The 72089-nt window shown below is 39.4% G+C and overlaps 3 protein-coding genes and 2 long non-coding RNA genes across 6 annotated transcripts; 1 reads left to right on the top strand and 4 right to left on the bottom strand.

The window, feature by feature from the left end:
• The first annotated feature begins 43819 nt into the window (after nt 1-43819).
• LOC114301038 (MLP-like protein 328) lies at nt 43820-45668 on the top strand. Its single transcript, XM_028245936.2, has 2 exons — nt 43820-44109; nt 45245-45668. The coding sequence occupies exons 1-2, from the start codon at nt 43920-43922 to the stop codon at nt 45511-45513; spliced, it is 459 nt and encodes a 152-aa protein (XP_028101737.2). The 5' UTR covers nt 43820-43919; the 3' UTR covers nt 45514-45668.
• A 9509-nt stretch (nt 45669-55177) lies between these two features.
• LOC145789260 (CBS domain-containing protein CBSCBSPB5-like) lies at nt 55178-56205 on the bottom strand. Its single transcript, XM_082895084.1, has 5 exons — nt 56168-56205; nt 56012-56082; nt 55632-55717; nt 55466-55555; nt 55178-55357 (listed from the first exon to the last, which is right to left on the bottom strand). The coding sequence occupies exons 1-5, from the start codon at nt 56203-56205 to the stop codon at nt 55178-55180; spliced, it is 465 nt and encodes a 154-aa protein (XP_082751210.1).
• Nucleotides 55463-56928, bottom strand: LOC145801990 (CBS domain-containing protein CBSCBSPB2-like). The gene is made up of 5 exons (XM_082894041.1): nt 56868-56928; nt 56657-56762; nt 55948-56562; nt 55632-55717; nt 55463-55555 (listed from the first exon to the last, which is right to left on the bottom strand). Exons 1-3 carry the CDS (start codon nt 56916-56918, stop codon nt 56441-56443), a joined length of 279 nt encoding a protein of 92 aa, XP_082750167.1. The 5' UTR covers nt 56919-56928; the 3' UTR covers nt 55463-55555; nt 55632-55717; nt 55948-56440.
• Nucleotides 56929-57072: 144 nt separating this feature from the next.
• On the bottom strand, nt 57073-57762 carry LOC145801991 (uncharacterized). The gene is made up of 3 exons (XR_014343968.1): nt 57475-57762; nt 57306-57388; nt 57073-57182 (listed from the first exon to the last, which is right to left on the bottom strand). It is a non-coding gene; the product is annotated as an uncharacterized LOC145801991 (long non-coding RNA).
• Nucleotides 57763-58648: 886 nt separating this feature from the next.
• On the bottom strand, nt 58649-60108 carry LOC114303543 (uncharacterized). 2 transcript variants are annotated; one of them, XR_014343967.1, is made up of 4 exons: nt 60017-60108; nt 59770-59889; nt 59471-59657; nt 58649-58755 (listed from the first exon to the last, which is right to left on the bottom strand). It is a non-coding gene; the product is annotated as an uncharacterized LOC114303543 (long non-coding RNA). The 2 variants fall into 2 exon arrangements; XR_014343966.1 differs by lacking the exon at nt 60017-60108 and having other exon boundaries at nt 59770-59985.
• Nucleotides 60109-72089: the final 11981 nt, after the last annotated feature.

Raw genomic sequence — 72089 nt, 5'->3', positions numbered from 1 at the left:
AGGCGTGTGCACATGCAGAATTGTGTGTTTCACAGAAAGAATACAAGTAATTGGGTGGTATGATATAAGCAATGAATGATCTGCTAAGGAAAGATCGTGATCCTAAATGTTGAATGCAACAAAACAAACTACGATGCAATGGATGCAGTGAATAAGGCGTGCGGCCAAACCACATTCTACCCAGAAAAGGTATGGACACAAAACAAACCACGTCTAACACAGAAAAGGTGCCGAAACCGTCAGACCACAATTCTCTTAGTGGAATAGGCGCGTACACATTATCACAGAACCATGCTTCAGTGAAGGAGATGTATGAGAACATGCCAGACTAAGCTTAACATGGAAAGGATGTAGACGATAAAATGGTATGATGTAATGGACGCAACAGATAGTGCAATAGATGCAAAACGGGAACATACTCCAACCATGCTGGAATCGTGAGAGGAGGAAGAATAAATCCCAAACACGCTGAAATTGTGTGAGGAAAGGAGCACTCTAACCATGCTGAAATTGTTAGAAGAGGTCCGAAAACAACCAATCAAGAGTGCACTCGACGTAACCTGAGATAAATTCCAAACATGCTAAAATCGTGTGAGAAATTGGACACTCTAACCACGCTGAAATCATGAGAAGAGGTCCAAAAACAACCAATCAGGAGCGCACTCAATGCAACCTGAGATAAATTCTAAACACACTGAGATCGTGTGAGGAATGGGACACTCTAACGACGCTGAAATTGTGAGAAGAGGTCCAAAAACAACCAATTAGGAGCGCGCTCGACCCAACCTGAGATAAATTCCAAACACACTGAAATCGTGTGAGGAATGGGACACTCTAACCACACTGAAATTGTGAGAAAATGTCCAAAAACCACCAATCAGGAGCGCACTCGACGCAGCCTAAGATAAATTCCAAACACGCTAAAATCGTGTGAGGAATTGGACACTCTAACCACGCTGAAATCGCGAGAAGAGGTCCAAAAACAACCAATCAGGAGCGCGCTTGCTGCAACCTAAGATAAATTCCAAACACGCTGAAATCGTGTGAGGATTGGAATACTCTAACCATGCTGAAATCGTGAGAAGAGGCCCAAAAATCGCCAATCAGGAGCGCGCTAGACGCAACCTGAGATAAATTCCAAACACGCTGAAATCATATGAGGAATGGAACACTCTAACCATGCTGAAATCGTGAGAAGAGGTCCAAAAACAACCAATCAGGAGCACTCTCGACGCAACTTGAGATAAATTCCAAACACGTTGAAATTGTGTGAGGAATGGGACACTCTAACCACGCTAAAATCGTGAGAAGAGGTCAAAAAACAACCGATCAAGAGCGCGCTCGACGCAAACTGAGATAAATTCCAAACATGCTGAAATCGTGTGAGGAATGGGACACTCTAACCATGTTGAAATCGTGAGAAGAGGTCCAAAAACAATCGATCAGGAGCACGCTCGACGTAACCTGAGATAAATTCCAAACACACTGAAATCGTGTGAGGAATGGGACACTCTAACCACGTTGAAATTATGAGAAGAGGTCCAAAAACAACCAATTAGGAGCTCGCTCAACGCATCCTGAGATGAATTCAAAACACGCTAAAATCGTGTAAGGAATGGGACACTCTAACCATGCTGAAATCGTGAGAAGAGGTCCAAAAACAACTGATCAGGAGTGCACTCGACGCAACCTGAGATAAATCCAAACAGGCTGAAATCGCGTGAGGAATGGGACACTCTAACCACGCTGAAATCGTGAGAAGAGGTCCAAAAACAACCAGTCAGGAGCGCGCTCGACGCTGTAGACGTCCCCGAACGCCCCGGGAGGGTGAGTCCCGTTCTGTTCATTTGTGGGGTCACTACAGCTCGGACTCTCAAATTGTCACGGTTCTTAATCTGAACCAAAGAGTCCAAATCCGGCAAATCGTTTTGAGAAACAGATTTTTGAAAAGAAGTGCCAAACATGGACTGCTTTGCCAGATACAGAGTCACCACCTAAATATTTTTTATGGGGAATTTAGGAAACCCTAACTCGGTGCCGAAGGCCACGTGTTCGTCATCACCAGAGTTGCCTCGGCTCGGGAGCTAGGGTACGATTGGGGAAGGTCAGCTATGAGCACCCCCTCTCGCCCGATCTGAAGATCGGCCTCTACTAACCATGATATCCGTTTTTGAAAACATTATGTGTTCTTAAACCAATTATTAGCCTAGCGTTACTATGTTATGCGCGCAGCAAACAAGTATAGACTAGATTGCCTAATTTGGAAATAAGCATTGCATATCCGTTTGTTTTAGAAAACACTTTGGAATTTGCTACTCGCAAGTAGGCTAAAATACGGATTCCAACGAGTTTCTCCAACTCAAACAATCTAACCGTCACCCACAGGCATTCAAACAATTTATCACATACGCATTTAGCCGCATGGCAAGCATACTGTCATGGCAACACTCACACGCATGCGGGATGGTAAAGCATAAATACTTACATCGTACTCCGTACCAAAACAAAGAACTCGTTAGCAATCAATGCATGATCCAAGTCCATGTTTAAATGCCTAATGCAACGCACACGGAATGTCACTAGAGTAGGCTCAGCTAGTCTATGAATGACATGTGAAAATGCGCAGGTAGCATGTATTCAAGTTAGATTTGAAATGCTAATGCTGTTAGCATGATGCGCCGAGCCTGGTGCATGTAAGACAAATGTATGGATGCACGCATGCTATCATACTGTTATGCTAATTTAAATATGCCCTAGTCTACCATCATAGGCAGGTAAATAAAAGGGAGAAAGAAGTGGGGGTTGGAAGACATACACACACGCACCCACACTTATTACAAATACGCCCTCACTCGGAGGGACCGAATAAATATTACAGTCCGAATAAATAACTAACTACTTAATTAATTATTACAGAATTCCTATTTAATTAATAAATTATATGCAAAGGGAAGGTGGCCACGGCCCCCGCCTCGGGATGCGTGAATGATGCATGCTTGACCCATATCGCCCGGAAACTCGCTGCCATAGCACTACTGCCTCTGTTTTCACTGCCTTTTCCTCTCTGAAAACTTGTCAAAGTCCCAGAGAACCTCCTATGAGCATTGCAGAACATCATCGGCTGGGAGGGATGGCCACCGGCCGTGTACAATATCCATCGGCTGGAGATAAAGCTATCGGCACTGAATAAATGGCCGGTCGGCACTGAATGTTGCCGGTCGGCAGAAACTTCCTGCAGAAGACAGTTTTGACAGCAACAAAGGACAGACAGTGTATGGCATGAAATTCCAAGCAATTGTGTGCACCAACACATCCCTTATCATGCTTTTGACTCAAAAGGGGATGTTCCTTGATTCTCGGACCACCAATTGCGCATTTCGATGCGTGATGGTCCAAGAAACCAAGTATGCGCTTTGATTTCAAATGTCATGCAAACTAAACAAACACATAAAGCCCAACCTCTATCACATGATCAAGAGGCAAGGCATGCATGCCAATGCAATGCAACCTAGGTATGCGAACAAGAATACAAGCATGCTAGGCAACTACATGGCATACACAATGCTAACAACATAACATGCGCAACGCTTTGAAACATGGCATACACAATGCAAGATGGGCTTACACCAATACAAGTGGACCTCAGCCACACTCACATAGGAGGCCATAAGATGAAAATGAAGTGCCTCGAAATGCGTGCACACGGGCACGCAAACCGAGACAATGGCATATGCAATGCAATGGCATGGAAAATGATATGCAAACATGCTAGTGGGATTTCAGCACTGAAATGTGGGGGAAAACAGCCCCGAAATGAGGCGAAAGTACACCCGATGCATGGAATAGTCCCGAAACATGAATTTTGGCACCCGAAATGGCCTATAGCTATACCAAACATGCACAATACGGACATGCAATGAATAAACAGTAGCAAGGCAGCCCCAAAATAAGCATTTTCCCAGTTCAAAGCATGGCCAAACAGCAAACATAAATAGGGCAAAACTAGTATGCAAAAATGGCCCTAAATATGAGATTATGAAGCAACTCACAGCTCCTGACTCCAAACAGGTTAGGGCCCTTCAACAATATTGAAGAGGGGCCCAAAATATCCACATTTACAGAACTATAAAAACCCCAAAAACAAACATAGGTATGGCTAAGCTCTTATGCAAGAAATGGGCCAAAAGGTGGCCAAAGAAGCAAGTATACAAAACATTCATCAAACAGCCAAAGACCCTTAATGAAACATGACAAAGGGGGTCAAAATATGGCTTTTTTTAGTTCGGACCAAAGTCCAAAAACAGCAACATCAGGGGCTACCAAGGCATGCAAAAATGGGACCCAAAAGAGAATATAAAGGCAAGTATAGCATGGAGGTCCCAAACAGTGTTGAGCCCTTCTTTGATGTTGAAGAGGGGCTCAAAATAATCCTATTTACAGTTTACATCATGCTCCAGAACAGATCACGTATAGGCCAAGAATAACATGCAAGATAATGGCATTTAAGAGGGGTAATGAAGCAAGTGCAAGCTACTGTCCTCAAACAGCAAGAGGTCCTCAATCAAACATGAAGAGGACCTCAAAATATGATGATTTACAGTTTGGGTCGGAGCCCAAAAATGCAAGCAACTATGGCTTAGATATGAAGCAAGAAAAGACTAGAAAATGAAAGAGGAGAACTCACCCTTGAAGACCAGCAAACCAGCACCTCTTGGACCAAGTTTAGGTGCTCCTAAGCTCTGAAGAACAGCCTCAAGTTGCTGCAATGGAGTAAGGATGCCTTGTGCTATGATTTGATAAAGAAATGGCCCAAGAACAAGGGTGTTTGATGGTTGGATGGGAGAGATATAGTGAGAGATGAAGGGATATATGTATGTATATATCAGATATATCTATATATCTCTAGTTTTTTTGTTCAAAACATCCAACCTAGACAAAGGGAGAGGAATGGTGCTTATATAAGGCAAGGGAAGCACTTAACTTACAAGCTAAGTAAAGGGAAAGGGTCAAAGGGGTTCAAGGGGGGTGCAAGGCTTCTAGAGGAAGCTAAAACAGCTGGCCAAGCTTCTCCAAGAAGCTTGGCCAAAGGGTTCAAGCTTCTAGAAGGTTAGGGGGTTCAAAGACTCACAAGGTGCAAAACAACCACACATGTGCATGGGGGATCGAGTCTGTGCACTCCAGCTGGCACAGTTGGAATCCACTCAATCTGCAGAATGCTCCGGAAGGTCGCCGGCTAGCAAAAAAAGTCGATCGGCTACTTTAATCTGCCGGTCGGTAATCTATTTGGCCGGTCGGCCATCTGTTCTGGCCGGTCGGCCATCTATTTGGCCGGTCGGCCATATATTTGGTCGGTCGGCAAGAAAAATCTGCTCTGCAGGTCCAACTTCAAACGGGCATAACTTCTTAATATGAACTCATTTTTAGGCCAATCTTGTGTCCAAATTGAAGCCCCGGACGTAAGCTTTCCAATGGGACCATCTTTGCATCAAAATTCCAACTGTACAAAAAGTTATGCTTATTTTGGTGAAGGCTGCTCAGTTTCGGTCCAACCGAGATGATGCCCAACTTCAACCAATCATATCTCCGCCCTCCGGACTCGGATTTAAGAGATTCATGAATGAAAAATGAAGCCCCGGAAGTCTTCTTTCCAACGGTGGTGGCCTCATAGATTAACTCCAAGTGTATAGACTGATAAGCTCGATTTAGCGAGGACTGTCCGTCCCTCTCCTAGCGATTCTTGCCTATCTTCTTCTCCAACTTGGCTTCTCCCCTCTTCTCCTCTTTTCTTCAACTTCAAACCCCTAAGCAAGGTGTTTTGAAAGATTTTTCAAAGATTTCATCTCTCTTTCATTCATTTCCACCTTGTCCTTGCTCGGTTTATCGAAAAGCGCATTTTTTGACAAAATGTAAGCCTCGGAACATCGTAGAAATTTTATTTCAAAAATGTTTTGAAAGAGAGGGTTTTAAGGTCTAAAAACCATTCAAAATAGCTCTGGTCTAAAATGGGGTGTGAAGTTGGGATTTGTCTCTCTTCTTGCCGAAGAAACTGAACCTTTGCCCTGCACACCTTTCTCCGCCAAGCAAAACATCAGTGGTGCCCAAGTCTTAAGGGCGGTCAAAAATGGGGTGTCTACAGACACATCCTGAGACAAGCCTTAGGGGACAACGATCCTAAACGCTGCTCAGTGTGAAAGGATAAATGATACATGATAGCACAAGATACAAATAAATGCAATAAGTGCGATGATACAATACATGTTACAAGCAATGTATGATGTTTAGGGAATGCAATAAACAAACAGAGTGGCGCTTTAAAAAGCACCTCATGCAGTGAGTGGCGACGAACCGCTCTACACCTTATTCCTTCTTTTGAGTTTTATTTTGCTCCATCTTTTAGCCATACTTGCAAGCATTTTTGAGCTTTGGTGTAAACTGAAAAAAGTCTTATTTTTAGGTCTTTAACATGTTTGTTTAAGATCATTTTTCTGTTGGGGGTCATCTACCCCCTCGTATGCTTCATTTTGCCTTGCTTTGAGCCATGCATTAAGGCCTTTGTTTTGAGCTTTGTTTGCCCTTTTGACCACTGAAATCCAACAGATTTTCAGTGGTTATTATGTGTTTTTGAGAGCCAAAATCAGAAAATGGTGACCCTCTCTCTCCTTGTTTTGATTTCTAGCATATTTGGCCTAACAAAGGAGCCCTTATTTGCATGCTTCCAAGCCATGTTTCAGGCCATTTTTGGTGAGTTTACCTTCATAGGCTCTGTCCAGAACTTGTTTTTCCATATTGGGAGTCCATCTTGCATGTGTAGAATAACCCTCTTCATAGCCAATCAAAGGAGCATGTCATTCTTGCATGCAATGACCATGTTTCAATGAGTTTTTGGGCTTTATTTGGCATGACATACCTCTGAATTTTGCTGGTTTAGTGACCTCTTGAATGCTTCATATACTTGTAGTGTAAACCCTCTTCACTAGCTTGTATTGCATACTGTTTTGGTCTTTGATTCTAGCACTTTTTGGCCATGCCTTAGACTGATTTTGTGCATATTTTGGACTGCCTTAGCTCAGTTTTTATGCCTCATGGTCGAATGATGCTTTCTATGCATGGTTGTAATGTAATACCCTTGTCTAGCCTTGAGTTTTGAAGCCTATTGCATGCTTATACTGAGGTGTTTTCATGTTTTGGGGCCATTGAGCATGTCATTTCAGAGCCTATACTTGTGCCATATTCCCATGTTTTCCATTCTTTGAACGTGTTTGAGAGTTGTGCATGAATACCTCATTTATGGACCATTGCATGAGCTTCATTTCTATGCATTTTGAGCCATCATTTTAGACCATCTTCCCACTGTCTTGGACCTGCATAGGGACTGTTTGGGGCTGGTTAGGTCATTTGAGCATTGCTTTGTGCACCTCTAGTGTAATGCACTTCACTAGTTTCGGTATCCGCGCCATCTAGTATGCATTGTGTGAGGTGTTTACATGATTTTGGACCACCTTGCATGTCATTTCAGAGCTGGAAAATGTGTGATTGTATGCCATATTTCATCCCTTGCCATGCTTTGGTATAGTTGCATTTGGTGCCTTAGGTTTGGTCCCTTGCATTTGTGCATGTTTACATGTGTTTTTGTTGCCTAATTTCATCATGTTTGGCCACTAATTTGAGTGTGGCTGAGACCCATTCATTTTAGTTTAAGTCTATCGAGCATTGTGTATGCCATGTGGTTCATTGCATTGTGTATGTCATGTCCATTTGCATTGTGTATGCTAGTTCTTGTCCATATTGTTGCATGCTTGTGTTGCCTTGCATTGTGTATGAATGCATTAGCATTGTGCATGCCATTAGCCTTGTTAGGTTATTCATGTTGCATTGCATATTAGCATGCTTGTGTTGCATTGCATTTTTACATATCCCATGTTACGTAGCATTGTGCATTGCATGTTATGTGTTGCATTGTGTTTGGAATAGGAGTTAGCCCAAACACGGGAAACGAGGGGCGTTTCATACTCGAAGTGATGAAACGTACCTCAATTCCCGGTCGCCGACACTCTTGACTATACATGATGGAGTTTTAGGCTTTACGTGTCCATATGTGCATTCATTTCATATTGAGTTGCGCAAATTGGCTCCTCAGCCATCATGCGTCGAGATACGTGATTGATAACCCGAGGATCGAGGACTACACTCCCTGGAGCTTGTGCAATGATGGGGAGAGTGGTCATGCACACATATGTTGAAAATACTTTGCCATGCCCCTTTCTCGCTCTCTGTTGCAGCAAACCAGAAACCAGCAGCAAAAACGGGTCAGCAGCCTTCTGGGGCTTTGTACAGTGTTCTGGGACCAATTGCAAACAGAGGCAAATCAGGCATCGCGATGGATTTCCCAACAAGGCGACTTGAGCATGCATGCATCCCTATCATTCGGAACAGAGCTGAGGTAGTCCATTTTGTTTAATTTGCATGCTAGTTTCCTTACTTACTTAGTTAATTTGTTAATTAATTAATGTTGTGTAATACTTAGTTTAATTAGCTTAGATTAGCTAGTTTATTCTGTACTATTCATTCGGACCCTCCGAGGAGGGCAATGTTGTAATAAGTGTGCGTGTGTGTGTGATGCATGCCTTCCAACCCCATGTCTTTCTCCCTTTTATTTACCAGCTTATGATGGTTAGTTTAGGACACGTTTCAATTAGCATACTTATGCTCGCATGTTTGCATCCATTTATCTGTCTTGCATGCACTGGGCTCGGCGCATCATACTAACTGCATTGTATTTCAATTCCGAGTTGAATACGTGTATCAGTTGTTGCATTTCATAAGTCATTCTAGAATAGCCGAGCCTATCTTACTTGCATTTTTGCATGTGTTGCATTAGGCATTTCAGTATACTTAGGATTCATGCATGATTTGTAATTAGCTTCTTTCTTTGGCTTGGAGTACTCGGTAATTATTTATGCTTTAGCATCCTTGCATGCGTGTGAGTGACTGCCATGATAGCATGCTTACCATGAGGCTATTTGCCTATGTGATATAACTGGCTGAATGCCTGTGGGTGAAGGTTGGGTTATTTGAATTGGAACAATTCACCAATTGAGAGTTTTAAGCCCACTTGAGAGTGACAAAATCATGTTTTCTTAAGCCCACTTGAGGGTGGCAAATCCACATCTTAGCCTACTTGCGAGTAGCACCATCAAACCATCTTTCAAATAAACAAGCATGAAATGTTTTGTTCCAACTCAAACGATCCAGTCTATAATTGTATGTCGTGTGCATCACATAGTAATTCTAAGCTAATAACCGGAATAAGAGCACATAATGTTTTCAAAACTCGATATCATGGTTAGTAGAGGCCGATCTTTGATCGGACGAGCGGGGGTGCTCACGAAGTGACCTTCCCCAATCGTACACAAGTTCCCGAGCCGAGGCAACTTTGGTGATGACGGACACATGGCTTTAGGCACGAGTCAAGGTTTCGTAAATTTCCCCAAAATAAAATATTTAGGTGGCGACTCTGTATCTGGCAAAGCAGTCCATGTTTGGCACTTCTTTCTAAAAACAGTTTTCAAAACGGTTTGCCGGATTTGGACTCTTTGATGATTCATCGGTCTTGCATTGCACTCCGCGAGATTAAATACAGGACCATGACATTGAGTCCAAATTGTAGTAAGCCCCAATGAACAAAACGGGATTTTTTCCCGGGACGTTCGGGGACGTCTACACCCTGACTCGTGCCAAAGGCACGCATCACCAAAGTTGCCTCGGCTCAGGAACTTGGGTACGAGAGGGGAAGGTCCTGAAATGAGCACCCCCACTTGCTTGATCAAAGATCGGACTCTATTAATCATGATATAATGTTTTATAAAAATTATGTGTTCTTATTTCGGTTATTAGACTAACTTTACTATGTGACGCACACAAGCAAGTATAGACTAGTCGCAAGACTTGGAACAATTCAACTCATGTTTGTTTTCGAAAATATTTTGAATTTGCCACCCTCAAGTGGGCTTAAAGATGCGGTTTTGCCACCAAACATAGTAGGTTTAAAACATGATTTGTTATTCAACAAAGTGGGTTTAAAACTTACATTTGTTAAATTGTTCTAATTCAAACAATAAGCCTTCATCCACAGGCATTCAAGCAGTTTATCATTTAAGTACATAGCCTCATGGCAAGCATGCTAATCATGGCAACCATGCTAATCATGGCAACATTCACACTTATGCAAGTATGCTAAAGCGTAAAAAGTCACCTAGTACTCCGAACTAAGAAAACATGAGTTAGAAAAATATGCATGATCCTAACTATACAAGATGCCTAATGCGACACATGTAATATGCAATTAATAGGCTCAGCTACTAATATGGCATATGGATTGATTTTAACAACATGCGATTAAACACGTATTCAACGAATTATTGAAATGGCAATGTAGTTTGAATGATGCGTCGAGCCTCAGTGCATGCAAGACAAATGAATAGATGCAAGCATGCGATATGCTAAATTGAAATATGATCCCTAATCTAACTATCGAAAGTGATTAAATAAAAGGAAAAAAGATGTGGGGTTGGAAGACATACACACACGCACGCACACTTATTACAACATTACGCCCTCACGAAGGAGGGTCCGAATAAATAATCTAACCAACTAGCTACGCTAATTAAGCTAACTAATTATTACAAAACTTGAATTAATTTACTATTCTAGTTAACTAATTACAAAACGAAATCGAATAACTAGTTAAACTAACTAATTATTTACAACACTTAATTAGCTACAACGAATTAATTACAAGACATATTTGATCTATTGCTAATTAAACTAATTAGCTAATCCCAGGAAGCAAGGGAGGCCCATGCATGCTCGATTTTCCACCCGAAATGGCCACTGTTTTGCTATTGTAAGCCTCTGTTGCACAGAAGCACTCACACTTTCCTCTTCTCCAGATCACATATGTTCTGCCTTAGGAACATTCTTCTGAATTTTCATTGGTGGCCGACAAGGGGGCCGGTCAGTCACTGCTGATGGTCGGTTGGCCAACAATGGTGGCCGGTAAGCTACCGATTTGGACTTTCCTACTGCAACAAAGAGCACAACTGAGCAAAACAATGTGTTTTTGTAGGTTTGTTTGTACTGTTTACACTCCTTATCATCACACAAGCTCAAAGGAGAGAAACTCTTGGCCCTCAAACCATCAATCAAGCAATTTTCATGCATGATGGCTAAGGGACCAAGTTTGTACAAGTTTAATAAATGTACAAACAAGACCACAATGACCACTACCCTATCATGCATGATCAAGGGCAATGGTGACCAAGGAAAGTGACACATTTCATCACTTTTGAGTATGAAATGTCCTATTTTCCTTATGTTCGAATTAACGTCCGATTCGAACACATGCAATGCAACATGGAAGATGCTTATCTTGTCTCTTTTACTTGTTCAATTTTGTTTACCCATTTTAATTATCAAAACCATTCTTTAATCAATTTAGTCCATTGGTGACTGTCCTCTAATGGGAAGATGGCTCAAACCTCAAGTAGTTTTGGGCATGAAAGAGGCATTACACTGTTGGTAATGAACCCCCTTAAGGGAATAAACCATTAGGTGCAACAACTCTATTTCACACTTAGTCAAACAAGTGGTTTGAAACCACTTTCAAAGCAAAAAAAAAAAAGACTGAAGAATTAAGGTTGTAGAGATTACGGTGCTAAAATGAAGTGTAAAACAACACTAAAAAATGCTATCAACTCAAAACAATGATGATTAAAGCATTAAAACATCAAGCTAGTGAAGGATTTACAATACAACTATGCAAAACAAGCCTCAACTGAACTAACCAGCCCAAAATAGAGCCAAAGTAGGTTATTTCAGAAGCAAAAACATGCGGGACTTAAGCCACAAAAAGCTAAAATAATAAGCTAACATGCGAGGCTAACTAGGCATGCAAACCAGACACAAGGAGGGGAGGCTAACCCCTCCAATTTTGGACTTCAAAACAAGGTTTTACCACTGAAAAACCTTTGAAATTCCGTGGTTAAAAGGCCTAAAAAAGTTCGTTTGAAAGTGTTGAAAAGATAGCACAAGAGCTTAACAAACAAAGGAGCAAGAAGGGTATACCACCCTCTTACTTAAAGAGACCTCAAACCAACATTTTGAAGTCACAAAAATAGAGTTTTCGATAGTTCAAAACTAGCCCAAAAACAATTTGAAAAGATGATAAAACAAGTACTGAAAACAAGCTTAAATAACAAGTGTTATACCCCCTGAAGCTAAGGCACAAAATAGGCAACAAACCAAGCTCAAACCTCCTTCTAGAGCTCAAACGAGGCTCCAAGTAATCTCAGCCCAAAGGTGAGAGTATTTGGTTAAGGGTTGATATGAAAAAGCTAAGAGAAACTAAGCAAATGTGTGCAAAATAACAACAGAGAGAGAGAATTCTAGAGAGAGAGAGAGAGATTTTTTTTCTAAAAAAGCTAACCCTCAAAAATGGGAGAGGACACCGTCTATATATAGATTAGAAACATCTCACCATACACGTGTATGGAGATGCAACTCAGTGAACAACAGCTGGCACAGCTGAAAACAAATATCTAGAAAAAGAGACCAATGGCCGTCGGCTACAACTGGTAGCCGTCAGCCACCACCGATAGCCGGCCGGCCACCACTAGTAGCCGACAAAAACAAGCCCTGGCCGACAGCCTAGGGGGCTGGCTGACAGGTCACCTACTCCTCCAGACTAGAGGTAACAAGCTCTTAGTCAAAAAACATGCACAAAACAATTAAGGCTTCAAGGCTCAACGACAAGGCGTTTCATCGAGGAGTTCAGCTGCTCAAAATGAACACAAATAAGCACAATCATCGAGTGCACAAACGATGACGTCCAAGTCTTGAGGACGGTCAAAAATGGGGTGTCTACACCTTCATACTCCTCAAGCGACGATGCTGATTTATAGCAGCGGTGACCATCATACCTCTCTTTCTGTAATAGAATAGAATAACGTGGAGAGAGAGAGAGAGAGAGAGAGAGAAAGAGAAAGGTAGAGTGGTTTTAGTATGGGTTTCTTTGAACTCTTCATGACGTGGCACCATGTAGATTTGGGGATCGATCAAATCTAATAGACATTGTTGAAGGGTTCTTCCCTTTTCGAAATCAAGTGCTGGAAGGCTTCTTTCTGTCACCTCTTCTAAGTGGACGTAGCTGACAATTCAACCAAGCTGACTCAATCCCTAAATCGAATCAAAAGCTAGAGTAAAATGAGGAGAAAATGAGTTTTTTAGCTAAAGTGTGGAGAACAATAGTGAATGAGAAGAAAGCGTTGTTGCTGGGGCCGTTACGGTCTTTGTTACTCCAAAATGATGTCGTTTTTTCCTAAAACAACATTACTGCTATATAATCCTTCCAAAAATGAGATGTGGCCTAATTCTTGCTTTCAGATCAACTCCTTTGTAACATTCTATTTTGGGGGACCGCTCGAGTGGTCAAGTTGTCGCTCGAGCGGTGATTCAAGGCTCCTAGTATCTTGTTTATTTGCATGTGAGACCACTCGAGGAAAGGATTGCTGCAGAAGATACAAATCCTCTGTGGATAGTGTTGTATTGTTTATGGTAGTATGAAGCTGGTCCTACAAGGTTTTGGAAGAGATTTTGGATTTGCTAAGAATATAACTAAAAGAATAGGTTTTTCTTTGGGTTAACTGGTAAAAAGTCCATTCCTATATGGCTATATGTCATTCATTGTTTAATATTTTTTGGTGATAAGAATACATGTTGAAAACTTGCTAAAAAGTTGCTTGTGGCGGCTATTGGTGGCGGTGAAGTGGATAGATTGATATTAAATAGATAAGTGACATGTATAGATATTGAGAAATTTAAACAGATAGTCAGATATTTGAACAGATAGTGAGTTATTTGAACAAATAGTTGCACAAATAGGTGATATGTGTACATATAGTGGGACATTTGAACAAATATGTGACTTTTGAATAGATAAGATAACGTTTGAAGAGATAGGTATTCTTTGAATAAATAATGTTCTTTTAGCCCAAAAAAAAAATTAAATTTGAGCCTATTAACCCAAGAGTTTCAAAAATAGGCCTTTGACGTAAATGCCCTTTTATTTCCATAAAAAATGCCATCATTAATAATCATTTGAGGTCAACGACACAATTACAAACAAGCCGTTAAAAAATGCCATCATTAACAATCATTTGAGGTCAATGACACAATTAGTCAAAAAAATAAATTAAATTAATAAGTCATTAAGATATCAAAACATTAAAAAATTTACTAAAAAAGGAAGTCCATCATACCAATTGTCTATATATTTTGATACAACTGAAGAAAATGGAACAACATAAAAAAAAAATAAAAAAAATAAGAATGGTCAGAAGAATTTTAACTTAGGGGAATTTACAAATTAGTGTTGCTATCCTAAAATAATTGTAAATTCGTGAAAAAGTTTATGAATTTAATTAGTATTGTTAGTATCTTACGATTCATGATACATATACGATCCGATACGTTCAGAAGGAAATCGGTACTATCATCAATATATTTCTTAAATTAAATGTATTTTATGGTACATATACGATAGGTGATGCTATATGCGATAAGCGATACATAATGTGATACGTATGTTACATAAATCCTTAATAATTTTAGCAATTATGAAAAAAATTTAATCAAATTATTTTATATAAATTAATATTGTCAAAAAATTTCATTAACTTATTAAAAAAACTTATTTTGAGATGAAGATGGTATTTTTTAGTTTATTTCCCAACCTTTTTGACATATCTATTGTATGGAAAATCTTGTATTATTAATTTGTGCCTTGTGAAGATAGTATGTATTGTTGCATGCATATTTTTAATTTAAGGAACTTTAGTTTTTGCAATTGAAAGAATTATACATTATTTAATGTTTTATTCTCATATTATATTTGTTTTTAAAGCAATGCTATATCTCTCCAAATTTTCTTTCCCCCCATCCCACCCCATCCCACAACTCTCCCAATGATGTGGCTTCCAAATTTTCTTTCCCCCCATCACACCCCATCCCACAACTCCCCCAATGATGTGGCTAACAATTTTGAGAGGAGAGAAAATAGTTTGAAGGGAGTTGATTGATTGGTAAAGTAATGCCATATCATTGGGAGAGTTTTGGTGGGGGAGGGCGGGGATGGTGAGGGGAAGAATTAGGAGATGAAGTATTTTTGTTGTTTTAACAACTATATTTATTTTTTTACTTATTTTTAATTGTATTAAAGTATCGTAGGATACTTCATATCCATATATATCTTATGATAGATTGTACGACACGATATGCGATTCAAAAAAAAATAAAAAAACAATACACGATTCGCATTTTGATTTGATAATAATAACTTTAACCATTAAAGTATATAAAATTTATCATTAATTTGTAATTATTTTTTAAAATTAACACTGATTTATTATTGTCTCTTTTACCTTTTATTTTGATTCATTGTTTTATTTATCTTCACAAATCTGTCACCAAATTCAAGAAGGAGACACTATCATAGAATTTCTCTACCCTTGGGTTTAAATTCAAAAGAAAATCACTAGTGGCATTTGAAATTTAGAGTTGAAAAGACTCAATTTTCTCAAAGCTCACTAGTCAATTCACAATCCATTAAATAATGCTATTGTTTAGTTGTCGGAACAACAAATCATCCCCAAAAAAAAATCACAAACCACATTTAGAAAAGAATAAGGCTTGTCTCCTTTTTATAAAGTGGTTTACATAATACCATTGAGTCTATGGAATTCCCCACAGATCTCATTTTGAGCAACGCATTTTTTTCTTTTTTTTATAAAAAAGAAAGATTTTCATAATTTGAAAAAAGTATGAAAAATTGTGTAGAGCTTGTCGAGTATTTCATCATTGCAAAAAATCACGTTCATTGAATATTAATAGCCCCTTGATCAAATCATATTTTTTCAATGGTGAATATGATTTTAAAAATAAATTGTTGACAAAAATATGTTTTGATCAAGGGGTTATCAGTATCCAATCAATGTAATTTTTTGCAGAAATGAAGTACTCAATGACCTGTACACATTGAACGTTCAGATTATTGAAGTAGGATCCGTGATGGGCCCCATGGGCCCAAAATCTACAAAATAGATTGGAGAGAAGCAACATCCTTTAGAAAAATTAATTACCTAGGGCAAACATCACTTTACCTCATGTGGTTCAAGCTATGTGCGGTTCACCCGCTAATGTTTGGAAATGACTACATAACCCCTTGTGGCTTGTGGGCTGAAGTGCACCGTTAGACCCGTTAACGATTTAATGAAAAAGACTAAAATACTCATGTATAAAAGTAACTTAAGTATGTGAACTATGAATATTTCGTCATTGATTTTGAAAACAAAATGCACTTTAACTTTCATGTGCTTTATTCTATATGCGATTTATCCCCTTTAGAATTTGAAAATAAGTATATAATGTATGTCTCGTGTTTGACACTTGTTATTAAGTTAGATAGAATGTTTAACAATTCACTTCAGTACACAAATCACATAGGGTTATGTAGTCATTTCTAAATGTTAGGGGGTAAACCACACATAATTCAAATCACAAGGTTTAAAGTAAAGTTTGCTTAATTATCTAAACAACTATGTGAAACTTACATTTATGAGCCACATTTATTATCGGTATGATTTATATTATACTAATTTTAAATTTATATCATATACTTTTCTTTCACGGATAAAAATTTATGGCATATACTATATTTTATTTATATCTAGTGAAACAAACGGGCCTTATAGTATTATTTGTCAATATGAAAAAAAATTATTGAGTAGGCTTCGGATATTATTCTGCTCCACTCATATTTGCCACCTCACGTCATGTCTCCCAAAGCCCAACACAAAACTGATGGGGTCTCACTTTTGCAACTATCACATACACTTTGGAGCACCACACGACCATCCGAAGGCCACGCAATAAGTTTTCCAATGTCGGTATAAAATTTAAAACAATCAAACTATAAAATTTAAAACTAAATAGCGGGTAAAATCCTTCCACAATTACACATGCTAATACTTTCGTGACATATAGAGGTGAGTTTGATTTGGATTGATCTGAATTGGAATAAAATCATAATTAATCTGTTATTTATGATTTAAAAAAAAAAAAGAACCAATCTAATCTGTTTAAATCGTGAAATCAATCCATTTAAACATGGACTGAATCGGTTTAGGGCCACAGATTCACATAATTAAAATAACCAAAAAAAATATGTATATAGAAAATTTTAATTTCATAAAAACATAAATATAGTATCATATTAGTGTTAGATAATGTCTCAATGGGACCACATAATTAAATATAGTGTTATCATTTATAAGAAGCCTACAATTTAAGTGATTCAATTTAGTTAATAGGCTTAAGAGTATATGTGTTATGGACCTAATGTGTAGATACTAGTTGTATAATTTCTATTTCTATGAGGGGCAGAAATAGAAATTAAAACATATTGGTTAAAGTTGGTTTTCATTCTTTTTGAACTTCCACAACCTTTCAGTTTTGAAAACCAATAAATAGAAATTAAAACCAATAATGGTTAAAGTTGGTTTTCATTCCTTTTGAATTTCCACAACCTTTCAGTTTTGAAAACCAATTACAATCTTTAAAAGGTTATGGTCTCTATTCCTTCCCAAGGGTGAAAATAAGAACATTGCCATTTTTTTTTTCTAAATCCTCTCAAGGAGAAACATAAGGCACCAAAGGGGAAAGGATTAGAAGGCAATAACATAATCAATAACAAAGAGTTCATTGATAATCACGCTTTCGTTTAACCGTTCATCAATGGATTCAGGTATGTCATTTTGTCTTGATTTCTTGATAATACACATGGTAAATGATTCAAAGTGTAAGGTTTATGTTCTGAAATTTATGTTGACAATTGGTATCAGAGCATGCATATCATGTGTCTTATCAGAATTGATATGCTTTATTCATTCTATTTAGTTTCCTGGAATCAGATTCTGAATTTTCTTATGGATGTAAATTCTGTTTTTTCCTGTTTTGTTCTGTGAAAATGGCAATCTGTTTTCTGGAATTGTAAAATGATTCGGTGGGCAGTTTTTTTTTTTTTTTTCTCTCAAATGGATGAACATCATGTATTTATATATATATAGATATATCTTGCGATTTGATCGGTTTAATTTTGAACATCATAAAAAAATATATATATATTTGTTTTTGGACTCGTTAATTCTATTTATATATGTATATATATAATTGGAATTGCTGCAGATTATATAACATATACCGGGTCACAAATTTAGAAATCTTTAAATTTAATGTAATTTCATACAACGTCTACAGAAATTTAATTTTCTAACACTCTCAATATAAGTCAATTCAAACAAGATGTCACAAAAGTGATCTCTCTTGTCTAGATTGTTTTATATGGAATGTTTTGAAGTTCATGTCTGTGTGTCTCATGCGGGTATTTATCGGTCCAAAGACATGATTAAGACTTGGCAGAATTACACACACATTTTGTGGTGATAAACATGTGCCAATTGTCAAGAAAACCTAATGTGAATAATAAATCCATCAAAAGATAGATTTGTTATTTGACATAACTTATTATCAATGTTTGATCATTACAACAAGAATACCACTTACAGTTAATATCACTACCCAAAGGCTTGGTATTAATGTTGTGCTAGGTATCTTGAGATGTTGTCATTAAATTAATTTATTTAGAGATTATCTGTTTGGTAACTTAATGTGAGCATAATTGTTTATTCCTTTTATTTTCTTTTCTATTCAGCTTTAATGTCGACTACTTCAATCTCTGCCAACATAAACAATGTTCCAATGTTAAATGGAACAAACTTTAAGGACTGGAAAGAGAACATATTGATTGTTCTCGGCTGCATGGACATAGACTTGGCATTAAGGATGCCAAAACCGAATGCTCTCACTGTACAAAGTACTCCTGAGGAAACTGTGTACTTTGAAAAGTGGGATCGTTCTAACAGGCTAAGTCTTATGATCATGAAGCGTGGAATTCCAGAAGTTTTTCGGGGTGCAATAACAAAGGATGTTACCGTTGCCGGTGAATTTCTTTCAGAAATTCAAAAGCGTTTTGCTAAAAACGATAAGGCTGAAACAAGCACGCTTTTAGCAAGCTTGATTTCAATAAAGTATAAAGGCAAGGGTAATATTCGCGAGTACATCATGGAAATGTCTCATCTTACTTCAAAACTTAAGGCACTAAAGCTCGACCTATCTGATGATTTGCTCGTGCATTTAGTTCTCATCTCTCTTCCTGCACAATTTAACCAATTTAAGGTCAGTTATAACTGCCAGAAGGAGAAATGGACTCTCAATGAGCTCATTTCATTTTGTGTGCAAGAGGAAGAGAGATTGAAGCAAGAAAGGACTGAAAGTGCTCATCTGGCAAGCACCTCCAAGCATACGGGCAAAAGAAAGCATAAGGGAAAGGAAGTTGCTATTCCTCAGGGTCCGGAACCAAAGAAACAGAAAGTGCAGGATGGTTGTTTCTTTTGTGGCAAGCCCGGACACAGAAAGAAGGATTGTGCCAAATACGTCACCTGGCGTGTAAAGAAAGGTACATTTCATGTTTTGGTCTGTTCTGAAATAAATTTAGCTTCAGTACCAAGAAACACTTAGTGAGTAGATTCTGGTGCTACTACTCACATATGTGTTTCTATGCAGGGTTGCCTGAACTACCGAAAGCCAACTGATGCTGAAAGATACATCTTTGTGGGTGATGGCAAGTCAATAGAAGTGCAGGCAATAGCGCACTTTAGATTATTACTGAAAACTGGTTATTATTTGGATTTATTAGACACTTTTGTTGTACCATCTTTTAGACGGAATTTAATTTCTGTTTCTGTATTAGACAAATTGGGATATTATTGTTCTTTTGGAAATATGAAGTTTAGTATGTCTATTAATTCCAATGTTGTTGGTACTGGTTTACTTAATGTGTTTGATAATCTATATTTGCTCGAAACTATTGTATCTTATAATGCAACCTTGCACGTGGAATCACGAGGTACAAAGCGTAAATTAACTAAGGAAAATTCAGCCTCATTATGGCACAAACGCCTAGGTCACATCTCTAAATCTAGAGTTGAGTGCCTTGTGTCTGATGGAATTTTGGACTCTCTTGATTTTTCAGATTTTGATGTCTGTGTTGAGTGTATCAAGGGAAAACAGACCAAAATAAAGAAACATGGTGCCCATAGGACTACAGATGTCTTAGAATTAATTCATACGGACATTTGTGGCCCATTCCCTATGGCGTCTTGGAATGGTCAACAATATTTTATTACATTCATAGACGACTATTCCAAATATGGGTACCTATTTCTTATCCATGAGAAATCACAGTCTTTGGACGTATTCAAAAAAATTTAAGGCCGAAGTTGAGTTACAACTCAACAAACGGATTAAAAGTGTCAGGTCTGACCGTGGTGGTGAATACTATGGCAGATATGATGGATCAGGTGAACAACGTCCAGGACCGTTTGCAAAATACCTGGAGGAATGTGGAATCGTCCCACAATACACCATGCCAGGATCACCTAGCATGAATGGTGTATCTAAGAGACGAAACCGGACTCTTAAGGATATGGTAAGAAGTATGATCAGTCATTCTACTTTACCAGAGTCCCTCTGGGGTGAGGCTCTAAAGACAGCAACTTATATCTTAAATCGGTGTAACAAGCCCGCGGGGGACCTCGCTACAGCTCGGACTCGACTTTGTTGTCACGGTTCTAAATCTGAACCAAAGAGTCCAAATCCGGCAAATCGTTTTGAGAAAAACAGATTTTTGAAAGAAGTGCCAAACATGGACTGCTTTGCCAGATACAGAGTCGCCACCTAAATATTTTATTTTAGGAAATTTAGGAAACCCTGACTCGGTGCCAAAAGGCCACGTGTCCATCATCACCAAAGTTGCCTCGGCTCGGGAACTTGGGTACGATTGGGGAAGGTCACTTCGTGAGCACCCCCGCTTGCCCGATCAAAGATCGGCCTCTACTAACCATGATATCTATTTTTGAAAACTTTGTGTGTTCTTATTCCGGTTATTAGCCAGGTTACTATGTGATGCGCACAGCATACAAGTATAGATTGGATCGCCTGAATTGGAACAAAACATTTCATGTTCGTTTTTTGAAAGATGGTTTGCTACTCGCAAGTAGGCTTAAAATGCAGATTTTGCCACCCTCAGGTGGGCTTAGAAGAGATGGTTTTGCCACTATCTAGTGGGCTTAAAACAAACAGTTGATTTATTCCAATCCAAGTAACCCAACCTTCACCCACAGGCATTCAGGCAGATATATCACATAAGCATTTAGCCTCATGGTAAGCATGCTATTCATGGCAGTCACTCGCACGCATGCAAGGATGCTAAAGCATAAAGCTCACCGGGTACTCCAAGCCAAAACAAAAACTACATTAGAAATCATGTATGATCCTAAATATACAGAAATGCCTAATGCAACACATGCAAAAATGCAAACTATAGCAGGCTCGGCTATTCTAAACATGGCATATGAGATGCTACAACTATCATGTATTCAATTTAGAATTGAAAAAATACAATGCAGTTAGTATGATGCGCCGAGCCCGGTGCATGCAATACAGATGAATGATGCAAACATGCTGTCATACTGTATGCTAATTGAAACATGCCCTAATCTAACCATCATAAGCAGGTAAATAAAAGCGAGAAAGACGTGGGGCTGGAAGACATACAACACACACACGCACACTTATTACAGTTGTGCCCTCGCGCAGAGGGTCCAAATAAATAATACAGTCCCGAATAAAAGAATATTACAGTCCAAATGATACAGTCCAAATAATGTACAAGTTCCTAATTAATTAACAAATTAACTAAGAAAATAAATAAAACTGGCATGCAAGCCAGGGACTGCCTTGCTTCTGATGGATGATGCATGTCCGGGTTGTCTTGCGCGGAAATCCACCAGGATGCCGCAATTAACCTCTGTTTAGCAGTTGTTCTTGGAAAGCGTGTCGAGCTCCGAAAAGTTGTTGATTCTTCATTTTGCTGCAACAGAGAGCAGGAAAGGGGCATAGCAATGTATTTTCACAAATATATGCATGTCTCGATCCTCGTGCCACCAATCACGCATACCGAGGCATGATGGCCGAGGAGTCGAATTGCACAACTCAATATAGAATGAATGCACATGAAAACTCAACAAAACCTAACCCCATCATGGATAATCCGGAGTGTCGGTGACTGGGAAATTGAGACACATCCCGTCACTCGGAGTACGGAATGTATCTCGTTTCCCGTGCTCAGGCTAACTCCTATCCCGGACACGATGCAATATGCACGACATGCATGAAATGCAACTAAGATACAATCCTAACATACACAATGCTATAAAAATGAGATACCTCGAAATGCGTACACACGGGCACGCAAACCGAGAAGATGATAGAATGCGATCTAAGATACAACCTAGTATGCACAATGCTGTGAAAATGAGATGCCTCGAAATGCGTGCACACGGGCACGCAAATCGAGAAAATGACAGAATGTGATCTAAGATACAACCTAGTATATACTATGCTGTGAAAATGAGATGCCTCGAAATGCGTGCACACGGGCACGCAAACCGAGACGATGATTGAATGTGATCTAAGATACAACCTAGTATGCACTATGCTGTGAAAATGAGATGCCTCGAAATGCATGCACACGGGCACGCAAACCGAGACGATGATTGAATGTGATCTAAGATACAACCTAGTATGCACTATGCTGTGAAAATGAGATGCCTCGAAATGCGTGCACACGGGCACGCAAACCGAGGCCACGGCGTACGCAATGCAATATGGCTAAAACGGCATGGAAAATGTAACATGGACTTATACTAACATGAGAGAGCCTCAGCCACTCTCACATAAGAGGCCGATGGATGAGAATGGAGTGCCTCGAAATGCGTGCACACGGGCACGCAAACCGAGGCAATGGCATACGCAATGCAATGGCATGGGAAATGTAACATGGACTTATACTAACATGAGAAAGCCTCAGCCACTCTCACATAAGAGGCCGATGGATGAAAATGAAGTGCCTCGAAATGTGTGCACACGGGCACGCAAACCGAGGCAATGCCATACGCAATGCAAATGACATGAAAACATGATATGGGCTTATACCAACATGAGAGAGCCTCAGCCACACTCATATAGGATGCCGGTGGATGAAAATGAAGTGCCTCGAAATGCGTGCACACGGGCACGCAAACCGAGACAATGCAAAAATGTGAACTATGGCATGGGAAATGATATGCAAACATGGTAATGGGATTCCAGCACTGAAAAGTGGGGGAAAGCAGCCCCGAAATGAGGCGAAAACACACCCGATGCACAGAATAGTCCCGAAACACGAATTTTGGCACCCGAAATGGCCTATACCTATACCAAGCATGCAAAATTGGTACATGGAATGTAAAGACAGAAGTAAGGCAGCCCCAAAGTTAGCATTTTACTAGCACAAATCATGGTCAAACAGCAAACCAAGATAGGGCAAAACTAGCATGCAAGAAATGGCCCTAAACATGGGATTAAGAAGCAACTCATGGCTGTTGGCCCCAAACAGGTTAGGGTCCTTCAACAATATTGAAGAGGGACCCAAAAAAAGATGTTTTACAGTTTATGGAAGCCCCAAAAACAGTATACAAATATATTAGAAATGCAATGCAAAAATGAGGCTCAAAAGTGGCTATAACATGAGGTATACAAAAAATTCACCAAACAAGAAAATACCCTTAATAAAACATGTTCAGGAGGTAAAAATAAAGCCACTTTTAGTTCGGACCAAGGTCCAAAAACAGCAACATCATGGGTTTCCAAGGCATACAAAAATGGGACCAAAAAGAGGATATAAAGGGAAGTGTATAAAATATACCTCAAACAGTGATGAGCCCTTCTTCAATGTTGAAGAGGGGCTCAAAATAATCCTATTTACTGAACTGTAAAATGCCCAAAAATGGAAGCATAATGGGTCGCCAAAGCATGCAAGAAAATTGTCATACAAGGGGATATTGAAGCAAGTGCAATATGGAGGGCTCAAACAGGGTTGAGCCCTTAATGAAACAAGAAAATGAGCTCAAAAAAATGACCTTTTCAGTTTTGGTCGGAGCTCAAATCAATAAGCATGTTGGCTAAGAAATTGGTGCAAAAATAAGCTCAAAAAAGGGGAAAGTGGACTTACCTTTGAAGGCTTGACTTTGGTTGCCTCTTGGCTTGAGTTTGTGACTCCTTAGGCCTTGGAGAACACCTTCACACTTCTGGAATGGAGGATGGAAGGGTGGGGGGTGGTGGTGTAGAAGAAATGGTGGTGTTGGACTTAGAGGTTTTCAAGAAAATGAGAGGGATGGAGGGAGAATTATGTATCTAGCCTTGAACAGCAAATTTTCTAACCCCTAAATGTGATGCCACCAGCTGGTTATATGGACAAGAAAAGGGGAGTAAAGGAGGGGCAAAAGGTGGGGGAAAATAGGCAAGTTTTCCCCCACAAAATATCCCCCGGATTGGGATATTTTCTGGGGGAAGGGCTACACAGCTGTAAAGTGGAAGGAGAGAGGAACATGGCCGGCCACCTATTGGGCTTGGAAGTGGCCGGCCGGCCACCCCCCCTAGCCGGCCAGCTAGGGGTCAAAAGGGTCAACTTGAAATAGTGGCCGGCCACCACATATTGGTGGCCTCCCAGGTCTCCTCTTCACAACCCTGTGGTTCGAATTTGGAAACTCTAAAACAGGAGAGAGAACAAGCCATTTTGAGGAGGGGTTCAAAAGGTTCAAATGGAATTAATGGCCGGCCATAAACTTTTAGGGTCCTCCCATGTGTGTACAACACAAATATGTGGTTCAAAGTTCAAGAAAGTGGCCCAAGGGTGTTCAACATTGGCTCGGAAGGAGGGGTTCAAAAGGGTCAAGAAGCATTAGTGGCCGGCTATGAACTTTTAGGGTCCTCCTAAGTGTGTAAATCACAAATATGTGGTTTGGGTTTGAAGAAAATGGCTCCAAGGTGTTCAACATTGGCCCGGAAGTGCGAAAAACGGGCGTCGGAGGGCGCCGGAGGAGTAAAAAACTGGTTGTTGAAACAATTGCTGGCCTCCCACCCTTCCATGACCTTCCTAGTGATGAAACAGATGTTCCTGCCAAAAACGAATGCAAACCGATGCAAAACGAATGTTCGGGGGCCAAAACACGCAGTTCGGGGCCCTAGAAACTGCCCGTTAAACACCGAAAGTGGCGTTCGGCCAAGAAGTGGGTTTCTCAGACCGCAGTGTCCCTCAAAAGGGAGAAAATAAGATGTATGCCAAAAATTAGAGCAAATGGAGATGGTTAAGCGGTCCCGAACCGAGGCACACAGCCAACGGTCTCGAAAAACCGAAAACCGGACTCCGAAATGGGCAAAATGGCGTGCGGCCACCAAATGTAGCCCACGGCCACTGTGAGATGGTCTACGGGACCTCTCCCTCCCCTCAGGAAGAGAAACCGAGAAAATCGAGTCTGGTTCGCAAACCGAGACAAGGCACAGAAGAGGGTTCGGAAATCCGGAGGCGGGGCTCGCGGCCGCGACTCGGAAACTTCTGAACGAGCACATTATGCAACATCACCAAGCACTCAATCGGTGACGTCTGATTCTTAAGGTCGGTCAAAAATGGGGTGTCTACAGTTGCCCCTCTTTGACAGAACTCGGAAGTCATAAGTGACGGGAGTGAATGTCAAAGCCCAGAGACGACCCATTTTTGACAAGGCCGAAGACTTAGACAAACATACAAAGTAAAAAGAGATGCGCTCGCAGGCATGCCCGCAGGCAGGGGGGCAAGATGCAAAATGATATGCGAGAAGATTTTGAAGATTGGACTTATACGCTACGCGAAGCCGGTTTTTGAAAGTTGGACTTATACGCTACGCGAAGCCGATTTGAAAGTTGGACTTATACGCTACGCGAAGCCGATTTGAAAGTTGGACTTATACGCTACGCGAAGCCGAGTTGAAAGTTGGACTTATACGCTACGCGAAGCCGATTTGAAAGTTGGACTTATACGCTACGCGAAGCCGATTTGAAAGTTGGGGATTCATGCAATGCACTGTAACGTAGTGGCTAAAATGCAATGTAATAGCTAAGAGGTAAAGGTACCTTACAGGGGCAATTGGCAATGACTTACCTCATGCTGCTGGGGATCTTCCGCTTCTTTTTGGTTGAACTGCAGGTACAACTTTTCTCCCTGACCATGGTCGCAGCTTTCCCTATTCTCCAACGGGGTGACAGACTAGGTTGGTTCAGTATCCAGAATTGAGGTGCATACACGCTATCTCAACCTATGGGGCTTCCATACAGATTTCAAGCCGAGGACACGCCTCTGGGTATTTAAACCAGACTTTAGTCACGGAAATCTCGAACCTTTACGTTCTAGGCATCAGCCATTCGAACTCTAGTTTCCACCGTCGCAGTTGGTCTCCTAGGAACTCACTACAAACACAGGCAGGTGGCTATACCGGACCACCGGAAGTCGTTCGGGCACGACAAACACCAAAGGAATTACACCTTTAGAGGATTTAAGGTCTCCTAGACCAGCAGTGCACAAGATAGTGCGAATAAAGATGCAGGATTTAAGGTCTCCGCAGACCGGAGGATTTAAGGTCTCCTAGACCGGGGAGTGCACAAGACAGTGCGATGCAGAGTGAATGCACAAAACAGTGCTAAACAGATGCACAAAATAGTGCGATGCTAAAGGTGTACAAAACAGTACGAGCAAGGTGAATGCACAAAACAGTGCGATACAAATAAGGTGCGCAAGATAGCGCGATATAATGCACTAACAAGTACAAGTGAGATGCGCAAGATAGCGCGATGGAATGTATGCAAAATGTAAGTAAGGTGCACAAAACAGTGCAATGCGCAAGAAAGCGCGAGTGATTTGAAATGCACAAGACAGTGCAATACGCTAAACAGCGCGATTGATTTGAAATGCACTAAACAGTGCGATACGCTAAACAGCGCGATTGAAATGCACTAAACAGTGCGATACGCTAAACAGCGCGATTGATTTTGAAATGCACAAGAAAGTGCGATTGATTTGAAATGCACTAAATAGTGCGATACGCTAAACAGCGTGATTGATTTGAAATGCACTAAACAGTGCGATACGCTAAACAGCGTGATTGAAATGCACTAAACAGTGCGATACGCTAAACAGCGCGATTGATTTGAAATGCACTAGACAGTGCGATACGCTAAACAGCGCGATTGATTTGAAATGCACTACACAGTGCGATACGCTAAACAGCGCGATTGATTTGAAATGCACTAGACAGTGCGATACGCTAAACGGCGCGATTGATTTGAAATGCACTAAACAGTGCGATACGCTAAACAGCGCGATTGATTTGAAATGCACTAAACATTGCGATACGCTAAACAGCGCGATTGATTTGAAATGCACTAAACAGTGGGATACGCTAAACAGCGCGATTGATTTGAAATGCACTAAACAGTGCGATACGCTAAACAGCGCGATTGATTTGAAATGCACTAAACAGTGCGATACGCTAAACAGCGCGATTGATTTGAAATGCACTAAACAGTGCGATACGCTAAACAGCGCGATTGATTTGAAATGCACTAGACAGTGCGATACGCTAAACAGCGCGATTGAAATGCAATGCACAAAATAGTGCGAGTGAGATACAATCACAAGATGCACAAGACAGTGCTAGTGAGATACAAAGTGTAAGTGCACAAGATAGTGCGAGTGAATGCATGTTCTATGCAAATGAGGTGCATTTTCTATGCAGGTATGGAAGAGTGCATTTTCTATGCAAAAGATACGAGCATTTTCTATGCAAAAAACAGGAGCATATTCTATGCAATATTGAAAGCAAATTCTATGCAGAATCGAGAGCAAGCATATTCTATGCATGAATCATAACGATGTGTGGCACGCATGCCACAGAAGTGTATATGAAAGTGCACATTCTATGTAGTAGAGGAGCATCAAACATGTACTCTGGTGCCTCTAATTTACCTCTTAGAGGACTTTGCAACACACTCAGCTTAAAAAGGGGCACACCCTGTTCATATTGGCGAGAGATAACATCTGCTGCTACTGCTTTAATTGCCGTTCTGACTTGAAGCATGCTTAAGCTTGGAGTAGAGGCACACTCATTTTTCAGGGCACTGGCAAGGCCTGAAGAGGTACATATGGAATGCAATCTCAGAAGTTTCTGAAGGTGAAACACACTCAGATGCTCGAAATTTTCCCTATTTTCTTTTGCTTTGCAGTTCGGAACTTTTATAGCTTCAGATAGGTCCTGGTTTTGCTGCTCTGACAATGACCTGGGTTGAACCCTGCAGTTTTATGAAAGAATGAATCTTGTTTTGCACAGATGTGGAGAACGGTACGGCACTCTGAGCGTAAAATGATTTTATTTTGGAATTGGTAAATGAGCTTTTGACCGGGTATCGAGCCTACGACTGAACATAGCGAAAAAGACTCAACAAGGAAATAAAAGGCACACAACCTAGACACATCGAGTAACACTCGAAACGACTCAAAACAAGAATCGAGATAAAAACAAAAAGACACGACACTCAGACGTGCACGGGGAGCCTGTTTCACCGGGTAGTGTTTCCCACCCTTTCTTATTTGTGGTTCTCACATCACTTGGCCCTCAAGCTCTGTTTTTCTGAAAAAGCCCTCTTCTCACTTTTCCTCTCATCGCACATCTCTCTATTCTTCATTCTCTCATTTTTCATCCCTCCCCTGGGTGGTTGATGGACGAACAGCAAACTGTGGGCTCGTGCCCCTAGCATTCTGCTAGATTCTCTTTCTTCCGCTCACAGCTAGTGAATTCCTCCCACGGAAGGGCTGCGCTACAACTGGGTGTGTGGCAAATCCGCAGCTAACATCAGTTGATGATGCTTTGCTGGGGAGCTTGGACGTGATAAGATCTGTCCAGATGATGGAGTGGAATATCTTGTCCCATTCTAGTTCGTGCTTCGTACTTTGCTAGATACCTCGTTGTTTGGAGGATGTGAGGGCTTTCTGCCATTTGTTGTGCCCTTTTCTGGCGAATACGGTGCCCTTTCCGACAAGTAGAGTGCCCTTTCTGGTAAGTAAGTTGACAACAGGAGGAAGACAGAACATCTGACTCAACTGTGCCCCTATTTCATCATTTTGACAATTTTTTTATTTTGGTTTTCAAACAATTTTGACCAACATGAAAGTTAGATTAACATGCTTGTTCAATTTTCTGATTTGAAAATCATGCAAGTCAGGCTATGAGCACTGAAAATTTTCCTTTTTTGGTCCAAGAGATGGTCCAGTTTTGGAAAATGAAACAATTTTCGAGAAAATTAGTCAACCTCAGTAAAAATTCTCAAAGACTATTTTCGCAAACGGCCGATGCTTAACAAGCGCGGAACTTACTCTTGAGACGTACAACTTCGGATTCGAAGGAAGATTGCCCCTTGCTTGAGGGGAACTGTATGGCAACGGAAAGTTGCCCCTTGTTTGAACAGCACCGCGGCGCATTGAATGGCAACGGAAAGTTGCCCCTTGTTTGAATGACACCGCGGTGCATTGAATGGCAACGGAGAGTTGCCCCTTGTTTGAATGACACTGCGGTGCATTGAATGGCAACGGAGAGTTGCCCCTTGTCTGAATGGCACCGTAGTGTATTGTAATCAGCCCTCAGAGCGATGATTGCAACCGAACTCCCGGATATAGAAAAGACAAAGATGACCAGAACCATCGCATGGACATAATCGAATTGTTTTACGGCTGGACTTCAGAATGAAGTTGCCTACGTATCCCAAAGATGGGAATCAAGCCTTACGTAGTTCGGGGTTAAGGTACACTCGGGTATTAACCTCTCCTTTTTAGGCTCTAACTTTTGCCAAGGCGCCCGTTGCGGGTTTTCGACCTTGCGAGCTTTGTTTTTCTTTTCTTTTCAATTCTTTTCATTTCTTTTCTTTTTTGATTTTCTTTTCTTTTGTTCTTTTCATTTTCTTCATTTTCTTCTTTTTCTTCTTCTTTTTTTTCATTCTTTCTTTTCATTTTGCTTTTTTTGTTCTTTTTTGTTCTTTTTCTTGCTCTAACTTTTGCCTGGGCCGCCCTTCCGGGTTTTCGGCCCAGCGAGCCTCTCAAGGGTAAAAGTGTAACTTTGTCCATGTCAAATGGTTTTGAGATCCTGAAATTATCTGAATCCAGGAGAATGGCTGTTGTTCTAGCTTCGCAAGCTTCTTTTGATGACATCTGATCTTTTTGATCTGACTTTCCTGGCCTCTTGTTCGAGGGCTGCTTCAAATCCGGCCACACAGGCCTCACATTGTAGCTGACCGTTGAACGTTCTGAATGGGCCCAAGGTTTGAAAGCAAGGACTCAAGTCTCGAGGCTGAGAGCGATCCTAAGCTGCACAATCTCAAGAGCGATTCCACACTAGTCTTCGTAGGACCGCGCAAAACATTTTGTTTTTGAAAATTTTTAAGAAAGCGACAAATCGCTCGCGCTGAAGATAGTGTAGAACCAATCTGGGTTAAGCCAGGATCCTTCTTAGTACTCACGCTAATAAGCATGATTTCATTCATTAAGGGCTTAGCACGCCTCTCTTTCTCTCAAATGATCAAAGTTTTGCAAATCCCGAGGAATTCCTTCCTCTTCGTTTTCACTGCAGTGTTCAAAAACTTTGAAAAACTTAGGTCAATGGAATGATTTTGGGGTGCAGAAGAGTAGGCGAAAAGTACCGCTGTTTCATTCAAACTTTCTAGCACAACTGGCACAAAGCAGAAGCGAACACAGAAGTGCAAAAATTACTGCTGTTTCATTCAAATATGTTGGTACAACTGGCTCCCTGGCAGAAACAGACTCAAAACAAAACGAAAAGACAACAAAATGGGGACGCCCGAGGTAACACCCCCCGGAATCACCCGACTCCTGTACAACAGGACTGACTCGATACAACAAGACAGATCCAAAATAAAAAGAGACTGACTCAAAACAAAAAGACAGACTCAAAACAAAACAACAAGACTGACCCAATACCCGAGTCGGAAACCGGCATTCGCAAATGCTCAAAACAGTGCATGCCATCCACCATATCTGGAGTAAACTGAGCGCTGCCCGCAGGTGGTTCATCCCTCCAATCACATCACATTATCCCCTACAAGTTCACTGATCAAGTGCCGATAGACTTTGCAGGACCTGGTGCGGGGATAACCCCATTGTCAAATAGATCCTGTACTTCATGGCGAAGACGGAAGCAGGCGTTGGTAGTATGGCCAGTTTGTTGATGGTACGCGCAGTACTGGGTAGTATCATGTGTAGCTGGAAGAGGGTTCGGGAGAGGCCGAGGCTCAAGGGGTTTGAGATGGCCTTGTCCAACAAGGATTTGGAGAGCTTTGGACAAAGGCATATAGAGGGCATGGAAGACCCTCCGACCTCGGGGTTGGTATTTCAAGGTTTGTGGATTTTTGCTGGACGCACCAGCAGGGGGATTAGCAGATGCTGGCCTAGTTTGCTGATCTCTTCCGAGTGGAGGATTAGGGCTGAAAGGAACATTCCTCGTATAAAGGCCCTTCTCCTGGCTTGCCCCTTGATTCAGACTGCTCTCATTCTGAGTGGCGAAAGTGTCATCCACAGCTTTTGCAACAATTGCGAGGACTTGCTCTTTGTTCAGTCCTTCGACTTTCAAAGCCTCAACAACGGACAGAAGATGTTCATGGGGATCCATACCCGCCCCTACCTTGTTCTTTCCACTCGCCTCCACTTTGCCAAGGGATTGGCCTTCCTCAAATGCAGCCCGTCCCAATATCGGGGAGCCTTTTGACATGAAGTTTCCGGTATGTGGTGTGGTCGATGATGGAGCCAATGTCCCGGAGGCCAGATCCGTCACGGTTTTTTGAAGATCTTTAATCATTCCCATCAACTCAGAAGTAGTGGGTTCACGGGTTTGAGATGGTTGAGGTTCAGGTGCACCCATCATGCATAAGTCCATGCTTTCTGGGATAAACACCTCAGGCTTGGGTAGATGGGCCGGGGTGATGTATATGCTGGGGTCAAAGGTGGATGGCAGTATGTGGATGTGATTGAGGTAGGCAGGAGATGTTCGGTCATTGGGGTCTAAAGGTGGAGCTATCGTCCGGTTGTCGATGAGATTTTGGACCTCATGACGAAGGCGGTAGCAACGGTCGGTGCCATGACCGCGCTGCTGATGGTACATACAGTACTTGGAGGGGTTATGTCTGGCTGGGAGTGGGTTGGGAAGAGGTTGAGGATCGAGGGGTTTAAGATGCCCTTTTCCCATCAAGGTTTTCAGTGTGCTAGTCAGGCTCATATAGAGGGGGGTGAAAGTTCTACCCTGAGCTCGGGCTGGGCCAGCTGTTTGTGGGCTTGGTTTGGCAAAAGGGTCGGCTGTGGCGACTGTATTGATTTCGGTGGGTTTGGGAATAGCGCTACTACCAGCATTGGTACTCCTTGAAATCACCTTCCTTGTCAATTCCCTTGTTCTGGGAATGATCCCGCTGTTGAACGCATTCTCGACTTGAACCCCCAGTTCATGCAAACTTTTGAAAGTGAATAATGGAGCGACTATCAATTTTTGCAACATATCATGCTCGAGGTTTCGCACCATCATCTGCACTTGATCCCTCTTAGAAGGGCGACGATCTGTCATTTGTGCTGCCTTTGCTCTCCACCTTGCAACGAATTCCACAAAAGGCTCTGTTGGGTTCTGGCGGGTTGCTTCAAGCTCTTGGATAGTCGTTTCGACTTGGGTATTGTAGGAATACTGATCGACAAAGGCCTCAGCCAGTTCTTCCCAGTTTTGTTTCACTTTGTCCTCCAACTTAGCGTACCAAGTGGCTGCTACACCCGATAGGGTTCTTCCATACAGAGAGAGTTTCTGTGGCTTAGTCAGACCCATCGGCTTCAGGACATCTAAGAAGAGTCGGATATGTATCATTGGATCTCCAGACCCGTCGAAACGGTCGATATATGGCATTTTGAATCTGTCTGGGAGCCGGATGGAAGCCTCGGTGTGCCCATCCTCAATGCCAGGAATGGAGTTAAGGCCCTGTGCCTTTTTGAATTGTTTCTCAAGGTTTGCAATTTTCACTATAGTCATATTGAACTCATCAACATGAAAGGGTTGAGTTCCCTCATTAGGCTGCACCAGGGGTCTGAGCACCTGAGCTTGAGCCAACCCTTCTCGAGGATTCAGACACTGCAAGTCTTCAACTGGTGGAATTGGGTCAAAGTTCGGCTGGGGTCCCAAAGCTGGATGTGAGGCAGATGCCCCAGATGGGCGCTGCGTTTCAATACTGGTCTCAGCCTGCATAGTAGTTCCCTGATTTAGCGCTGCTGTCATGGCCGCAAACTCTTCCGAACCTTGTGCCATCACGGCCTGCTGGGTCTGAACAAAGGTGATGTGACTGGCGACTGACGGATTAGATGAACATATGAGCCTTGACCGGCTTTTCTTTACCTTGCCTCAGCGAAAGAACACTGATTACCCTTGAACTGAATCTCTGACCTGACAAAGTCTATCAGTACAAGTTCGATGAACCTCGGGGGATATCGGAGCCTTCTGAAGCGATAGTTCCAAGACTACCTAGCAAAAGAGAAAACGGACAGCACCTCAGCCTGATTTCACCTGAACAGATACGAGCATAGTTGAATGAGTGTGCCCTCTACTGAATTCTGCCCCAAAATTCTGCCCAAATCTGAGTCTGATACCCACAGGTAAAGCTAACTCCCAAATACTGATAGTAATGCCCGCAGGCCTGATGCCCAGACTTGCAAACTGATACATGCATTCCTATAGAGACGCACTCTAAAGCACATAGCAGACAAGTTAGAGCCAAAACACCCCTATGAAGGGGTAGGGTTTCCCTGTCCTATTTTGTCAGGAGCTAGGGTTTCACTACGCACACAGCGGTTTTCAAACAACCTATAAACGGGTAAGCAACCTGTCCTAGTTTGGAATGGTCACTATGGATCCGAATATGCACTAGGTCGAATGGTCAAAAAGGGTGCCCCGGTAAAACCGGGGTTTGTGTTCCCATACTGGCAGAGCCCACAACCGGTCAGCCTTGTGGTCATGCCTTGACAAGACAAGCCTCCGGCAAACCGTTCAGGAATAGCAGATGGCAAACACGGTGTCCTAGGCGCACCAGTGCAAATGCAATGCAAAGAAACACACAAGTGTAGTCAAAAACAGATATCATGAGTTCGAGTCAAGTTCTCTAAATCCCCAGCAGAGTCGCCAGAAACTGTAACAAGCCCGCGGGGGACCTCGCTACAGCTCGGACTCGACTTTGTTGTCACGGTTCTAAATCTGAACCAAAGAGTCTAAATCCGGCAAATCGTTTTGAGAAAAATAGATTTTTGAAAGAAGTGCCAAACATGGACTGCTTTGCCAGATACAGAGTCGCCACCTAAATATTTTATTTTCAGAAATTTAGGAAACCATGACTCGGTGCCAAAAGGCCACGTGTCCGTCATCACCAAAGTTGCCTCGGCTCGGGAACTTGGGTACGATTGGGGAAGGTCACTTCGTGAGCACCCCCGCTCGCCCGATCAAAGATCGGCCTCTACTAACCATGATATCTATTTTTGAAAACTTTGTGTGTTCTTATTCCGGTTATTAGCCTAGGTTACTATGTGATGCGCACAGCATACAAGTATAGACTGGATCGCCTGAATTGGAACAAAACATTTCATGTTCGTTTTTTGAAAGATGGTTTGCTACTCGCAAGTAGGCTTAAAATGCAGATTTTGCCACCCTTAGGTGGGCTTAGAAGAGATGGTTTTGCCACTATCTAGTGGGCTTAAAACAAACAGTTGATTTATTCCAATCCAAGTAACCCAACCTTCACTCACAGGCATTCAGGCAGATATATCACATAAGCATTTAGCCTCATGGTAAGCATGCTATTCATGGCAGTCACTCGCACGCATGCAAGGATGCTAAAGCATAAAGCTCACCGGGTACTCCAAGCCAAAACAAAAACTACATTAGAAATCATGTATGATCCTAAATATACAGAAATGCCTAATGCAACACATGCAAAAATGCAAACTATAGCAGGCTCGGCTATTCTAAACATGGCATATGAGATGCTACAACTATCATGTATTCAATTTAAAATTGAAAAAATACAATGCAGTTAGTATGATGCGCCGAGCCCGGTGCATGCAATACAGATGAATGATGCAAACATGCTGTCATACTGTATGCTAATTGAAACATGCCCTAATCTAACCATCATAAGCAGGTAAATAAAAGGGAAAAAGACGTGGGGTTGGAAGACATACAACACACACACGCACACTTATTACAGTTGTGCCCTCGCGCAGAGGGTCCAAATAAATAATACAGTCCCGAATAAACGAATATTACAGTCCAAATGATACAGTCCAAATAATGTACAAGTTCCTAATTAATTAACAAATTAACTAAGAAAATAAATAAAACTGGCATGCAAGCCAGGGACTGCCTTGCTTCTGATGGATGATGCATGTCTGGGTTGTCTTGCGCGGAAATCCACCGGGATGCCGCAATTAGCCTCTGTTTAGCAGTTGTTCTTGGAAAGCGTGTCGAGCTCCGAAAAGTTGTTGATTCTTCATTTTGCTGCAACAGAGAGCAGGAAAGGGGCATAGCAATGTATTTTCACAAATATATGCATGTCTCGATCCTTGTGCCACCAATCACGCATACCGAGGCATGATGGCCGAGCAGTCGAATTGCACAACTCAATATAGAATGAATGCACATGAAAACTCAACAAAACCTAACTCCATCATGGATAATCCGGAGTGTCGGTGACTGGGAAATTGAGACACATCCCGTCACTCAAAGTACGGAATGTATCTCGTTTCCCGTGCTCGGGCTAACTCCTATCCCGGACACGATGCAATATGCACGACATGCATGAAATGCAACTAAGATACAATCCTAACATACACAATGCTATAAAAATGAGATGCCTCGAAATGCGTGCACACGGGTACGCAAACCGAGAAGATGATAGAATGCGATCTAAGATACAACCTAGTATGCACAATGCTGTGAAAAAGAGATGCCTCGAAATGCGTGCGCACGGGTACGCAAACTGAGAAAATGACAGAATGTGATCTAAGATACAACCTAGTATGCACTATGCTGTAAAAATGAGATGCCTCGAAATGCGTGCACACGGGCACGCAAACCGAGACGATGATTGAATGTGATCTAAGATACAACATAGTATGCACTATGCTGTGAAAATGAGATGCCTCGAAATGCGTGCACACGGGTACGCAAATCGAGACAATGATTGAATGTGATCTAAGATACAACCTAGTATACACTATGCTGTGAAAATGAGATGCCTCGAAATGCGTGCACACGGGCACGCAAACCGAGGCCATGGCATACGCAATGCAATATGGCTAAAATCGCTTGGAAAATGTAACATGGACTTATACTAACATGAGAGAGCCTCAGCCACTCTCACATAAGAGGCCGATGGATGAAAATGGAGTGCCTCGAAATGCGTGCACACGGGCATGCAAACCGAGGCATTGGCATACGCAATGCAATGGCATGGAAAATGTAACATGGACTTATACTAACATGAGAGAGCCTCAGCCACTCTCACATAAGAGGCCGATAGATGAAAATGAAGTGCCTCAAAATGCGTGCACACGGGCACGCAAACCGACCATACGCAATGCAAATGACATGAAAATATGATATGGGCTTATACCAACATGAGAGAGCCTCAGCCACACTCATATAGGATGCCGGTGGATGAAAATGAAGTGCCTCGAAATGCGTGCACACGGGTACGCAAACCGAGGCAATGCAAAAATGCGAACTATGGCATGGGAAATGATATGCAAACATGGTAATGGGATTCCAGCACTGAAAAGTGGGGGAAAGAAGCCCCGAAATGAGGCGAAAACACACCCGATGCACAGAATAGTCCCGAAACACGAATTTTGGCACCTGAAATGGCCTATAGCTATACCAAGCATGCAAAATTGGTACATGGAATGTAAAGACAGAAGTAAGGCAGCCCCAAAGTTAGCATTTTACTAGCACAAATCATGGCCAAACAGCAAACCAAGATAGGGCAAAACTAGCATGCAAGAAATGGCCCTAAACATGGGATTAAGAAGCAACTCATGGCTGCTGGCCCCAAACAGGTTAGGGTCCTTCAACAATATTGAAGAGGGACCCAAAACAAGATGTTTTGCAGTTTATGGTAGCCCCAAAAACAGTATACAAATATATTAGAAATGCAATGCAAAAATGAGGCTCAAAAGTGGCTATAACATGAGGTATACAAAAAATTCACGAAACAAGAAAATACCCTTAATAAAACATGTTCAGAAGGTCAAAATAAAGCCACTTTTAGTTCGGACAAAGGTCCAAAAACAGCAACATCAGGGGTTTCCAAGGCATACGAAAATGGGACCAAAAAGAGGATATAAAGGGAAGTGTATAAAATATACCTCAAACAGTGATGAGCCCTTCTTTAATGTTGAAGAGGGGCTCAAAATAAGCCTATTTACTGAACTGTAAAATGCCCACAAATGGAAGCATAATGGGTTGCCAAAGCATGCAAGAAAATTGTCATACAAGGGGATATTGAAGCAAGTGCAATATGGAGGGCTCAAACAGGGTTGAGCCCTTAATGAAACAAGAAAATGAGCTCAAAAAAATGACCTTTTCAGTTTTGGTCAGAGCTCAAATCAATAAGCATGTTGGCTAAGAAATTGGTGCAAAAATAAGCTCAAAAAGGGGGAAAGTGGACTTACCTTTGAAGGCTTGACTTTGGTTGCCTCTTGGCTTGAGTTTGTGACTCCTTAGGCCTTGGAGAACACCTTCACACTTCTGGAATGGAGGATGGAAGGGTGGGGGGTGGTGGTGTAGAAGAAATGGTGGTGTTGGACTTAGAGGTTTTCAAGGAAATGAGAGGGATGGAGGGAGAATTATGTATCTAGCCTTGAAGAGCAAATTTTCTAACCCCTAAATGTGATGCCACCAGCTGGTTATATGGACAAGAAAAGGGGAGTAAAGGAGGGGCAAAAGGTGGGGGAAAATAGGCAAGTTTTCCCCCACAAAATATCCCCCGGATTGGGATATTTTCTGGGGGAAAGGGCTACACAGCTGTAAAGTGGAAGGAGAGAGGAACATGGCCGGCCGGCCACCCCCCCTAGCCGGCCAGCTAGGGGTCAAAAGGGTCAACTTGAAATAGTGGCCGGCCACCACATATTGGTGGCCTCCCAGGTCTCCTCTTCACAACCCTGTGGTTCGAATTTGGAAACTCTAAAACAGGAGAGAGAACAAACCATTTTGAGGAGGGGTTCAAAAGGTTCAAATGGAATTAATGGCCGGCCATAAACTTTTAGGGTCCTCCCATGTGTGTACAACACAAATATGTGGTTCAAAGTTCAAGAAAGTGGCCCAAGGGTGTTCAACATTGGCTCGGAAGGAGGGGTTCAAAAGGGTCAAGAAGCATTAGTGGGCGGCCATGAACTTTTAGGGTCCTCCCAAGTGTGTACATCACAAATATGTGGTTTAGGTTTGAAGAAAATGGCTCCAAGGTGTTCAACATTGGCCCGGAAGTGCGAAAAACGGGCGTCGGAGGGCGCCGGAGGAGTAAAAAATTGGTTGTTGAAACAATTGCTGGCCTCCCACCCTTCCATGACCTTCCTAGTGATGAAACAGAGGTACCTGCCAAAAACGAATGAAAACCGATGCAAAACGAATGTTCGGGGGCCAAAACATGCAGTTCGGGGCCCCGAAAACTGCCCGTTAAACACCGAAAGTGGCGTTCGGCCACGAAGTGGGTTTCTCAGACCCCAGTGTCCCTCAAAAGGGAGAAAATAAGATGTATGCCAAAAATCAAAGCAAATGGAGATGGTTAAGCGGTCCCGAACCGAGGCACACGGCCAACGGTCCCGAAAAACCGGAAACCGGACTCCGAAATGGGCAAAATGGCGTGCGGCCACCAAATGTAGCCCACGGCCACTGAGAGATGGTCTACGGGACCTCTCCCTCCCCTCAGGAAGAGAAACAGAGAAAACCGAGTCTGATTCGCAAACCGAGACAAGGCACAGAAGAGGGTTCGAAAATCCGGAGGCGGGGCTCGCGGCCGCGACTCGGAAACTTCTGAACGAGCACATTATGCAACATCACCAAGCGCTCAATCGGTGACGTCTGCGTCTTAAGGTCGGTCAAAAATGGGGTGTCTACAATCGGGTGCCAACTAAAGCAGTTGTAAAAACACCTTATGAGCTTTGGGTTGGGCGAAAGCCTAGTTTAAAACATTTGCATGTGTGGGGGTGTCCTGCTGAGGCGAGGCCTTATAAACCTCATGAATGAAAATTGGACTCTAAAACCATTAGAAGATACTTTATTGGCTATGCCGAACGATCACGAGGTTACAAGTTTTATGATCCCACAAATAGGTCAATATTTGAGACGGGAATTGCAACATTTTTTGAGGATGTTGAGTTTGGGGGGAGAAATCCAGTTAGAGACATTGTCTTTGAGGAGGAAGTAGGAGTAATCCCACTTCCTACTACTACTTTATTGGCTACTTTAAAACCATTAGCAGCTACTTTATTGGCTATGCCGAACGATCACGGGGTTACAAGTTTTATGATCCCACAAATAGGTCAATATTTGAGACGGGAATTGTAACATTTTTTGAGGATGTTGAGTTTGGGGGGAGAAATCCAGTTAGAGACATTGCCTTTGAGGAGGAAGCAGGAGTAATCCCACTTCCTACTACTACTTTTGACCAATCACAGGTTCCTATAGCTGTCATTACTCGAGAAGTAATTTCGGATCCTCAACCAGACAATGTTGTTCAAGATAATATAGTTCAAACCCCCATTCAAGATGAGGTAATTGTTCCTGAGGAACAAACTCTACAACCTCAACCTCAAGAATCTGTGCCATTAAGGCGATCCACCAGAGAAAGGAGATTTGCATTTTCAGATGATTATATTGTATATCTCCAGGAACATGAGGTAGAAAATGGAATGTTGAAAGATGATCCAATCAACTTTCGTCAAGCCATGGAAAGTTCCAACTCTCATAAGTGGATAGAAGCCATGAATGAAGAATATAAGTCTATGCAAGACAATAAAGTTTGGGAACTTGTCTCATTACCAGTTGGTGCGAAGCCCGTAGGTTGTAAATGGATATTTAAAACCAAAAGGGATTCAAATGGTAATGTGGAGAGGTATAAGGCACGTCTTGTAGCCAAAGGCTTTACACCAAAAGAAGGAATTGACTTTAAAGAAACTTTCTCTCCAGTTTCTTCGAAAGATTCTTTTAGGACAATTATGGCGCTTGTTGCATATTTTGATCTTGAGTTGCATCAGATTGATGTCAAAACAGCTTTTCTTAATGGTGACATTAAAGAAACAATTTATATGGTGCAGCCAGAAAACTTTGTGTCAGGAGACCCAAAGAATATGGTTTGCAAATTGACTAAATCCATCTATGGACTCAAACAAGCTTCTCGTCAGTGGTACTTCAAATTTCATCAAATTCTCACTTCGTATGGTTTTGAAACTAATGTTGTTGATGAATGTGTGTATCACAAGTTCAGTGGGAGTAAACACATATTTTTGGTTTTATATGTTGACGACATATTGCTTGCCACAAACGATATAAACTTATTGCATGACACCAAGAGATTTCTATCTAAGAATTTTGAAATGAAAGATCTTGGTGATGCTTCCTTTGTATTAGGAATCGAAATACTCCGAGATCGTTCTTGGGGTGTTCTGGGATTATCACAAAGGAGCTATATCGAAAAGTACTCAATAGATTTGGCATGCAAAATTGTAAATCAGGTGAAACCCCGGTTGCTAAGGGAGACAAGTTTAGTCTCAGCCAATGCCCGAAGAACAGTCTTGAAATTCAAGAAATGCAGAAGATTCCTTATGCCTCGGCTGTAGGGAGTCTAATGTATGCTCAAGTATGTACGCGTCCGGATATTGCGTTTATAGTTGGCATGTTAGGCAGATATTTAAATAATCCTGGCATGGATCATTGGAAAGCAGTCAAGCGTGTTATGCGATATTTACAGAGAACAAAGGAATATATGCTCACATATAGGATATCGGATAAGTTAGAGGTCATTGGATATTCCGACTCCGATTTTGCTAGATGCCAAGACAGTAGGAAATCCACATCAGGCTATATTTATCTATTAGCTGGCGGAGCAATTTCTTGGAGGTCTGCAAAGCAGACGCTCATAGCTTCATCCACCATGGCCGCAGAATTTGTAGCATGTTATGAGGCATCAAACCAAGGGATATGGCTGCGGAATTTTGTCACTGGGTTGCGTATTTTGGAAGGCACTGCAAGATCACTTAAGTTATATTGTGACAATAAGTCTGCAGTTTTATATTCCAATAACAACAGGAGCTCAACAAAATCAAAGCATATTGATATCAAGTTCCTAGTTGTAAAAGAAAGAGTGCAGAGTGGACAGATTTCCATAGAGCACATTGGGACAAACTCCATGATAGTGGATCCACTTACGAAGGGACTACCACCCAAGGTCTTTCATGAGCACACTGCTCAGATGGGTGTTGTTCTATTTGAGAACATTCTGGTTTAGTGGGAGTTTGTATTTATATTACTGCTTTATGTCAGCCTTGAGTTTTATCTATGTAATTAGATTAATTTCTGCAGAAATGAAATATTCAGTTTATTACGCTCTGTTACGTATTGTGAAGTATTGATCTCAATAAAGTTAAGTAGGACCAGTTGGAAATAGGCATGTATGGATCACATCACATGTAATTTCCATGCTACACATCCATGATTGATCTATGTCATTTAGCTGCATTAGTATACGTGACCATTGGTGGGTCGAGTTACGATTGATGTAACGAAGACCGCTTTGATCCTATATTAATATAGTTAATGGACAAGATTGTTTGGATACCCTCAAGTTATGATAACAAATTTCTGTGAGCTCACTAAAGTTAAACACATTTTTCAGGATACATATGAGGTCCAGTGGGAGATTGTTAGATAATGTCTCAATGGGACCACATAATTAAATGTGGTGTTATCATTTATAAGAAGCCTACAATTTAAGTGATTCAATTTAGTTAATAGGCTTAAGGGTATATGTGTTATGGACCTAATGTGTAGATACTAGTTGTATAATTTCTATTTCTATGAGGGGCAGAAATAGAAATTAAAACATATTGGTTAAAGTTGGTTTTCATTCCTTTTGAACTTCCACAACCTTTCAGTTTTGAAAACCAATAAATAGAAATTAAAACCAATAATGGTTAAAGTTGCTTTTCATTCCTTTTGAACTTCCACAACCTTTCAGTTTTGAAAACCAATTACAACCTTTAAAAGGTTATGATCCCTATTCCTTCCCAAGGGTGAAAATAATAACACTGCCAATTTTTTTTCTAAATCCTCTCAAGGAGAAGGCAATAACATAATCAATAACAAAGAGTTCATTGATAATCACGCTTCCGTTTAACCGTTCATCAATGGATTCAGGTATGTCATTTTGTCTTGATTTCTTGATAATACACATGGTAAATGATCCAAAGTGTAAGGTTTATGTTCTGAAATTTATGTTGACAATTAGTTCAACAATAGTAATATGTCTTTTTCATAATAGTGACATACTGTTCTAGAATTTAAACAACCATAAGAAAACTAGTTTCACCGTAACTATTTAGACCATTACAAATTAAAACTAAAAACTAACAAACAAAAACAATAAAAGAAGATACTATGTGGGTTTATGTTTGGGTTTAGATTTTATATGGAATAAGAGAAGATACTATATGGGAAGGTGTATAATACAAATATAGGCTATTTCTATACGGTCTGGATCGGTTCCAATTCGAAATCGTGGGGTTCAATTTGAAACTGATACGTGGACTACGAATTTTTAATTTTTCAATTCAGAATCGAATCACACATTCAAAAAACAAATCCAAACCTACCAAATTAGACTAAACTGAATCAAATTACGAATTTCATGGATTCCTTACTCAGCTCTAATGACATATATAATACTCTACTAATTTCATTGGTAAGCTCATGACATTATCCATTTGCTTCCCACAAAAAGCATGCCAAGCGTGCCCATTCAATAATTCTATGAACTAAAAAATAAAAATAAAAACATTTGAAAGATTTAGTGGTTGTTTGGGATGTCCTAAATAAGTACATTTTTTGACTTTTTAAACTAAAAAGTTAAAGAAAAAAATATGGTTGTTTGGGTTAGATTTTTGACTTTTTATGAAAAAATGTGTATTAAAAAATTGTATAAATTAGTGCGTAAGGGAAAATTAGGATTGAGAGTTGTGCAACCGTAATAATTTTTTAACTTTTTTAGTAACTTTTTGACTTTTTTTTAACTTGCCAAACTTCACCTTACTAAAAAAACAAATTCATTTTTAACGTAACCCACACCTTATCACATTTGAATATTTGCCACAAACTTTTTTGGTTCATTTTGTAACTACTTTTTTTTTGTTTTTTGTTTTTTTTGCACAACTTTTTCTGATGATTTGTTTGGCTTGGATATTGATCACAATAATTGATATTTAAGTCATTTTCGTAAGGCCCTCTTTACTACTCAAATAATTCATTTCAAATTATACACCATAGTTTTAAATTTATTTATTTAAAAAAAAAAAAAAAAAAAAAAAAACAGAGTAGTACTTCTATATAAGGGGTCAAGAGCTACGGATTTTCTTCAAACCGTGCCTCCTATTTTGTTCCGAGATTTAAACTAGTGTTTGGTGTGTGATTTAAGATCATTGTTAGGCAAAATATATGGCTCTTGCTGGTAAGATGGAGACCGAGGTAGAGATAAAATCTGATGGGGATGAGATTTTGCACATGTTTGGAGGGAAAAAAGCACATCATGTACCAAACATGGTCTCTCACCACGTACAAAATGTAGACTTACATGAAGGTGAATGGGGTGATCATGGATCTGTCAAGACCTGGACTTGTGTTGTTGGTAAGGCGTGGTATTTTAATTACATTATTTCCTACTGATTTCAAATAATACTTTGATTATGGTTTTTACATTTTAGATGTATGTTTTAATATTAATATATATATATATATATATATATATGAGTGTGTGTTTGATTTCGATTTAATAATACTACTCAAATAAAGTTTGGATTCACCTTCTCTCTAGTTGGAGATGGACTTGACTAGTCTAATCTAGTTGAGTTCAAATGGACTTACCAGTGTCTATTTGGGTGATTTAATTCATTTAGTTATTAGGTTTGTATATGATAATGGAAAGTTCACTTTTTAAGTTATGTCTGCCATCAAATTTATGTGTGTGAGAGAGAGAGATAAGACAAATTTCACTTTATTCTTTGAAGTTTACTTTTTTATTATTTAAAAATAATCACATAATTCTTTTACTATTTATGGATGAAAATGCATTGGTAGACATTCCGTCTAAGTTAATAGTAAATATGTAAAACACGCACCAAAACGTAAGGGGTTAGTCAGATAGATAAATTGAATATGAATTAAAACACAGTTGGTTAAAGTGAATTTTGCCTTCCAAAAAATACTGAACATATATGTCGGTGATTTGCATATTGAGGTTACTTATATGATCTCAAAAATTGCATATGGAAGAAAACATAAGTCTTCATTCCCAAATGACTGTGACTTAAAAGTATAAATAAGTTAAACTAGAAGGGGATAGAGTAAAATTTGTCCAATGTGATAAAATCATGTTAAAAATAATAAGATTAATCTTACTTCTTTATATATATACATATATATATATATATATATATTGCACATGAAATCCTAAAAAATGAATCGGATCATAAAAATGAAATCATCCAAGTGACCTTCTAGTGGGAATAAGACCAAGAACATGGAAATTGGTCACAAAATAAATATGGAAGGACAAAATATTTCATAAATAGATTCCATCAACTAATTCTATAAATCTTATCAATACATATCAATTCTCTGTTTAATTTTGCATTTGATTTCTACAATTTTATATTTGATTTCTACGTAAGTGTTTGGTGTAGAGAAGTCAATTTTTTAATATGTAGGCATTATTTATGGTTGACTTTTCTCAATTTATGCTTGCTTGTGTTGATACAAAATAGAGGGGAAGGTCGAGACATACAAAGAGAGGGTTTCCATAGATGAAGAGAACAAAACAGTCCATTTGACAGCATTGGAGGGAACAGATTGCTTGGACTTCTATAAGAGTTATAACCTCATCTTTCAGATCATTCCCAAGGGAGAGACCAAAGTGGTGAAAATTACAATAGAGTATGAGAAACGAAATAAGGATGTCCCTGATCCACAGAAATATCTGAACTACTTGATTAATCTCTTTAAAGATGTTGATTCTAAGCTTGTCCAAGCTTAATGCAATGGCTACATATATGAATAATGGTTATTGTATGACACTATGATCCTAGTTTGTAATAAGAGCTGGGGTGCTCTAGTGTTGACGATTCCTAGTTTCATGCTTGTGTGAGTATGTTTGTACCATAATTAAAATAACAGAAATTATTATTCTTATGAGTTGTTTCTTAAGTTAAAATAATACCTATGACTACATTGTATCCCTCTTCTACATAAATCATTTAAGAGTACATATAACAAATATTATATAAGAGTAGATGCTTTATTAGTAGAAGTATGAACAACTTCGAAGAAGGTAGGAGTAGAGGTAATGTATACATACTTTCTTTTTATTTATTTGTTTATTTCCTTTATACTTGACAAATTTGAAAATCCTTTTTCGTTGAGGTAACCAAATTTGAAAATGCTTTATTATTTGAAGTCTGATATTAATTGATTTGAATTTAAGTCTGAAAAGATTTCTCAATTTTTTTTGACGTGTATTATAAAAATGTAAATCAAAGGTAAACGCAGCGGATGAAAAGTTTTCATAGTCATACCTTTTCAGCAGAGTCTGAAGTGAAGGATCTCGTGGGTAAATCACGTGCTTCCAGAATCTGATCAATCAACCCAGCAATGGAGTGATATTACAGAATGAATATCACCCACACAAGTCGCAGTGCAAAATGGCTCTTGATCGCTGTATTTTGGAAGAGAGTCAGTATATGGGAAAAACATACGACGTACGTTGTTTTTCTCTTAATCACCCATATCCCATATTATATCAGATATGTTAGATAATAATAAATCTATCCATATCAGTTATATCAGATATATAAGATATTTATATCATCTATCCATATCAGTTGATATGATAGATATAGATATCCTGAGTGATTATCCAAATAGGTTTTGAATTCAAATTCAAACTTATTTGGATAAGGTTCAAAAGGTTCAAAGAAGGGTCAAGCTACATGGGCGCCCAATTTCTAACATCTCCCACTCGCACATGAATTGGCATGACACTGCCACATCTCTATCTCAATCTCCCCAAAAATGAACAATCTCATACTAGCCAATGCACCGTGCGATTGCTGAGAACACCTGCATGTGGGATCTCTATACTAGAAACTCAAAATGAGTCTGCATAGAGATATCAACCCAAAACGAACAGAAATAGTGTCTCATATACCCCAGACCCATCTAATTACACCGGTCCAAAAAACATCTCTAATCCCTAAAAAAGAACATGTTTGACCCTCTCAATTCTTGCAATATATTCACACTCAATCCACCTCTCATACAGAGCGATGTGAGTTGCTGGCAGTGAATATACAGCAGTGGTGTAATACTAGATGATCTTCCATTTGCCTTCATGCCATTTAGTTTAGGATTGACTGCTTTCCCAGTGATGTCCCTTAAGGCCGAATCATACATGACCGCAAGCAACATACCAAAGTAGCAGAACATCAACCCCTTACCTTATGACATAATCAAAAGTCACAAAAGGGTACATAAATGAAAGGCATATCAATAATGACATGTAAGACTCACACGGTGAGGAAACAGAGATCCATTCTCTCACCTCATTACTCGGTCGCCAAGCACATATAGTATGAATACATGTTACGGTGGAGTAATTCTTCCAAAAGAGTGACGTCATACTCAATACACCGTACAAATCTTAGTCTAGTCGCTTTCTAGCGCCTAACCCGAATTCTCTATTTGCTCGCCTTCTTAGTGCCAAATGAGATCTCGCATCTGGCTAATCATAACAGGCACACCATGGAAAGTGGGTACTAACATCCATGTTTGGTCCTTAACACAACCTCATCTTGGTTGTAACCAAGGCAACATACATAGTGGATAATTTTAAACCTCTCTTGGCTCCAAATAAAAATAAACTACTAGTCTCATGGTTGCTCGCTCCCAAGCGCCAAGGGCGATTGCTTGTGTGAGTGAGCCAATCTTGCCTGCTGACATTATCATCTGCTAATCATTATGACACAAACCATAATAGTGTCAACATCTCATCATCTCAAAATAAGTGATCGATTTTAAAAAAAAAATTGACCACAACTTGCGCAATTCTAGATTCCAAACATAAGCCTTATCAGCACCTCTTGCGATAAATATATACAACGGAATCCACCACGTGTGCCTCACATGAAGTGATTCAAGATCACAATTCTAGATTCCAAACATAAGCCTTATCAACACCTCTTGCGATAAGTATATACAACGGAATCCACCATGTGTGCCTCACATGAAGTGATTCAAGATCACTACCTCTTGCGCAATAACCTCTCTAAAGATATTTTGGTGACCAATTTGCGTTCATTCTTGATGTGTCCAACTAGCGCAGATGCGCCCAACTAGCGCATTGAATCTTACAAGGAGCAAATTAATATACTACTAGTAAAGCATTCTATCCACAGTCTAATGAGCAAGGTCAATGTCTAAACAACTCAGTTGACCATTTACCAAAGATAACACTTATCATGCCGAATACACCCACAAAGTATACTTTAGGCTCCCATAACAATGAAAAGATCAAAGAATATAGGTCATCTGTTTCTCCCAAAGACAATCTGAGGATTCACTCAATAGCTAAGGCTTTGGCTTTTACCGATAGCTAAGTCAATGGGTTTGCAATTTTGCATCTAGAATCGTTCTAGGATATTCCTTATGTAAGTCATCGAAGACAAAACATGAATTCTCCCGAAACAATCCCTAAGGATCGTACATCCGAGCATATAAATTACATCACCCATGTCCATCATATCTAAAACAGAGGACTGCCCACCCTAGGTGGCGACAACCCTATAAATTCCTGGCTCATAATGACTAAGTAGGGAAAAACTTCTTTTGGACCATTGATCATGCCTCAGTGGTCTTCATCGATCATTGTTGGCCTATCATGGCTTGACGAAATCTAAGAACCACTATTTGGATAACGTTTTTAGGCTGTAAAAGATTTATTGGAACTAGCAACCTTTTTGCGTTCCTAACTTTTTACCATAAAAGCAAAAGGTAAATCCCTACGGATCTACCTATCCAATTCTCTAACGAGAAAGTTGGATCACAATGTCCACAAATCAATGTTCCGAACTTATGTCAATCATAGCCTAAGTCAAAATAACCTCACTCCCCAGGAGGAAGTCTTCTCATGGTCTACACTTTCTTCAGTGGTGCGACTTTTCGGTATCTAGTGAGCCTTATGCCTCAACAATGACTATCCAAATTACGCATAACTTTAGAACAGTTTCGCGTCATAATGGCAAGTCAACCAAATTATAGAAATGGTTAATCCTCAAAGCCTTTGTCTTAAACTGCGCAACATTAATCCACTTTCTAAAAATAGGGGACTAGAGCCTTTGGCATTATCCTAGTCTCTTTATCATCTTGCGGAGCAATCATGAATGTTTCCCTCTCAATCACCCAGTGATGACGTGGAAAAATTTCACAATTGCTACCACGCAACTAAGAATGTAGAATATTCTTCTCTAACGGATTAATCCATTAGTAGGCACATCGCTCCCACTGTCCCTAGGATATTGGAAATTTCTTTCCATTCTCAACTAGGCTACATAAAGCGCTATGCTTAGAATTCTCTATCTTATAGAGTTCCAAAAACTCTATTCACGTCACCTTTACTAAGAAAACTTTATGTGACTTAGTTGCACTACCACAAAGCTATTTACCTATATGCACATGACCCAGAGGGTTTACATGACAGCATACAATAATGCGCTATAGAACCCTAGGTCTTAACTTCGCAACCTTATGAGAAGTAAAATAAGGATAAACTACTTTGATGGTTACAGTTCGCCCACAAATGGCTCTCTACTAACCCATTACTTAAATGGCGTGTAAAATCTGATATGAAGGGCACTTAGTTAGGGATATAGGCAACAAACTAAAGTGCAATTCCCAATTGGGAAACATTTTGCACCATCATCCACCTAACAATACTTAATTCCTTATCTTTACTACACTCTTGTGTTGCTGAGTACTAGGAATAAACAATTTTCTAAGCATCCATTTCTTTTCACAGAGCTTTCTAAAAAATAACTCAAATAGATACTCGCCACCTTGGTCAAAACTAAAAGCACGAAAGCTCTTATCTAACCGATCTCGACCTCATATGTGCAATGTCAAAAATCATTTCAAAACTTTTTGACTTATGGGAGATCAAATAGTCTTGACTAAGATGCGTATCGTAATCTATAAATGTGTCGAGATTTGGGGCTAACTATCATACCCTTACACATATTCAGTCACAAATATCATAGTGGACTAAATGCGCCAATACCAATGACCTTCTATGGCTTTCCTACTTACTTGTGTGCAACCATTGCGAACAAAGTTATACATTCACATAAGAGTAGGATGTCCCAAGCTAGTGGGCCTGAGAGGGCCTACTCAAACCATTCTGTCATCATCTCATTAATGTGATTAAGTATAATAAGCCACTGGTTTATGACCAATGTCATAAACTAATTCCAATCATCTTAATGTGTGAGTTCTCGAAGACAAGTTTTAAAGGTTTAGGCCCAATTAGGTAATGACTAATTCATATTCACTAGATCATAAAAGGATGTCATGGAGATATCAAGTGCGCCTATGTCGTAAATTTAACTAGTAAGTGCTAATCCCCTGCACTTTCCAGTTAATTTTATTCTCCGTACACTTTACTGCATCTAATTGAAAGACGATGATACTCCTCTTGCTATATCTATTTCTCGCTTCATAGTTACTTGCAATTAATTCTACTATCCACGAGAAGGAGAGAATAAGCTATCAACTATGATAGCTCCTAAAGTAACTTAAGCGTGAATTAGGCTAAAGAGTCTAATTCAACACAATGCTCTCACAAGCGATGCGTCAAATTCTTAGAGTCATAACAACCTTGTTAGCCTTGACCTTTTCATTACTATGCTACAACGTTTGCACTTAGTGGTAAACATTATTCAAAAATGTTAGCCTAGCTAAGGAGTCATACAAAGAAGCCCCTCCTCATGTCTCACACTCAAGTGTGGAAACAGTAAGTATCCAGACTTAGACAAGTTGGCAATGCTAATCGATTTTGCAGCCACTAAGCGCTAATTTTTTCACTTAGTGTTAATAGATTTTGCAGCTTCTAAGTACTAATATTTTCACTTAGTGCTAATAGATTTTGCAACTTCTAAGCGCTAATCTTTTCACTTCACGTGATGTTTCAACGCACACTATTATAGTGCATGAAATTTTGCTCCATCCACTCCCAATAATTGGGTAGAGAGCAAAACACTGCTCATACTGGCTACTCGTCTTACACTTAATGACTAATTTATTTAAGCTCGCATTTCTTGGATGACGTGACTCTTGAATGTTACTTCATCCAATGATATAACATTATTTACAAGTCAAATTACAAAGTCAATTCGCGTAGCTCAATAGTCAAGATCATATATAGATCTATTGAGGGCTTACTAATTTCATAACTCCAAAACTCGCCAACCAAAACTACGTAGCATGCCGCTAACCATAGCGCACACATTAGTTTTTATTGTGTCAAACAAGGCAACAAAACCACGGTGACTTTGAGTCATGTTTCCTTACTTTGGCTTAATTAAGGTCTGACCTAAAGTCTCCAAGACTTTTGCTCATCTAAAGAATAGGATTACATTGTTCACATTTGAACATTTCTACTAAGTCTAGGTCAACCAAATTAACTTCCATAAGCTAAGTCAATTTAGAGAGAAATTCGCATTGGGATTAATTTGATTAGCATAATTTAATTTTACCGAAAAAATCTAAATTAAATAGTGACAATATTACACAAGTCGCAAGATCGAAAATCCGCTATGCTCGTAATCATCTCTTGCGCCACAAGTGACAATTATCCAAAATTTAATTTAATTCATGCGCAAAAATATTGGTTTTCGGGAGTAAATCTACAAAGATTTCTCTCAACCGAACAACCTCCTACTGACTATGGCATGTCAAAGCATGATAAATTCCATACACTAGCTTGCTATATTCATTTAATAATGGAATTCAAATAAATAAATAAAAACTAATCATGCTTCTTTAATTGCAACATATTACAAACCCATTAAATATATTGTATTCAATATTCAGATTATGTTACAATAAAAAGTACATCATTCTGAAATTTTCTGGAATTTTTTCTGAAATTTTCTGGAATTCTAAATAACTAATAAACACACATAAAATTAGAAATAAAAAATTCCAGAATCTGATCAACTGAAAAAAAATATACTAGTAAATAGTAAAACATTTCAGAAGTCTACAATAAAAATTTCAACCCCAGAAAATTATTTATGCAATACCAGAAGCATTTTAAAGCATAAATAATGAATTATTATCACAGAAAAAATACTTTCTATTTTCATAAATTTTTCACAATTTTACAGAACATGGAAAATTTAATTTTGAGTCTAACAGTACTAACCACGCATAAAACAAATCTATAACGAATTAATTATGACCAGTTAGCGCGATTCAAAATTAAAAACAAAACAAACAGTGCCTTATGCATCAGCAGCCAAGCCGGCAGAGGAAAAACGGCGTGACTCAGCACGCGGCGCGCGTGTGTGGCGCGGAGGGCGCGAGCGTGGACAGCGCCGCTGATGCGCGTATGATGGCGCATGGAGGCGCGTCGGAAGCGCGTCTGGCGCGTGGCAACGCGTGTAAGCAGCTCACGGCGTCAGGTGGTGCGTGCGGACCACGCGCCGCCTTCCAGGGTGTTTTTTGGTCCAATTTTTGTACTGTCGGACTCCATTTTTCAAAATAAAACCATTTATGGTATTAAAAATGACATTAATGAACATAAAAAATAGGTACTTATGCTCTTAATCTAATGAGAGTAGATATTTTCCTCCTTTGTAAACATTCATATATATAATGTGTACATATATATATATATATATAGACATGATTAAAGAAAACACGAAAATACCCATTCAAGCTCTGATACCAATGTAAATCAAAGGTAAACGCAGCGGATGAAAAGTTTTCATAGTCATACCTTTTCAGTAGAGTCTGAAGTGAAGGATATCGTGGGTAAATCACGTGCTTCCAGAATCTGATCAATCAACCCAGCAATGGAGTGATATTACAGAATGAATATCACCCACACAAGTCGCAGTGCAAAATGGCTCTTGATCGCTGTATTTTGGAAGAGAGTCAGTATATGGGAAAAACATACGACGTACGTTGTTTTTCTCTTAATCACCCATATCCCATATTATATCAGATATGTTGGATAATAATAAATCTATCCATATTAGTTATATCGGATATATAAGATATCTATATCATCTATCCATATCAGTTGATATGATAGATATAGATATCTTGAGTAGTTATCCAAATAGGTTTTGAATTCAAATTCAAACTTATTTGGATAAGGTTCAAAGAAGGATCAAGCCACATGGGTGCCCAATTTCTAACCAAAAAAAAAAAAAATCATAAAAGAACTAAGCCAACAAAATACTAATTATCAATGGCATTGCAAAGCTTTAGCGTTAGCTACTATACTACATTATAGCTCTTTCTCTCTCAATTAGTACATAATATCAACTCTGGAAGTAATTTGATTTGGAGTGTTGGTATGAAAAATACAAGAAATAAAATCAAATAAAGACAATCAAATTAAGCTGAAGCAGTGGTAATCTCATTTTCTTTAAGAAATTCAGGTCTACTGTGATTCAAAAGGTAACTGGTGCATAAATTTTCTAGTATTAATCTTGCTCCCTTCATAATACAATAGCTTTAATTTATGGGCAAATTACAAACACCCCCTTGAGGTTTGGTGAAAATACAAATTCTCCCTGAGGTTTGAGAAATTACAAATTGCCGGGGGGAATCTGTATGAAAATAAAAATCTCAGAGGGCAATTTGTTATAGAAATATAAACCTTAGGGGGCGTAATGTAATTTCTCAAATCTCAGGGGGGAATCTGTATTTTCCCCAAACCTCAAGGAGGTGTTTGTAATTTACCCTTTATTTAATTGTATGGCTCGTGCAATCTCAACACAAAATGTTGAACCTAAAGCTTCCTTTCAAAATACAAGTTGACTTAATTGTATAACTCACACAATCTTTGCACAAAATGTTAAGCGCAAAACTTCACTACAAAATAATTATTTGAATTTAAAATATTAAAAAAAATTATAAAATAAATATGTTTTTCAATTATAAATATTTTTTTTTTCAATCTTTTCAACAAATGTTTTAATTCAAGCCATAAAAATATGTGTGCATATATTTATTTTTATTTTTTTGTCACTTATAACTTTTGTAGTTAAATTTGTAACTAAATGATATAAAAATTAAATTAAAAATGAGTGGGTTGCACTAAAATATCTTATTTGAAATCAAGTCTAAACATTAAAGGGATACAAAATTTTAATCAAACTTGGTTCTATAAAACAAGGGGAATTGATTGAAAAAGTCCTATTCAGAAAATGGGTGCACCAATAAATCCTCAACTATGCATTAGAAAGTCTTGTTCACTTTTAATGGTTACTACAAAAGCCTTTTTTTTTTAGCGGTGTTTTCATAAAAAAATTCACTAATTGTTAGTTTTTACTGACAATTGAAAAATTTATCACAGAAAAAGTCAGTAATTATTAGATTTTAGCGACTGTTGAAAAATTCGACTAATTGTCATTTTCATTGCCACAGATTTAGAAAATTCACTGCTGGAAAATCTACTTTTAGTTTTTTAAACGCCGCTATAAGTGCCAAAAACGCCGCCAATTCTTTTTGTGTTTCTTAGCACCAAACGCCGAGGACGCGGCCGTCGCTATAACTTTATGGTGCTTTAAAAACGTCATGTTACAAGTATAGGAGCCGTTTTAAAAACGCCGCCAAATGTTTTACCTAACAGTCTCTGACGTCACACTATGATAATTAGCGACGTTTTGAAACGCCGTCATAGACATTTATACATTTTAAAAATTTAGCAGTTAGGGTTGAGATATAGTGACGTTTAAAAAACGCCGCCATTGCTTCTTTTTTTTTTTAAAAAAAAATTGTGCTAATTTTATGTGGTTGAACAAAAAAAAAAATACCTATGATAAAAAATTATTAAGAACTGATAATTGATGTTTATTAAAACAATAAATAAAAAATTTCCTCAAATATCATAATCAAATATATAGAGGTGTATAAATGAGTGTGTATCATAGAATTTTCCTAATTTCATATTTGGTTCTATAATGAATGCTTGACAACTTCACTGCAGAAAAACAACATTTGAAAATTTCAGATGCTGCCTATTATCCATTAATAATGCACAAATCCAGAGTTCAAGAAGCTACGAATCCTCCTCACAAACAATTCTCACCCATCCCATCATGTAAACTACGGGAATACCCAACAGAAAAAAATAATAAATGAATAAATAATTCCCTGCAGATATAAACAATAATTTTATGGATACAAAACTAACCACAGAAATACAAATGCAATTGATGTATGTTGTTGGTTCTGACTCGATAAAATTATTGAGATATTAATATACAAAAACAAATGTTGAGCATGAGACCTGCCAGCCAGCATCATTGATCAATTTTATCTTTGTCCTTGGTAGTCACAGAAACTCAGTTCTTCTTCTACTGCTGCTCCCAATACATCTATTTTATAAACTGAAAGAAGGGTATAAATAATTATCAGTTACCAATCCTCCTCAAGTATGCTAACATGCTTAATCCGGCAATTAGTGCAGCCCCTGTAGCTAAAGCACTGTATGCTGAAGCCCACACATCTGATTGAGCATACTCTACACCTCCAGATTGTGATCCTCTCCTATGACCTTGTGTTCCTGAATGATCTAAATGCAACTTTAATACCTGTTAAAAAAAATTTAAAGGAAGGTTAAGGAGAAAAAATTTTTGCTTTGGGTAACTTAGCTTCCTTCAGTTTACTTGTGAAATAAGCACTGAAAGGACCATTCTTACCTTCCAACCGACTAACCTTGCGTGGTCCACAGCTGCGGCAAGATCATTATCTGACGCAAGTACAACGTTGTCATGATCTTCATCTTCATACTGAAAATGTGGTTGTCCATGAGCTCATAAGTAAAAACTAAGAATCCAAATAAGAAATGAGATATTGATTATATACCAAAATATGAGGCAAGTTGTTGCGGTCAATTTCATCACCCACCCTCTGAAGGATTGCAGTCACAAGATCAGTCAAACTCCGTGTATCTGAACTCCAAAACCAGTTTAGAGAAATTCAGTTAAGAGATGTTAATTCTTAAGATGTGGATAATGGAAGTCTAAATTAAAGATAAATGACAAATCTGTAGTTTCTAAGCCAAAATGATAAATCTAACTAGTTCTATCAGTAGTTTCTTGTAATAGAGATCCAAAGGTTCAAATTCTATGCTGCATTTATAGAATGCATGCCAACATGACAAGCAGAAGAAGAGGCATACCACAATTGAATCTATGCATTCGACCCTTCTTATCTTGAATTTTGAAAGCAAAGGTATTAGGCACGATTGACGAAGGGTAGGGAAGTGATCTTTGTTGTCTCAATGCTTTCAGAAGCCAATTTGAAAGAACTATCACTGAAACATGACAAATAATATGTACGTAAAATAAACACACACAATTAAAAATGTAATATCATCTTAAGAGCAAAAGGTGTTTAACCTTTTTACATCTTCCTCCTCATCAGGAGATAATGCCATAGCAGAATCCCAAAATTTTTGCATCATATTGGGTGACGAAACGTTACTAACCCCGGCATTGCTTCCCACCTAAAGACAGCAGCGAACGGTGACACCATATTGTTCTCCACTAATTAAAAAGAAATACTGGATTTTGAAAAAGGAATCTTCAATATTCAAGTTTAGATACTATATATGATTAATTACCTAGCAGAATTAGCTATTAATACTTATTAAAATCTGTAAAAAATAGCAATTATGTTTTATACCTCAAACTCATGCAAGACAATTGATGGTCCCAGAAAGATAGAGGACTTACTGTGGCTATAGCAGCATGAGTGATATGAAGTACATCAACAACAGCAACCGCTACTCCATCTGTGTTCAACCATTCATACTAGTCATAAACTATAATTGAAAATCATAAGAACTTCTACACAACCTTTTTTGTGTGATTGTGAATATAAAATACCTTTATCAACAACAAGAAGGTGTAGAAATTTTCCATCATGCATGATATGCAGAGCATCAACAATGGGTGTATCCACTGTTGCACATTCGGGATTTGGGGTCATCACCTATGATTTAATTGGAAAGCATAAGATTATTTTATTATAGATCATAGGAAAAGCAGAAACTTGTAAAATTTTCGATAGCGGGAAAAATCCCAATGAGAAAATCACCTTCTCCACTGGAATGGACTCTGGAGGAAGATTTTGTGCTATTACCCGCATCAAGATATCCTTTGACTTGATAGAAAATTGGCAGGGACCTATCAGAATTCATGTTTTACATTACAATATAAAAATTGTAGAAGTTTGCATAATTTCTTTTTAGGACCCAAAAGAAATTTGCAATGTCAATTCAATAAACAACATGCTCACGTTAAAATTCCTCATGTTTTGTTTTCAACTGCTACAACAGCAGAGCTCATACCATACTCAACCATCTTCTTTGTTGCCATTAACACTGTGTCAGTTGGCGAGACAGTTGCAATCCTGACAATGCCACAATTGGTAATCCAACTTCTATTATGTTGGGAAATTTATTTTATCAAAAATAGCCACATAATATACAAAATAAAATCAATGTAAGGAACTAAAAAACAGAGAAGATATTACCTACTTTGAATTCTCAGGAATAATTGTAGACAAAAAGGGCCTAAACATTCGATCTCGAAGTGTTTCAATGAATGTGTTAGGACCTGTTTATCAAGCGAAAAATAAATAAACTAGCAATAGACAAGATGGTATGCTAGAGAATTTTTTTTAATATACACTCTCTACAAACCAGCAATAGATGGCCCCCATTGTTTTTCAACACCTTCAACAGCAGCTGCAATGGCCTTTCCTTTTTCAGCTGCTCTTTCCATGCGGGCAATAGCATCGTATAAACACTTTGCTATATTAAGCAAAGCAATGACCTCTCCACTCTCCACAATAGGCAAATGTCTGAATTTTCCTGTGGTAATATCACGACCATATTCAATGTGAAAAATTTGGGAAAGAACACTGGAAAAATAATATGTTGTGGCCTTTCTGATCAATACTAACCTAGCACCATCTGTTGCAAGGCTTCTACAGCAAGAGTGTCGGACAGTAGGATTTCTAGTCATAACCTTGGAAACAGGTGTCTCCGCAAGATTCACCTCACCAGCAACCAATATGAAGAATATATTTGAGTCAAAGGTTAGTAGTATTAACCAAATTGATGAATTATGTGAAAGTTAATAAGCAAGCAACAGGATTGATCTCTTGCTCTAATTGTTGCAACCTCTGAAATCATTGTACTTTTAATTGTGATTTTGGAGTGACATTGTCTATCAAGTTAACACAATAATTTGCATTGCCAAAACCATGAAATCATTAAGGTATTAATGATGAAAGGAAAGCAAATGCAGGCCAAATTAGCCCGAAAACATGCTTCACAAGATGAATACAAGGTTCAAGAAAGCAGCCATCATCATACCTGCCTTCATTTTGGAAACATAATTTCAAATTCAACACAACTACCATACATTTCCAAATTCCATATCTATATATGCATAACATTATGTGAACATAGGAGTATATATTCATCTATATACCCAAGAGTATGGGTAGGGATTTACCTCCCAATCTTCATTCGTCCAAAATGCACTTTTTGAACCTGAAACCCCATTCTTGTTACATGGTCTATGCACTTCACTTCTTATATCTGAAGTTGCCTCTGACCTTGAAAAACAGTTTTTCTCAATAGCTAAATCCTCACTAATGGATGAAGAGTTAGAATTCCAATCAACATCATTCAATACATCCCTTTCAAGAATAGTTTTCTTGGAAGCTTTTAAAGCCCTCGAAACTTCATTATCTTTTACTTCAACAGCTGTCTTTAGTTCTTGGATCCTTGCCTGATAATGGTCACACGTTAGAATATCCTGAATCAAATTAACCACGGTCGATTCACTTATTCGGTCGTGATGAATTTACCTTAAGTTTCTTTATCTTCTCTTTTGCCTTCCCGAGTTTGTGAAGAGCACGGGCTTCTCCTCTTCCTAGAACATTGCATTTGGCTGTCAATTCTTTGCAACTCCTGTGGAAAGAAGCTATGAATTATGTGCCAACTGACAACTAAAGCAAAAGAAATGAAACTTGTAAAATGACAAAACAGAAGTTAATAGTTGTTCCAACATGCCACATAAATCACAATTATGCCAAAAGTGTTCTTTTTTCCTCTTCTATGAGAGAGAGAGAGAGAGAGAGAGAGAGAGAGAGAGAGAAGAATCCTGTTGCAAACAAATTTGTTTGTAGTCAGCCAACTGTGTTGCCTGTATGTTTGAACTCTACACAGCTGGCTAATCATGACTTTTAGAATTGCATTTTCAGTAAGTATTTCTTAGTGTTGTACCAATTAACCTTATTTCTATGCTCCTGTTGAGGGCAAATGATTCATTTATCTGTTATTTTGAAGTATTGGAAATGTATACTAAGTTGCCTGAATTGAATAGTAAATGTTCCTGCTCATAATTTCTTTCTAATATGGCATAACAGGACCAAACTGCAATGTGATTAAAGGGATAACACAAAAGGATATTTGCTAAACATGTGCACAGATTTGACATGGTGTTGAAACAAATTCAGCATTTATCCTGTTTCAACTTTGTCTTTGAACCAATCAAGCCTAAACAGAAACCCAAACCAGATTGTTCGTTGCCTGCGTCCAGAGTTTGAAATTAATATATTTATAATTTATTAGAAAAAAGAAAACACCCCCCCCCAAAAAAAAGGGGAATGATAGAGAAACTTACTTGTTGCAAATGATCAATTTCCCTATGCAACTCCCCTGGATTATCTTCGCAATTGATCAATTTCTGATAGAGATTGCCTACTGATTGGAAATAAAGCCGACTAACATTGGCCTCCGAAAAGGCCTGCTTGCATACAGGACATCGTTTTTTCTTCGCATTTGAACAGTACTCGATACATTGTTGAAGGCTAGGTTTGTCAAAAAAACACATCAAATTGAAGATCGTTCTCCAATAATAATCAATTGAAGTGAACAATTGTGAAGATATAACTATAATATGTGAGTATAGAAGTGACTGACCAGAGCTCGTGGAAGACATGGCCGCAAATGGAGATTGATTGAAGGTCTTCGATGATTGGATTGAGATCTTCGTAGCAGATTGAACATATAGGCTTGGCAATTGTGCTACCGCCATTGGAGCTTGAAATGCGAGTAATCGAGGGGTCAGAGTTCATATCTGAGCTTCTGGAAGATGAGAAAAGAGAGTTTTAGCGATAGAAAGTGTAGGTAGAGAGAGAGAGAGAGAGAGAGAGACGGTAGAGCTCACCTTAGTGAAATCGAAATCGCCAGTGCAGATGGTGGCGGCGATGGAGCTTTGAAATATAAATCGCTCTGAAATCACTGAACCTCTGAATCTCTGCAAACAAGGATCAAGTTAGAATAAAACTGTGGAGCTCTGAATCTCTCACTAGAGAGAGAAAGAGAGAGAGAGAGAGAGACGGTGGAGCTCGCTACCTCGCCGGTGTAGATCGTGCTGGCAATGGAGCTTCGAAATCGCCGGTGCAGATGGAGCTTCGATGGAGCTTAGAGAGGGTTGAGAGAGAGAGAAAGTGCTGAGATTCAAAGTAAGAAAGGACGGAGGACGCGCGTGTGCCTACCGCATTTGGAGGCGTTTTCAATTATAAAACGGTGCCGTTTTGGTTTAAAAATATGTGGCGGTTATAAAACGCCATTAAAAATTAAGAAAAGTGGCGTTTAAAAAAACGCCTTTAAAACGTATTTTACCTGTAGTGATTGTCACAGAAAAACGTACTAACACTTATAGGACTTTTTGATTTATGCAAATACTTGTGGGATTCAGTGGTGCACAGGTCTTTATAACATGACCTATGAGTAATTATTCCGTGAAATAAATATTTTTTAAATCCTAAAAGTATTAAATTGAGTAGTGCGGGTGATTGGGCCAATAGCTACCTTACTTTTTATCTAAGGAGGACTACTATTTGCCCCAAATTTTTTCTTCCCCCCCTCTCCCCGGCGCAACTTCTTTCAACCCCCACCTTGCTAAATAGGTCCCCTCCATTTTCTCTTTGAACCTCACCTTAATCCCAACAATACCCTCTCCCTAATCCACCCTCCCAACCCAAGCCGCTACCATCTCTTTCCTTTGCAAGTCCAGCGGTCGTCATCGTCGCCGGCTAGCTCTCATCCTCCACATCCCTCTTCTTGTCCGTCAGCCCCTCACATATCCCTTCTCCACAAAAGCCCTTCTGAACCTTCTCTCACCACTGCAGCCACTCTCCCCCACCTTTTTGTCTCTCTCCACATCCACCATACCTAACCGCTGTTGACGATGAAAAAAATAGCAAAAAGAGTGGCGGCATCATAAAGAGAGAGAGACTTGGTGGTGTCGTGTTGGTCACAATCTAGTCGTGGTGATGGCAACGATGGTCTTACCATCCTTTATCTTCTTCTTCTTCTTCTTCTTCTTATTCTAGTAAGTTAGGGTTTCGCAAACCCTAGATCTAGGGTCGGGTGACTAGAAAAGGGGTATGGCGGTAATGCAAGGTGGATGGGAGGTGGTGGCAATGGCGACGAGTGGAAAAGAAGGGGGTTGCGGGCACTAGTTAGGTTTAGGGTTAGGGTTTTGCAAGTGAAAAGGAATAAGTAGAAGTGAAGATAAAGAAAGAGGTGGTCGGAGATGGAGAACGGAGTGGCCAGCGCTAGTTAGGTTAGGGTTTTCCAAGTGAAGAATGGGCTAGGGAGGGGCAATGATGGTGGGATAGAGGAAGGCCGTCAACCGTAGTAGAGATGGAGGTTGAGGTTGGGATTAGGGTTTGGGTTGGAAGGATAGAGATGAGGTCAAAAATAGAAACTGATTTTAGGACAACATTGTAATTAAAAAAATAGAAGAGGTAGGGGTCCAAAGGAATAAGATAGGTGTAAATAGTAGCCTCTAATATCTCTCTGATGGGTCGTTTTACACATAAAATATAAACACTAAACTGTACCAAATTCTTTAGAATAATAGTAAGTCCAAGTATCGATCCACAGGGACAAATGAGCAATTAAACTAATTTAATTGTTAAATTCCTAATTTAATTTTGATTAAAAAGATAATGATACTAGCAATTAAAGGTGAAATTGAAATTATTGATTTTGAGAAAACCTAGGGTAATGAACTCACCACTAGTTACATAAATAAGGTCTCAACTTGAAAATCAATTATGTACAATTTGAACCAGCTAATACTTCGCAATTACAAGTTCGAAGCATTGATCAAGCGAATTATCACGTTCAATGTATAGGCACGAACCATCTCAAGTAGCACGAGTCGTTCACTCTAAATTAGGGCAGCAATACGACTCGTCCCTTATAGTATGGCTCATTTTATACCTTGAATATGAAAGTAAAGAAAACTATTGCAGGGAAAGCATTCAATAATCACAGAAAGAAGAACACTTGAAGAAATATTGAAAAATATATTTAAAAACTTCTTCAGTACCACAAAACTTGTTCAAACCATTACATAATCAAAAATAAAAAAGAAAACCCTATTTACTTAGCTAGGGTTTCATCAAAACACTAGAAATAAGAGAACTAGCCACTTATGGAGGAGTGGGAAGAGGTAGAGGAAGAGAAAACCACCATGAGAGATATTCTAGAAGCTTCAAACCCTGGCTCCTCTTATCCTTTGCAAAATTTCAGAACCCTAGAACAACCTATTTTCTTCTTTTTATTCTTGACAGAACGAGCTCAAGTCATTTTCATTATTTTTCCTTAACTGTGTAATGTCTGGGTCCCTTAAGCTTTCTAATCAACCCATGTAGCTGTATTGGGCCAATGGCTCTCATACCAGGCAGTTATAAGGCACTAGGTGTAGAGACACCTCTACAGACTTAATAACTCGAGTTAAAGAGGCTACGAATCCAAACAAGTCAAGTGCTTTTGGTAAGAATCAAGGCTACTCATTTATTCATTTCTGCAACACTAGCAATTATCAATGTACACTAGGGATTATAATAGAGAGATCACCGTTATGATAGTGTGTTCATGTGAATTAAGGCATACTCAATGCAAGTGTACTAATACCACAAACACAAACAACTATCCTAGTGCAAATATCACATGCGAGTATTTACCAATAAACCCATTTCATACAAGTCTACTATGTTCCCCAATTAACATATGCTCTCACCACTATACTAACAAAAAGCTAACATCAAGTGAAGTGGTGCAATCAAGTGCAACCAGTACAAACATGAATTATGAATTATGACAAATATAAATACACCCTCACCCCCTAACTAGAATGCAACACTGTCCTTAATGTAAGTAACTGTGAAGTAAATAGTAAAATGAGAGAGAGAGAGAGAGAGAGAGAGAGAGAGAGAGAGAGAGAGAGGATATTACCATATGGTGTAGGGGCACATCCAACAAAGCACGAACGAACAAAACACACACACACACACTCACACACACTTTTTTTTTGTTGTTGAAGAAATAAAATAAATAAAGAAATAAAACAAAGAAAATAAAATAGTATTTCATTGATTAGAATCCCGCGGTGGTGGAAAGTATTGCTCAAATAAGGCGTTCATCAACATCCGAGTCTCGAACACCTCATCATGAACCCTAGCGCCAAGCTAATCAAAGCACTACTGGCTTGACTCCCGATTTGCATAGAAGTCAGTTTGCATAGATGCAACTAACTGCTAGTACTCGAGCTAACGGGCATTAATTTGGTTGAATGCCTTTAGCCACAGATTGTTGAATGGCGGCCTGATTATCCAAAATAGTCTAATATTGTGCACGTGTCATGCAGAATGGTGGTAGTGCTGGCGCAGCGGTGGGCTCTACCAGAACATCATTGGGATTGGCCAGTGCATCGGGGATGACTAGTGGAGGCGGCAGGTGAGCAGTATTTTGGCGTCATTAGGTTTTAGCATAGAGCGGTGGCGGTTGAAGCGGAACCTCATTCAGATCGAATGGGTAATTCTCTTGACTTTTGATGAGTGTTGTAATGAAGTTGGCGAAGGGAAAGGCCCATGCAGAATTACCTCGGGTATTGGGAAATTTGACTTCATTTAGAATACGAGCTATTTGGTTGAAGATCAATGTAGGAATGTCGACCCAAAACCCAAAATCAAATCAAAGCAAGGCGCAGAGGAAGTCCCCCCGCCGATCCTCCTTGTGGCCTAGAGGTATTACATCCTTTTTTAGAACCACAACAAGAAAGAGAAGGCGGTGTGGTAAGTTAGCGCGATGGATACTGGTGCGGTTGTCATCATCCTGCCGCCCCTCATAGAATTCAGTCACTAGTGTCGAGACTGTGAGTTCCTGAGTGAACACCGAGAATTGCTCTGCATTGATAGTTTCCGTTGAGTAGTTGAGAATCTTAGCAAGGGAGGCTAGTGTAAGTGCTAACTCAACCCCGTCAACAACGGAAAGAAGAGCTCCAGGGGCCTCGTCCTTGATAGACATGTACTGATAAAATAGTCGCACAATATGAGGATAGGTTGGTTCAATGATGTTGTGTAGCTAGTTTTTCGTGCTCCTCAGAGGGGTTTAGTCTCCTCGGATACGATAACCCTACAGTTCAGACTCCTGTGGTTCTGAATCTAGTTTCACAAGTGCAATGTGAAATAGAAAAACACAAAAGAGTCCAAATCTGGCGGTTCTGAATCTAGTTTCACAAGTGCAATGTGAAATAGAAAAACACAAAAGAGTCCAAATCTGGCAATTTTGGAAAATCGATTTACAATCAGGAATCCCAAAAATGAACTGCCTTGCCAGATTCCAAAGTCACCAGCTAAATATTTTCGAGAAATTTAGGAAACCCGTGACTCATACCAAAGGCCACTTGTCCATCACAACCGAAGTGTCTCTGCTCGGGAACTTAGGTATGAGAGGGGAAGGTCATGAATTAAGCACCCTCCTTCACCTAATCAAAGATTAGCCTTTACTAATCATGATATGATTTTTATGCATAGTATATGCCCTTGTTCTGATTATTTTCCTAACATTATTATGTGAGGGACACAAGTATAGACTTCTTCGCCCACTTTGGAATGCTTTGATTTCTTGTTTTGTTTGAAAAGAGTTTTGAATACATGCTACTTGAAAAAGTAAGCTCATATGTACATTAATCAAATTATCCCAACTTAAGCAAAAAGCCTTCATCCACAAGCATTCAAGAGGTATATCGAATAAACACTTAGCCTCATGGTAATATGCTTGATATGGCAACACTAACACACATGCAATATGCTAAAGCAAGAAATGCTCACCTAGTACACAATCGAGGCAAGCCAAAAATAGAAGAAATAGTTAGAAAAATGCATGCTCTAATATGCAAATGACTAATGCAACATATACAAAATGCAACTATGAGGTTTGGTTTATTAACATGACATATGGCTCAACTCAAAACATGCGATAGCACACGTATTCAAGTAAGTAGAAAATGACAATAATGTTAGAATAATGAACCAAACCTGATGTATGCAAAAATGGATATAAGTCATGGTGTGAAACAAAAATATGATACTATATGCAACCATCATAAGCAGGTAAATAAAAGGGAGAAAGAATGGGGGTTGGAAGACATACACAATATTACAAGTTTGCCTTCGCAAGGGAGGGTCCGAGTGTCCGAATTTAAACTAATTATTACAACACCAAATAAATGAATTAATGATAAATTAACTAGCTATTACAGGTTTGAATGAAGCTACTAACTAAGTATAACATATTACTATTAAAGCATTAATTTAAAGGACTACGGGGATCGAAGAGTCGCACGCGCACGAACGAGAACATCCACCCTGAAACCTTTTTGTTTTGCTGCCAGAAACTGTTCTACATACAGTCAGAAAATTAATCTATTTTTGCCCCAACTTCTGCTTTGTTCTGCCAAAAAAATACCACTTCTTGTACAAAAAGGTGGCCAGCCGGCCTTGAGAAGTGGTCGGCCGAACAGAAAAGTGGGCGGCCGGCCATTGTTTTTGAGTTCTACCCTGCTGCTACAGAATTGAAACAGAGCAAAAACAGAGTGTTTCCGAGGGATGTTTATCCTTTCTGTCTCTCCTTATCACGAAACTGATCAAGAAAGAAGTAGACTCAATTCACAAACCATCAATTGTCGCAAAGTTGTTCCATGATGATCTATGAATCAATAGGACAAAGCTCAATAAATGGAAATAAAAGACCAACAACACCTCCTCCCTACCATGGAGTTACCTCAAGGGAAGGGGTGGACATTGCTTCTTGAATCACTAAACATCACTACAAAGTATGTAATGATTCAAGACGCAATAGGCTCAATATAACATTCGATTGAACCCACCTCAATTTTACTACCTCTTCTTACCTCTTTTTTACTCCAATTTTATTAGCCTATTTTACATTACCTTTCCGTTTCTTAATCATTTTTGTCCAAAAGTGATAATTACGTCCACTAAGTCCAAAAGCAACAAAGAGTATCAAGCATTGACTTAGCCCAAGAAATGAGCCTTTCAAGCCCTTTTCTTCGGGGGAAATTACAAAGGAGGAATCAAACTCATTTACGAGCGGTAAGGGATTGAAGTCAAACCCGAAAAAGGGAGATAATGACTCTAAATCCAAACCCGATAATAAGCTATAATGAAACCTTTCTTTATGATTTCCAAGAGTCCAACTAAAAAGATAGTCCCTTAGAAGTATGGCACCGACAATAAAGAGAAGTGTTTAAACAAGGGATTGTGCTTAGCATGATAGAGCTGTAATGCTTTGGTAATGAACCTTCGAAGAGATTAAACCATTAAGCATGGAAAGTGTCTTTCTTATGCTTGAACAACAATCTTTTATTAAATACAACTCTTTAATGAAAAATGAACAAAGAAAGGAGGGAGGTTGCAAAGATGATTATGCAAAGGTGATTACAATAATATGAACATGAAAACTATGTAAAGAGAGCTATCAACTCAAATATATTGGTGTCTATGGTCTAAACAAACAAATCTATGAGGACTTACAACAATACAAGCATAGTATTCAAAGCATAAATTAAATAAACCATTAAAACATCCCCCAAAAACTAAAAAAACAATGCTGAAAATTAGTTTGAAAAGCTAGAAAAAGTAAGTAAAATAAGAAGAGAACAAAGGTAGTAAGCAAGCCTAAGGGGGGCTGGCTAACCCCTCCACTTTTTGGACCTTAAAATCACATATTTTAGCCTCTGAAAACTCTGAAAATCAGTAACTAAAAGTTGAGAAACAAGTGGGGAAAAACAAGGATATAAGTTATGGAATAAGGTTCAAAAAAGGATGGTTAACCCCTCCACCTTTGGTAGCTTTTAAATCATAAGTTTCAGCCTTTAAAACCAGTCCAAAACAGTATGAAAAAGAGACGAAAAGAATAGGGTAAATAAGGGAGAAAATGACAAAAGTTGTACCTCTTGAAAAGAGGATGTTCTTTTGTTCACAAACCACAAAGTGTTCACTCTCAGGAGCTAAAATTTTGGGTCAATAATCTCAGCAAGAAGCCTCAAAATTTTGGTTTAGGAAGTGTATGTATAGTGTAAGTATATTGCAAGATAGAGAGGGAGAGTGTTTGGCAAGCCTTTAGCTCTTGGCAAAATTTTCTAACCTAAAATCAAAAGCAGTGGTCAAGTATTTATAGAAGAAAGTCTTCTCTTGTCAGAAATATCTGTATTGAGCCAGCTGGTGCAAAGCATGCACATAGGGACATAGCTGGATGTAAAATATCTGTTTGCCGAGAAACATGGCCGGCCGGCCATGAAGAGGGACAGCCGGCCAATCAAAAATGGCATGCACACTAATTGGCCAGCCTGCTCATTTAATTGGCCGGCCAACCATTAATTGGTCGGCCAGCCAATTGTTTTCGGCCCCATTGGTCATTAATTGACCCCACTGCTCTAAGTGGTCAGGCTTAAAAACGGGTTTGGGTCCAAATTGGATGGAAGGCTTGGGTTTGAAGCTCGAAACCGAATTCTTTTGCTAAAGATTCGAACAATTGTACAGTATATCAATTCATCATTAAGTGGTCACCATGAGGTGCCCAAGTCTTAAGGGTAGTCAAAATGGGATATCTACACGTTACCGACGCCCAGTACACCCCAGTCTTCAAGTTGTTGCACACTCCACGTAGTGGATTGGTGGCGTTAAAAGAAGGCGATGTCAAAAGGTGTGTTAGATGCAATTTGTTTGTCTGCCTAGATAGCAGTTGGCACATCCCTACCTCCTAAGTTGGCATTACAAAGGCATTTGGGTGCTCGGCAAGATGATGAAGTCATAACTGCACAAAATAATACAACCACACAACCAAAAACGTGGAACTATTATATTATAACTCATCAAAAATCACATGCATGCGCAAAATCACTCAAATCCTCATTGTCGGCACACCACCGGATTTCTTTTATTTCAAATTTCTCTCTTTTTTTTTCTTTTTTTTCTTTTTTGAATACTACCCTAAATTAGCTGAGACTAAATTAGCATGAGATAGGTGAGTTAAATTAGATGAGGTAAAGTAATGAACTAAAGAAAACAAAAATAAAGAAGGAAAGAAAATAAAATAAACTAAAAATAAATAAATAACTAAATAAACAAAAATAGAAAAACAAAAATATGAAATAAAAGAAATAAATAAATAAGTTAGTAGAGAAAAATAAAATAAAATAATAAAAAAAATCAAAACTAAGAACAAAATTTAAAACTAAACCACTATCCAACTGAACTAAACAATTAAAGTACAGCTAAAGAAACAAGAAACCACTAAACTAAACAATTATTTTTAAAAAAAATATATATATATAGGCAACCACAAATTTTTTTATTATTATTATATTTTTTTTTTTGGGGTGGGCAGCACGTGCGCCGGAGATGGCCGCACGTGCGGCGATCAATTTCTACATCGAGTAGCTCTTTTTTGTGTTAATTGCAAATACACCCCCTAAGATTTGATTAAAATACGAATCGCCCCCTATGGTTTTGAAAATTACATTCCACCCCCTGAGGTTTCTAATTTCCATTTTATCAATAAATCATCAAGTCAATTAACAATTTTTAAAGATGTTAAAAATATGTTTCAATTAATGATTTAGGTAATTTTATTATTGTATAGGAGAGCAATTATGAATTTCATTTTTTTAGTTAATTCTATTAAATAAAAAATTCTAATAAGGGGGTATTTGTAATTTTTCAAACCACAGGGGATAATCTGTATTTTAAGCAAATCTTAGGGGGTGTATTGGTAATATACCATTTTATATATATATATATATATATATATTTCTTGTTTTGATGATGAACAGTGATCAAAACTATATTACACTACCAATGAGCTATACTACAAGTAAAGATGGAGAAACCTAAACAAAAAACAAAGGTGGTTACCATGAAAAAAATGATGAAGCAGAAAAGATTGGAGATCTGCCAGAAAAAATGGTCGTCGGAGGGTCACCGGTCAGAGGGAAGATGGTGCGCTGGTGGTAAAGTGGTGAGAAAGTGGTAAGTAGAGGTTGGGTGAAGGTTGAAGGGTTGGTGATGGTGGTGTTTGAGTGAGAGATGAGAAGAAAGAAGATGATAAGGTAGAGAGAGAGAGAGAGAGAGAGAGAGAGAGAGAGAGAGAGAGAGATAGAGATAGAGAGAATGAGAGGCAGAGAGAGAAAGAATCTGTGAGAGTGATGGGAATGGGTCTAGGGTTAGATAATGAAATGATTTTTTTTTTTTTTACTTTTAAGGAAGAGAAATAATAAAATAAATAGAATAAATAAAAAAAATTGCAATAACAAAATCTTTTTTTTTTAGGGGGCTAGCTGCACGTGCGGTGAATTATGGGCCGCTCGTGTTGCGGAATTAGGACGCTCCGGCGGCGCTCAAGTAGAATGGTTTGGGGCTTGGGCTGCTAGTGCACTTGGGCCCTTCTTTCGGGCCCCCCTTTTTTATTTTATTTTATTTTGGACAGATCACTCGTGCACTGTGTTGGGTTGCATGTACGGTGAATAGTGGACCGCTCCAACGGTAGAATTGGGCCACTCCAACGGCGATCCAGCAATAGCCGATTAGGGACTGGCCGCTCGTGCTGTGACGTGGGCCGCACGTGCAATCTACTCTCTTTTTTTCTTTTTTCTTTTTCTACAGCCATTTACTCCCCCAATTCTACTTGTACCTTTATTTCACATTCAAAATAAGAATAGCATTGTGAAAACATCTAAAAGTTCAATAAAGGTATAATCTTCACGCAACAACCACAGGTATTACTTTTCTCCCTAACCATGTTTGTAACTTTCCCTATTCTCCAACAGGGTAACAGACTAGGTCGATTCGATATCCAGAATCGAGACACCTAATGCTAACTCAACCTATGGGGCTACAATATAGAGTTCAAGCCGGGGTGGTTTTGAAGCAATCTCCACACCCATGGGCATTTAAGCCAGACTTTAGTCTCAGAAATTCCAAACCTTTGCGTTCTAGGATTTGCCATTCGAAGTCTAGTTTTCACCGTCTTAGTTAGTCTCCTAGGAACTCACTACAAATACAGTTAAGTGGCTATACCAGCCCGTCATATGTCGTTCAAGCATGACTAACACCAAAGGACTTGCACCTTTAGAGAATTTAAAGACCCCTAGACTCAAAGCAATTACGATGGAAGATATACTGGGTTGTCAAGTGGACAATCTCAATCATCTCCCTTCTTTGAATACCATCCGTATAGTGCTTCAATCTTTGACCATTGACCTTGAAGGTCGTACCATCTTTTGGATTTTTAATCCCAACCGCCATATACGGAAATACTTCGATAAGCTCATATGGGCCATCCCACCGAGACTGGAGTTTACCTGGAAACAACCGCAATTTGGCATTGAACAACCACACTTTTTGGTGAGGGTCGAAGGACTTACGAGAAATGTGTTTAACATGAAATAACTTAGTCCTAACCTTGTAAATTTTGGAGCTCTCATATGCATCATTGCGGAGCTCCTCTAACTCATTGAGTTAGAGTTTTTGATGGTCTCCAGCTTTGGCCATATGAAAATTGAACTTCTTAATGGCCCACAAAGCCCGGTGTTCTAACTCAACAGGAAAATGGCATGCTTTTCGAAACACAATTCTATATGAAGACATCCCAATGGGTGTCTTATATGCAATGCAATAGGCCTAAAGTGCATCAACCAACATAGTGGACCAATCTTTCCTATCGGACCTCACAGTTTTCTCGAGGATGTGCTTGACTTCCCTATTAGAAACCTCTACTTGACCATTAGTCTAAGGGTGATAAAGAGTGCCAACTTTATGAGTGATCATGTATTTGTGCACCAATGCCTCGAAGAATCGGTTGCAAAAATGTTTGCCACCGTCACTAATCGTGCCACGTCGGAACCCAAAACGACAGAAAATGGTTTCATGGAGGAATTTAACCACAACTCTGTGGTCATTTGTTCTGGTGGCCACTACCTCAACCCACTTGGAGACATAGTCCACGACCACCAAAGTGTATTGAAATCCATAAGATGGTAGAAAGGGACCCATAAAGTTGATGCCCCAATCATCAAAAATCTCAACAATCAAAATAGGGGCCATCGGCATCATATCTCATCGTAACATAGAGCTCATTCGTTGACAATGCACACAAGCTCTACAGAAGTTACGGGCATCTTTAAAGAGAGAGGGCCAATAGAACCCACATTATAAAACCTTGGCAACCATTTTTTGCCCACTGAAATGGCCACCACATGTATAAGAGTGACAAAAGGTGAGAATGCTATGGGTTTCACTCTCAGGCACACAACGCTGAATCACTTGATCCAGACAATACTTGAACAATTCTGAGTCTTCCCAGAAATAGTGCTTGACTTGTGAGAAAAATCGTTCTTTGTCTTCCTTAGACCAAGTTTTAAGAATTTACCCAATTGGCAAGTAATTCACTATGTGAGCAAACCACAAAGGGGTCACCTGTGACACCGCAAAAAGTTACTCATCCAGAAACGAGTCTGTAGCTGGTTTCTCATCCTCGAGTATGATAGCCCTATAGTTTGGACTCTCGTTGTTCTGAATCTGGTTTCACAAGTGCAATGTGAAACAGAAGAAGAAAAGAAAAAAAGCAACAACAACAACAAATGAGAGTCTAAATCTGACAAATCTTAGAAAATCAACTTAATCATCAGAGATGCCAAAAATGGACTGCATTGCCAGATTTCAGAGTCGCCACCTAAATATTTTTTGAAAAATTTAGGAAACCCATGACTCGTGCCAAAGGTCACTTGTCTGTCATAACTAAAGTGTCTCGGCTCGAGAACTTAGGTATGAGAGGGGAAGGTCATGAATTGAGCACCCCACTCACCCGATCAAAGATCGGCCTCTGCTAATCATGATGTCATTTTTATGTACATTATATGC

The sequence above is a fragment of the Camellia sinensis genome, chromosome 11 (assembly GCF_055761805.1).
Source record: "Camellia sinensis isolate YWXY chromosome 11, ASM5576180v1, whole genome shotgun sequence".
Lineage (NCBI taxonomy): Eukaryota > Viridiplantae > Streptophyta > Magnoliopsida > Ericales > Theaceae > Camellia > Camellia sinensis.
This window is presented reverse-complemented; position numbering and strand designations above follow the sequence as displayed.

Bases quoted from the DNA above. Each gene is read 5' to 3' on its own strand.
- LOC145789260 (XM_082895084.1), bottom strand. From the start codon at position 56,205: ATGGCATTATCTCCTGATGAGGAGGAAGATGTAAAAAG. The intron at 56,083-56,167 runs GTTAAACACCTT...GTCATGTTTCAG, and splicing joins GAGGAGGAAGATGTAAAAAG to TGATAGTTCTTTCAAATTGG. The intron at 55,556-55,631 runs GTATATAATCAA...CCACATTTTCAG, and splicing joins ACAACTTGCCTCATATTTTG to TATGAAGATGAAGATCATGA.
- LOC145801990 (XM_082894041.1), bottom strand. From the start codon at position 56,918: ATGCGGGTAATAGCACAAAATCTTCCTCCAGAGTCCATTCCAGTGGAG. The intron at 56,763-56,867 runs GTGATTTTCTCA...ATTAAATCATAG, and splicing joins AGTCCATTCCAGTGGAGAAG to GTGATGACCCCAAATCCCGA. The intron at 56,563-56,656 runs GTATTTTATATT...GGTTGAACACAG, and splicing joins CCTTCTTGTTGTTGATAAAG to ATGGAGTAGCGGTTGCTGTT.
- LOC114301038 (XM_028245936.2), top strand. From the start codon at position 43,920: ATGGCTCTTGCTGGTAAGATGGAGACCGAGGTAGAGATAAAATCTGAT. The intron at 44,110-45,244 runs GTAAGGCGTGGT...GATACAAAATAG, and splicing joins GACCTGGACTTGTGTTGTTG to AGGGGAAGGTCGAGACATAC.